Source organism: Dama dama, chromosome X (assembly GCF_033118175.1).
Source record: "Dama dama isolate Ldn47 chromosome X, ASM3311817v1, whole genome shotgun sequence".
NCBI classification, from domain to species: Eukaryota; Metazoa; Chordata; class Mammalia; order Artiodactyla; family Cervidae; genus Dama; species Dama dama.
The window spans coordinates 62,278,664-62,350,336 of NC_083714.1; the positions used below are offsets into that span (position 1 = coordinate 62,278,664).

At 41.9% G+C, this 71,673-nt stretch overlaps 2 protein-coding genes and 1 pseudogene across 4 annotated transcripts; 1 reads left to right on the forward strand and 2 right to left on the reverse strand.

Annotated features, from left to right (window-relative positions):
* Positions 1 to 2,145: 2,145 nt before the first annotated feature.
* LOC133052693 (endogenous retrovirus group PABLB member 1 Env polyprotein-like) lies at positions 2,146 to 9,983 on the reverse strand (annotated as a pseudogene).
* An 8,362-nt stretch (positions 9,984 to 18,345) lies between these two features.
* Positions 18,346 to 47,546, reverse strand: SRPX2 (sushi repeat containing protein X-linked 2). Of its 3 annotated transcripts, XM_061137814.1 has the most exons (11): positions 47,179 to 47,544; positions 45,238 to 45,320; positions 40,390 to 40,470; positions 29,437 to 29,628; positions 26,798 to 26,974; positions 26,400 to 26,526; positions 26,145 to 26,266; positions 24,626 to 24,805; positions 24,163 to 24,296; positions 20,164 to 20,285; positions 18,346 to 18,861 (listed from the first exon to the last, which is right to left on the reverse strand). In XM_061137814.1, exons 2-11 carry the CDS (start codon positions 45,317 to 45,319, stop codon positions 18,681 to 18,683), a joined length of 1,398 nt encoding a protein of 465 aa, XP_060993797.1. In that variant the 5' UTR covers position 45,320; positions 47,179 to 47,544; the 3' UTR covers positions 18,346 to 18,680. The 3 variants fall into 3 exon arrangements, with proteins under 3 accessions (XP_060993797.1, XP_060993798.1, XP_060993799.1); XM_061137815.1 differs by lacking the exon at positions 29,437 to 29,628; XM_061137816.1 differs by lacking the exon at positions 20,164 to 20,285 and having other exon boundaries at positions 18,669 to 18,861; positions 47,179 to 47,546.
* A 6,916-nt stretch (positions 47,547 to 54,462) lies between these two features.
* Positions 54,463 to 59,153, forward strand: TSPAN6 (tetraspanin 6). Its single transcript, XM_061136423.1, has 8 exons — positions 54,463 to 54,664; positions 55,550 to 55,738; positions 55,945 to 56,019; positions 56,533 to 56,631; positions 56,940 to 57,074; positions 57,345 to 57,428; positions 58,157 to 58,262; positions 58,927 to 59,153. The coding sequence occupies exons 1-7, from the start codon at positions 54,578 to 54,580 to the stop codon at positions 58,223 to 58,225; spliced, it is 738 nt and encodes a 245-aa protein (XP_060992406.1). The 5' UTR covers positions 54,463 to 54,577; the 3' UTR covers positions 58,226 to 58,262; positions 58,927 to 59,153.
* The last annotated feature ends 12,520 nt before the right edge of the window (positions 59,154 to 71,673 follow it).

Below are 71,673 nucleotides of genomic sequence, written 5' to 3' on the forward strand. Positions count from 1 at the left end.
TCCATACAAATTGTGAAATTATTTGTTCTAGTTCTGTGAAAAATACCGTTGGTAGCTTGATAGGGATTGCATTGAATCTATAGATTGCTTTGGGTAGTATAGTCATTTTGACAATATTGATTCTTCCAATCCATGAACACGGTATATTTCTCCATCTGTTTGTGTCCTCTTTGATTACTTTCATCACTGTTTTATAGTTTGCTATGTGTAGGTCTTTTGTTTCTTTAGGTAAATATACTCCTAAGTATTTTATTCTTCTTGTTGCAATGGTGAATGGTATTGTTTCCTTAATTTCTCTTTCCGTTTTCTCATTGGTAGTGTATAGAAATGCAAAGGATTTCTGTGTGTTAATTTTATATCCTGCAACTTTACTATATTCATTGATTAGCTCCAGTCATTTTCTCATAGAGTCTTTAGGGTTGTCTATGTTGAGGATCATGTCATCTGCAAACAGCGAGAGTTTCACTTCTTCTTTTCCTATCTGGACTCCTTTTACTTCTTTTTCTGCTCTGATTGCTGTGGCCAACACTTCCAACACTATGTTGAATAGTAGTGGTGAGAGTGGGCACCCTTGTCTTGATCCTGATTTTAGGGGAAATGCTTTCAATTTTTCACCATTGAGGGTAATGCTTGCTGTAGGTTTGTCATATATAGCTTTTATTATGCTGAGGTATGTTCCTTCTATTCCTGCTTTCTGGAGAGTTTTAATCATAAATGGATGTTGAATTTTGTCAAAGGCTTTCTCTGCATCTATTGAGATAATCATATGGTTTTTATCTTTCAATTTGTTAATGTGGTGTATTACATTGATTGATTTGTGGATATTAAAGAATCCTTGCATTCCTGGGATAAAGCCCACTTGGTCATGATGTATGATCTTTTTAATAGGTTGTTGGATTCTGTTTGCTAGAATTTTGTTAAGGATTTTTGCGTCTATGTTCATCAGTGATATTGGCCTGTAGTTTTCTTTTTTTTTTTGTGGCATCTTTGTCTGGTTTTGGAATTAGGGTGATGGTGGCCTCATAGAATGAGTTTGGAAGTTTACAGTCTTCTGCAATTTTCTGGAAGAGTTTGAGTAAGATAGGTATTAGCTCTTCTCTAAATTTTTGGTAGAATTCAGCTGTGAAGCCATCTGGTCCTGGGCTTTTGTTTGTGGAAGATTTCTGATTACAGTTTCAATTTCCAAAACACGATTGCAAAACACTCTCTGACATAAATCACAGCAGGATCCTCTATGACCCACCTCCCAGAATATTGGAAATAAAAACAAAAATAAACAAATGGGACCTAATGAAACTTAAAAGCTTTTGCACAACAAAGGAAACCATAAGCAAGGTGAAAAGACAGCCCTCAGATTGGGAGAAAATAATAGCAAACCAAGCAACAGACAAAGGATTAATCTCAAAAATACACAAGCAACTCCTGCAGCTTAATTCCCGAAAAATAAATGACCCAATCAAACAATGGGCCAAAGAACTAAACAGACATTTCTCCAAAGAAGACATACAGATGGCTAACAAACACATGAAAAGATGCTCAACATCACTCATTATCAGAGAAATGCAAATCAAAAACACAATGAGGTACTATTACACACCAGTCAGGATGGCTGCTATCCAAAAGTCTACAAGCAATAAATGTTGGAGAGGGTGTGGAGAAAAGGGAACCCTCTTACACTGTTGGTGGGAATGCAAACTAGTACAGCCACTATGGAGAACAGTGTGGAGATTTCTTAAAAAACTGGAAATAGAACTGCCATATGACCCAGCAATACCACTTCTGGGCATACACACTGAGGAAACCAGATCTCAATGAGACAGGTGCACCCCAATGTTCATTGCAGCACTGTTTATAATAGCCAGGACATTGAAGCAACCTAGATGCCCATCAGCAGATGAATGGATAAGGAAGCTGTGGTACATATACACCATGGAATATTACTCAGCCATTAAAAAGAATTCCTTTGAATCAGTTCTAATGAGATGGATGAAACTGGAGCCCATTATACAGAGTGAAGTAAGCCAGAAAGATAAAGACCAATACAGTATACTAACGCATATATATGGAATTTAGAAAGATGGTAACAATAACCCTATATGCAAAACAGAAAAAGAGACACAGAAGTACAGAACAGACTTTTGGACTCTGTGGGAGAAGGCGAGGGTAGGATGTTTTGAGAGAACAGCATCGAAACATGTATATTATCTATGGTGAAATAGGTCACCAGCCCAGGTTGAATGCATGAGACAAGTCCTCGGTGCTGGTGCACTGGGAAGACCCAGAGGGATGGGGTGGGGATGGAAGTGGGAGAAGTATCGGGATGGGGAATACATGTAAATCTATGGCTGATTCATGTCAATGTATGGCAAAAACCACTACAATATTGTAAAGTAATTAGCCTCCAACTAATAAAAATAAATGGAAAAAAATAAAAAATTAAATGCCATCAAAAAAAAATCTAAGAATAAAGTTAACCAAGAGGTAAAAACTCTAAAACATTAATAAAATAAATGGATGCAGATTCAAAGAAATCAAAAGGTATCCCATGCTCTTAGTTTGAAAGTCTTAATATTGCTAACATAGCCATACTACCCAAAGCAATCATCAAACTTAATGTAATCCATATCAAAAAACATTTTACATCTTCACAGAACTAGAACAAATAATTCAAATATTTATATGAAACCACAAAAGGCCCAGAATTTCCATAGCAGTCCTGAGGAAAAGAACAAAGCTGGAGGCATAACTCTCCCAGACTTCAGCCAATACTACGAAACTACAGTCATCAAAGCAGAATGGTACTGGCATAAAAGAGACATGTATATATATCAATGAACAGAATAGAGAGAGCAGAGATAGGTCCTCCCACCTATGGTCAATTCATCTTCAACAAAGGAGGCAATAATATACAATGGAAAAAAAAATAGTCTCTCCAACAAGTGGTGTTGGGAAAACTGGATGGCTACGTGTAAATCAAAGAAATTAGAACATTATTTCACACCATATACAAAAATAAACTCAAAATGATTTAAAGATACAAATATAAACATGACACTATAAACTCTTAGAATTCTGAGAACTTAAGCAAAACACTCTCTGACAAAAAATCATAGCAATATCTACTTAGATCAGTCTCCCAAGGCAAAACAATTTAAAACAAAGATAAACAAATGGAACCAAACCAAACTTCAAAGCTTTTGAACAGCAAAGGAAGCCAACAACAAAAGGAAATGACAGCTTATGGAATGGGAGAAAAATATTTGAGATGTTGTGACAGTCAAGGAGTTAATATCCAAAATATACATCTTCCCAGGTGGAAGTAGTGGTAAAGAACTTGCCTGCCAATGCAGGTAGACATAAGAGACACGGGTTCCATCCCTGCATTGAGAAGATCCCCTAGAGAAGGAAATGGCAACCCACTCCAGTATTCTTGCCTGGAGAATCCCATGGACAGAGGAGCCTGGCGGGCTATGGTCCAAAGGTTTGCCAAGAATAAGACACGAATGAAATGACTAAACACACACACAGCACACATAACAAAAGATAAAAAGCACAATGAAAAGAGGGGGAAAATCTAAATATTTTTCAAAAGACATACAAATGGACAAGATGCACAGGAAAAGATGCTCAACATCACTAAATATTCTGGAAATGCAAATCAAAAGCACAATGAGGTTATGCTTCACATGAGTTGAATGGCTATCATCAAAAAGTCTAAAAATAATAAATTCTGGAGAGGGTGTGGAGAAAAGGGACCTGATACATTGTGGGTTGTAATGTAAACTGGTGCAGCCTCTATAAAGAATGGCATGGAAGTTTCTGAAAAAAGTACAAATAGAGCTACCATATGATCCAGAAATCCCACTTCTGGATGTATAACCAAAAAAAAAAAAAAAAAAAAAAAAAACAAGAAAAGTGTAATTCAAAGATACATGCACCCAGATGTTCATAACATCTCCATTTACAATAACTAAGACATGCAAACAACACAAGTGTCCATCAACAGATGACTGGCTTAAGATTTGATATAATACAAACATACACACACAGAGGACAATTAGTCATAAAAGAATAAAATATTACAATTTGCAGCAGCATAGATGGACCTAGAGAATATTATAATTAGTCAAGCAAATCAGAAAGAGAAAGTAAATATTATACAATATCACTTACATGTTGAATCTTAAAAATAATACAAATGAATCTATATTCAAAATAGAAACAAACTCATAGAGAAACCAAAGGGGATAGGGAGCAGAGAGGGGTAAAATATTAATAGGAATATGGGATTAACAGATACAAACTACTATACCCAAAAAGAAAAAGCAATAAGGAGCTTTGTTAAAGTACAGAAAATTATATTCAATAATTTTTAAAAAGTATGGATAATAATATGAAATATATATATACATATATATATACATATATCCAAATTGTTTTACTGTACACCTGAAACAAACAAAATATTGTACATTAGCTGTATTTCAATTTTAAAAATTCACACACAAAATTCTCTTCCTTAATGTTTGTAAGTGCCTTGAATAGAAATTAGGACTGAATGAGATAAAATGTAAAGCAGGTTTTATATAGTATTTGTGAACATGTTAATACCCTGCAATTCAGGTTCTCTTTCCAAACAGCAACAGCTTGTGCAGCTTCCTGGGTTCAGTTCAGCACCTCAGGAATCAGCTAATCATTGTGGCCCCCACACCCATTCCTCCTGACCCATGATGTAGGATTTCATCCCCATTATCATCTTCACATCCAACAGTGAGAGCATGACACTACCTAGATCCAACATCAGGTGAGTTTTCCACTATCAGTCTTTAAGCCCTGGAAATCTACCATCTAAAATGGAGCTGCTGCTTTGTCTGTACAGAGGGCAAAGGGTAGACATCTGACCCTGGAAATTTTACATTCTCTGTCAGTCTGAGTTTGACCATCTGTAAAACGGGACTATGGACACGTACTTCTAGACTTGTAAGAAGAAAAGGAGAAAACCTCAAAGAATGGCTGTCATGCAAGAGGACTTTTAGATGTATTACTCCTGGGCCAACTTGCGTCTTGTGCATGAGTGTGTGCTAAGTCACTTTAGGCACGTCTGACTCTGTGTGACCCTATGGACTGCAGCCCACCAGGTTCCTCTGTCCATGGGATTCTCCAGGCAATAATACTAGGGTGGGTTCCCATTTCCTTCTCCATGGGATCTTCCTGACACAGGGATCAAACTCAAGTTTGTTACATCTACCTGCATTGAGAGGTGGGGTTTTACCATTAGTGCCACCTGGGGACCTTGTCTCCTATGCCCTATTAAATAGAAGATTTGAAAAAGTATCTGGAAATGTAGAATCAGGAAATAAACTTTGGTTCCATCTCATCACTTCCTACTTCCTCATGCTTTCTGGTCTCCTTTTTTAAATTCTAGTTTGGCCAGAAGTAACTTCTTATTGAACTCCCAAAAGGAAGATTAGTAAGTCACTTCTTATTGAAGAAGGAGAATTAGTACAGGAAGGATAGTACAAGAAGGATAGTACAGGAGAGCAGAGAATAGGCACGGGTCAGCTAAACAGAAGTCATCAAACAAATGTCTAATTTCAGAGTCATCAACTGACCACTTTTGGGCTGAGTCCCTAACCTGTGTAGGCCTCAGTTCTAACACAGTACACTCACTATAGAAACAGATTATAGGTAGAACCTTTTCAGTCAGAAGACTAGGATTTGATGCTGGGACCATTATGTGCTATTTGATTTACCTTGATAAATTAGTAGTTTATCTAATATGTGTGCTTGGTATCTTTTATCACTGTTGTGGGTTGGGTTTTTTTTAATCAGTTTTATGAGTATTACTATTTTTCTTACTACCCAGCCAAAATGTGAATGTTAGGAGTGGTGATTAGCATGAAGTTAAGGGATGAACGCAACTGAAGGTGGAGAATATAAGCAGTGAAGACAGAGAGTGGAGGTGAAGGAAGCAGACAAGCATTGGACTCTCCCTGGGTGTGCCCATCCTCTCATGACTCAGGGAAGATTCTTACCCAACAGCATTCCTGGTTCTTAGCTGCAGGCAGTGGTAACCTGGGGGCTGCCAGGGAGGTGCCTAGCTGAAGCACTGTGCCCTGATCAGCTCCCTCTCCACTGAAGGCCATCAGACCTGTCTTTCCTTTGCCATCTCCCTGCTTTTTGCTTCTGGGTATCTGAAAATGTCCCCCTGTGGAACCTTCCAGACTTGACCCTTGAAAGGCTTCCACATACAAATGATACTCTTTTCCCCAGTCTTCAAAAGCTATCCTGCACACTAGGGAAGGGGGACTCTGAGGTAAAGAAGGAAATGTCTACCTCTCAGAGGTATGTCATCTCAACATTTTTACCTGGCATGCTGTACTTTTATAAGTAATGACCTTATATATTTTCTATACACAGCCCAATGATGCACACACACACACACACACACACACACACACACACACACACACAGAGATAGGGCATGGAATATGCTGGCAATTCATTTTGATTCTAATTCATCTCCACATGAAATTGAACACAGTGAATGATTTTCCTAGATAATGAATGCATGTGCACATGTATCTGCACTATTATACTCATCAATAGGGGCTTTTGAGGGAGTACTCCTTGAGCCTGTTATATCACAGAAGAGCAAAGTGACCATTTCTCCAGCCCATTGTCTAAAATGGAGGATGCTCCATTGTCTTCCAGAGAGGGCAAGGGATGTAACCTCACTCCAGGTTCCCACTTATCTGGATAGGTGACAGAAGCTATAAGAGTAGGAGCTCTGTCATCTGTGAAATGGGACTCATCTCTAACACAGAGCTGTCCTGAGGGGTGAATAAGAAAACCTGGGGCTGTGGCAGGCATTGTGTAAAGTCATTTCTGCTGGTTCTCCAGAAGAGAAGGTAGATGTCATTAGAAAGAAAGCAAATGTCTTTCTTATATGGCTTGAGTTCAAACTTCTAAAGAGAGAAGGATCTCTAGGCTCTTGGGAGACTCAAAAACTCCTAAGAGGAGCCCAACATCATGCCTCTGAGCAGACCCTAACCCAGTTCCCATCCTGGCAATACAGGCTTGTCTTTGACTCACCTGGTGAGCTCAGTGAGAGATGGCACCAGGGTAGCAAGCTGTGGTATTGCTTAATTGCTGCTGCGAACTGCTCCCTATGTTAGTGCATTGATAGGACAATTCTAGACCTGTCTTCCATTCAGCACTGCATGGGTCCTCAGATCATGTAAAATCCAGATATGTCACACCAGAATTTCTAATATCTGCTGTCTCTATGTGAGACAAAAAATTAAAAAGTACTACCATTTTATTGAAATACAATGGTTCATTCTTTCATTCACTAATAACTCAATATATATTGGGCTCACAATTTACACTATTCCATCTGAGATGTCTCTTAGCTCTGCAGTAGAAATAAGAGGTTGAGAAGGAAAATGAGTGTATGGGAAGATTTAAAGGTGAAAAATGAAATGGGATGGCCCCTTCACATTAACTTTTAATCTTGCTCAAGTTTACAGGCATTGAAGATTAAGTAATCACTCCTTGGACCTCTCTTTCCCATTCAGCCACAAGCCTTTCTTTCTCTTCATATTGAAAGGTTGCTGCTGCAAACCGTGTATTATGCCAGGATTCATGACCCCCAGAGAAGAGGATTTTGATCCAGCGTCAGAGACGAGACTTGACTACTTAGAGCTTTTTGTGTAGCAAAGTTTTATTAAAGTTTAACAGAGATAGGGAAAGCTTCTGACATAGACATCAGAAGGGGACAGAAAGAGTGCCCCCTTGCTTGTTTTTAGCAAGGCATTTTATGTCTGTTAGCAAGCTGCTAATCAGATGAGAGACACCTCAAGGCTGAGGGAGTTTCACCAGACCTCTCTCCCACAATATGTATTTTTGAGATTGGATGGCATGAAGTGTGTCATCCTCTGGCCATAAAACAATTGACATGAATACTGGTTTGTTGAGCCATTGTCAGCCCAAGGTTTGGGAAAAGAAAAAAAAAAGTTAGTCTTAGGTAGAACTAGTTTTGGCAACAGAAAAGGGGAAAAAAACGTCTGCCACTTGTAGTTTATTTCCTCCTGCCACTTGGGGACCTCTGGCCTTCCTACTTGTTACCCTCTCATCCCCCCCCTTTTCTTTTAGGGGAATTATGTTGTCTAGGGAAAAGGGGTGGCATTCTCATTCCATAGCTGCTTCTGAGCTGACAAGGGGTGTCTTCCCTAAATTGGTGAGGTGACATATTCTCCTAACCCTCATATTGAGGGTCTCTGACCCAGAGGCCCCAAGTAGTAGTTGGAGGAAGCTATGGCACTCGTAGGAGCTTGGACAACCACTTGTAACTTAAAAGCCTTCATGTAGCTAGAAACAAATCCAGCTACACAGTTACAAGTGCAAGGGGCAAACAGCAAAAATAGAACAATCAGAATTATTACAATTAAGATAGTTTTCCACCATGGGGAACTAATTAACGCCTCCCAAACTGAAGCGACTGAGACTTTAGGAGTATCCATAGCCTGAATCACTGTGTTCATGTGTTTAGTAAAGTGAGTAGCATTAGTGTTCATATCTGGTATGTATGTACAACACTGGGTATGAATAATGGCACAAGTTCCTCCTTGTGTGGCTGTTAGACTATCTAAGGCCAATCTGTTTTGTGAAACCACCTTTCTAATTTGTATTTGTTCAGCATTGAGGGCTGAAATAGCTTTTTGAGAATCTTGTAAGGCTTGTTGAGTAAAATTAGTCAGAGTATCAACTCATAGGATAACGTCTGAGGTTCCCAGAGAGGGAATGAATATTGCAGCCAAATAATCATGCCAGTGAAATACAGCCCTTGTCCAACAGTTCTAGGGTGTGGCAAATTAGCAGGCTTCTCTGGAAGCTCTGAAAATATGAAGCCATGAGTAAAAGCTAGACTTAGGGTGCATCTCCCTATTCAGCCAGGGGGAAGCCACACCCATAGATAAGAACCACATATCCAGTAGGTCCAGTTTGGAGCAAGCCAGCATGACTGAGGGATCCAGTCCCAGTCAATGCCTGGCCAGGCAAAAGGAGGACCTGTACTGGGATTATAAAACATAGACATGATTACATTGCATATTTCTTGAGGCAAAAACCCCAATTGTTTCCAGTCATTATAATTAACTTGTTGGCTAACTTCTGGGGTGGCTCTATTTCTTCCCAGCATATGGGGGCACTAGACATTAGGTGTCGCTTTTCAGGAGTTATCCATATGACCTCACCCCATATTTGATAAAGTCAGGTTAAAAACCACCAGACCTAGACCCATTTGTCTTCTTATGTGCAGCAAAAGAGTCATTAAACCAAGACAAAGTATAATCAAAGTTAAAAGTCACATTATGTCTGTAGTTAAGGTACAAAGTGTTGCAACAGTCCATCTTAGTATTGTTAGACGTCATCAGATTAAGAAGAGGTATCACATATGATTGCTATTGACAAAGGTAATTGCAGACTTGGAGAAAGTTCTTTCCCTGAAGTGGAGATGTCCACCACAGGAAGGCTTCCACTGATGAGGAAGGGAGTGCTCCACAGACCCAGCAATTAGGCCAACTGTGGAATGCAGCATAGGAATGAGCCCGGGACAGGAAGGCATTGACTTGAGAATCAAACGGCAGACTCAGGATTTTTGGAGTCAGCAAAAGCAGGCCCACATAGATTATCAGGCCCACCTGAAAAGTATAGAGAATAAAGACATAAAAATGACAGTGCTTAGTCTGAGGGATCAGGGTGCCACTTTTTTTTTTTAGGGTGCCACTTTTTAACTTGAGTGTGGTGCACCCACGAATCAATTCCTGACACCATGACAGTTGTGGGAGAAGAAAGAATAACCTGGTAAGGGCCTTCCCAGAGGGGCTCAAGAGATTGCCCCCCCAGATCCCAATGTCTTTATCAGGACCTCGGTTCCTGCTCAAACAGTGACTTGTTTGACTCAGAGGCTGGGTCAGGAGTCACTTCCCAGAGTTCCCATAATGTCTTTTGAAAAGCTGAAATATGAGTTATAAAACAATGACTGATATTTAATAAGCCAACTATCTGTCATCCAATATTAACTTCGGAGTTTAAGATTCCACTCACATTATAAGAAGTCAGTACAGTAAGATTATGCCCACTAGTGAACTTAAGAGCGTCAGACACTAATAAAGCAATAGCAGAAATTACTCTTAGATTCTTTATTTAGATAAGCTGCAGGTTGTTGGTGAGGTTCTTGGGGTTGTGTCATAACTCCCAAGGCCATACCATTTCTTTCAGTGACAAAAAGGTTAAACTCTGATCCTGTGGGCAAACTCAAATGAAAACTTGCAGGAGAGCAGTTTGAAGAGCCTTAAAAGCCTTTTGAGTATCTGGAGACCAAACCAGTGTGTCAGTTTGGGCTTGTTGAGTTTCAGTTACAAGTTTATATAAAGGCCAGGCAAGTTGCCCATAACCTGGAATCCAAATGTGGCAGTAGCCTGTGACGTCCAAAAACCCTCTCAATTGTCTTAAAGTCATAGGTAGGGGATGATTTAGTATAGATTTAATTCTCTCAGGGCCTATGGCCCTCATCCCTTCCGATATGATTAGGCCCAGATATTTAACAGATTGTTGACAAAGCTGAGCCTTTTCCCTTGATGCCTTATAACCGCAGCCAGTCAAAAAGTTTAGGAAGTCTTCTGAGACTTGTGAGCAAGCTTCTTCTGTCTCACCACAGAGCAGATTATCATCTATATATTGCGATACCACTGCCTTGGGGCTATTAAAGTTTTGTATATCCTGTGACAAACTCTGTCCAAATAAGTGAGGGCTGTCATGAAACACCTGGTGCAAAACTATCCAGGTTAACTGAGAAGCTGGCTGGGTAGGGTCTTCAGAGGCAAATACAAATTGACTTTCCTCTGCCAATGGTATAGAATAGAAAGCATCTTTTAAATCAATTACTGAAAAATATTTGGCTCGTTCCGGAATTTTAGACAAAGTATAAGGATTAGGCACCATGGGGTGTAAAGGAACCACAGCCTCATTTATTATTTGTAAATCTTGAACTAGTCACCTGACCTGCCTCTTGAGAAACCTGTATGCAGGTCAGGAAGCAACAGTGAGAAATGGACATGGAACAACAGGCTGAATCCAAATAGAAAAAGGAGTACGTCAAGACTGTATATTGTCATCCTGCTTATTTAACTTATATTCAGAGTACATCATGAGAAACGCTGGACTGGAGGAAGCACAAGCTGGAATCAAGATTGCTGGGAGAAATATCAATAACCTCAGATATGCAGATGACACCACCTTTATGGCAGAAAGTGAAGAAGAACTAAAGAGCCTCTTGATGAAAGTGAAAGAGGAGAGTGAAAAAGTTGGCTTAAAGCTCAACATTAAAAAAAGTCTCCCATCACTGCATGGCAAATAGATGAGGGAACAGTGGCTGACTTTATTTTTTGGGCTCCAAAATCACTGAAGATGGTGACTGCAGCCATAAAATTAAGACATGCTTACTCCTTGGAAGGAAAGTTATGACCAACCTAGACAGCATATTAAAAAGGAGAGACATTACTTTGCAAACAAAGGTTCATCTAGTCAAGGCTATGGTTTTTCCAGTAGTCATGTATGGATGTGAGAGTTGGACTATAAAGAAAGCTGAGTGCCAAAGAATTGATGGTTTTGAACTGTGGTGTTGGAGAAGACTCTTGAGAGTCCCTTGGACTGCAAGGATATCCAACCAGTCCATCCTAAAGGAGATCAGTCCTGGATGTTCATTGGAAGGACTGATGTTGAAGCTGAAACTCCAGTACATTGGCCACCTGATGCAAAGAACTGACTCATCTGAAAAGACCCTGATGCTGGGAAAGATTGAGGGCAGGGGGAGTAGGGGATGACAGAGGATGAGATGGTTGGGTGGCATCACCAAGTCAATGGACGGGGGTTTGGGTAGACTCTGGCAATTGGTGATGGACAGGGAGGCCTGGCGTGCTGCAGCTCATGTGGTTGCAAAGAGTCAGACACGACTGAGCGACTGAACTGAACTGAACTGAACTAGTTTCCATTTATTATTTGACTTTTTCACACCCAAAACAGTGTTGTGTGGACTGGTATATGGAGTTAATAGCCCCTGGTCTTTTCAATTTTCAGTGATAGGTTTTAGCCCTTTCTTACCCTTGGGTTTTAGAGCATACTGCTTTTGATGTGGAAATATGTGTGGGTCTTTAAGCTTGATAACGACAGGAACAGCATTTTGTGATCGACCCACAGTTTTTCCATCAGCCCACATTCTAGGATTTACATTTTGTTCAATTAATGGGAGAGAAAGAGAGGGCTCCATATTCATGAAAACAGAGGCATGGACCTTGCTCAGTATATCCCTCCCCAAAAAGTGGTGAGGGAGACTCTGACATGATCAGAAACTTTTCTGAAAAACAGCACAGAGCTCCACTTGCAACTTAGAGGACAACTGAAATAATAACGTTTGGCTCATCCAGACAGTTCCGTTACAGTACTGGATTAGGGAGAAAGTGGGCCAGGGGCTTCAGTAAGCACACAGTAAGTTGCTGCATTGTGAAAAAGGAAATCAACTGATTGCCCCCCCCCCCCCCGCCAACACACACACACAGAGTTATTAATACCCGGGGATCCTCAGGTGTAATTAGGACAGGAGCTTGTGTGGGGGCCCCCAGGTAGCTTCAGTCCTGATTATCCTGAGAGTCCGACCTCTGGGGCCTATACCTCTGGGGGCAGTCTCTCCTCCAGCGTGGTATTTGCAGGCTGGACATGGATCCAGGGGCAGCTTAGAAGCCTGAGGGCAATCCCACTTGAGGTGCCCCTCCTTTCCACAGTAATAGCAAATCCATGCCTTCCCACCTGGGTCTCTCTGGGCACTTTTCTCAGGCTGTCTCAGAATGGTTCTGATCACCATTATTAGGGCTTCAGCCTGTTCCTTGGTCTTTTATGCCTTTCCTTCTTCTCCTCATATTTCCTGCCATAAGAAACTATGAACCAGTTGCAACAGATTATCTAAAGGCTGATTTGGTCCACATGCCTGTTTTAGTAGCTTACAGCAGATATCTGGAGCCGACTGAGTGAAAAATCTATCCTTTAAGGTCACTCTTCCCTCTTCACTTTCAGGATTAGTCTTGGTGAATATGTGAAGGGCTTCTTGCAGTCTATCTAGGAATTTACCAGGTGCTTCCTTCTCTTCCTGTTCTATGTTTGCCAGTTTGGCATAGTTTAAAGTCTTAGCACATGCTCGCCTGTGTCCTTCAAGAATACATCTGACAAAATGACCCTGATTCCATCTTACTTTAGCCATGTTATAGTCCCAGTCTGGTTCTATAGTTGGAATCACCTGATTCCCAGTAGGGAGGATGACTCTCTTGTCCTCCCTCTTTCCTGCTGATTCATTACCAAACCATTCATCTCTGTAGGCAATATCTTTCTTCAAAGCTTGAGTTTTTGAGTCAGAAGTTAGTGTTTGCCCCAGGATATACATCACATCCTTCCAAGTAAGATTATAAAGCTGAGTAATACCCTTAAAGGCTCTAATATATATTTTCTGGGTCCTCCAAATAGTTTCCCAGATCTTCCTTGATTCTTTGTATTTCTTGATAAGAAAAGGGGTTATTAACTCTGATGGATTAGTTATTTTTCCTGGTGGGTGCTTCATGGAGAGGCAATGGCTTGTATGGCTGTTCCTCAGCCTCTCAGGTTGCCCTTTGCATGCATATGATCCCAGGGATAGATTGGAGAAAACTGTTTTCCTTATCTCTTTGTCTCCTATCCTCCCTCTCATAGGAGGACAGGAGGGAGCTGAAGTTTTCACACCCAAATCTTTACCCTTAGGACATAAGTCTGTCATGTCTCACAGAGATAAAAAAGGCAACACATATGCTACTTCTAACCATTTCCCTTGTTTTCTACAGAACCAGTCTAATTGTAAGACAGTAGTATAATTAAGAGACCCTCCAACCAGCCATTGTTTGCCATCCTCCAATGGATACCATGGCCATGCAGTATCACATAGGAAGATCAGGTGTGTTTTCTTTAAGCTGTGGGGACTGAATCTATCCCAGTTTTTCAGGATACAGTTCAAAGGAGTGAGGCTGGAATTTTAGCTCTCATCTGTAAGAGAAAAAAGCAACGACCAGTGCTTTTTTTCTAGCAGAGGTGTCCTTCCCTGCTCTAGATGGGGGTGGAGACAGGTCTTCCACTTAGGCATCCTTTCCTGGCTGGAGTTAACTTGTTTCTTGGTGTCCCAAGATGTCCCTTCCAAGTGTCACCACACCAGTATATGTGATAGCAAAAGAGGTGGTGAAAGGCTGGCCAGTGAGGAAAACTTAATTTTTGTCCTCAAGCTATCAGGTTCAATCCTTCCAAAGCCACTGGAGAGCCTCCTCTGGTCTGCTAAGAGCTAGCATTACCAAAGGAAGAAGCCCATTGCACTTCCAATCTGACCAGATCCTAGGATTCCCAATCTGTGTCCTCAAAAACCTCATGGTCACCAGCAGTACTCCTATCCACAGAGATCAGAGGCACAGCTATGATAAAGACTCACTTTCAGCTTGCCTTGCCCCGAGGCAGGCAGCCAGGAGAGCAACTGTTTGCCTGAGAGACATTCTTTGAGCTAGTGCTCCACCTAGCTACTGAACATGCTCTTGTTTCTAGTGTCTGATAAAACAACCAACAGCATGGATCACAAGTCCCTTGAAAGTTTGTGATCCGACAGGGTTTGGTTAGTAGTTCTAATTCCTCAGGCAGTTACAAAATGGTCAAAGAGACTAGGAAAAGTTGACTGAGAAAGGAATGTTCAGTCCATATGCTTCACCCATTTCTGGCTGTTCCCTTTGCATGGACATTGAGTGCCTCTTGGCATTGGCAGGTCGGTATAAACCCCCAACAAGGCTCCCATTTTGGGGGCTGCCTTCAGTCATTATGAGGCACCACGAAACTGTAGAGCAGGTATCATTACTGGCTTGAAGCAGGGCGTGTCTCTTTCATGCTGCCTTCACACACACAGGCACACTGCAGAGTTAGTAAAGTACAGCAGAAAACTTGCTTACCAGGAGAGCAAAGAACTAGAGCTCCAAGCATCCTTACCTTGTCTTGAAGATCCCAGATGAGCTCCCAAGATGAAAGGCTGCTGCTGCAAGCTGTGCTATGCTGGGATTCATGACCTCCAGAGGAGAGGATTTCGATCCAGGATCAGAGACAAGGCTTAACTGCTTGGAGCTTTTTGTGTAGTAAAGTTTTTTTCTGAGCTTTGTGATCTTTGGCAAGATGTCTGACCCCTTTGTGCTTCAACATCTGAGCTGTGTGATCTTAGGCAGGTTGCCTAACTTCTCTGAGCTTCCATATCTGAGAAGTATGATCTTATGCAAGTTACCTGGCCTCTCTGTGCTTCCACTTACAAACTGTGTGATCTTAGAAAAGATGCCTGGCCTCTCTGTGCTTCCATATCTGAGCTTTGTGATCTTAGGCAAGTTGCCAAACTTCTCTGTGCTTCCATTTATGAGTTGTGTGATCTTAGCTAAGTTGTGTAACCTCTCTGTTCTTCTACTTCTGAGCTGTGTGATCTTAAGCAAGTTGCCTAACTTCTCTCTGCTTCAATATCTGAGCTTTGTGATCTAAGGCAAATATCCATCATCTCTGTGCCTCCAGTTTTGAGTTGTGTGATCTTAGCCAAATTGCCTGACCTCTCTGTGCTTCCACATTTGAGCTGTACAATCTTAGGCAACTTGCCTAACATCTCTATGCTTCCACTTTTGAACTTAGTGATCTGAGACATGTTGCCAAACCTCCCTGTGCTTCCACATCTGAGCTGTGTGATCTTAGGCAAGTTTCGCAACCTCTCTGTGCTTCCATATCTGAACTGTGTGTCTTAAGCTAGTTTTATTTCAGGCAAGTTGCCTGATCTTTGTGCTTTCAATTCTGAGCTTTGTGATCTTATGCAAGATGCCTTTCCTCTCTGTAATTCCACATCTCAGCTGTGTGATCTTAGGCAAGTTACCTAACATCTCTGAGCTTCCATACCTGACATGTGTGATCTTAGGCAAGGTGCCTAACCTCTCTAATCTTACACTTATACTTCTGAGCTGTGTGGTCTTATGCAAGTTGCCTGAATGTGCTGTGCTTCCACTTGAGCTATGTGAACTTGGGCAAGTTGCCTAAACTCCCTGTGATTCCACTTAAGCTGTGTGACATTAGGCAAGTTGCATGATCTCTCCGTGCTTCCACTTTTGAGATTTGTGACCTTAGGCAAGTTGCCTGACATATCTGTCTTCCACTTGAGCTGTGTGTTCTCAGGCAGGTTGACTACATTCTCTCTCTGCCTCCATATCTGAGCTGTACGATATTAGGCAAGGTGCCTAACCATTCTGTGCTTTCACTTCTGAGCTGTGTTGTCTTAGATAAGTTGCCTAACTTATCTGTTATTCCATTTCTGAGCTGTGTCAACTTAGGCAAGGTGTCTGTCCTCTCTGTGCTTCCATTTCTGAGCTGTGTGATCTTAGACAAGATGCCTGACCACTGTCTTCTTCCACATTTGTGCTGCTTCATCTTAGTCAAGTTGCCAAACCTCTGTGTTCATCCATATGTGAGTTGTGTGATCTTAGGCAAGTTATCTGATCTCTCTGTGCTTGCACTTAAAAGCTGTGTGATCTTAGGCAAGTTGCATAACCTCTCTGTACCTTCACATCTGAGCTGTGTGATCTTAGAAATGTTGCCTAGCCTCTCTGAGCTTTCATATATGAGATGTGCAATCTTAGACAAGTTGCCTCTCTTCTATAGGCTTCCACTTATCAGCTATGTGACCTTAGGCAAGTTGCCTGACCTCTCTGTTCTCCACTTTGAGCTCGGTGATCTTAGGCAAGTTGCCTGACCTCTCTGTGATTCCTCTTGAACTCTGTGAACTTAGGCAAGTTGCCTAACTGCTCTGTTTTTCATATCTTAGCTGTATGATCTTAGGCAAGTTGCCTGCTCTCTCAGTGCTTCCACTTCAGAACTTGTGATCTGAGGCAAGTTGTGTGACCTCTCAGGGCTTCCACTTCTGAACTGTGTGATCATGACAAGTTGCATGACCTCTCCTCTGTGCTTCCACTTCTGAGCTGTGTGACCTTAGTCAAGTTGCTTAACCTCTCTGAGCTCCCATATCTTAGATGTGCGATCTTAAGAAGTTTCCTAACTTCTCTAGGCTTCCACTTCTGTGCTGTGTAATCTTTGGCAAGTTGACTGACCTCTCTGTGCTTTCAGTTCTGTGCTGTGTGATCTTAGGCAAGTGGCCTGACCTCTCTGTCCTTCCACTTCTCTACTTCTGAGTTGTGTGATTTTAGGCAAGTTGTGAAACTCTCTGTACTTCCATTTCTGACCTGTGTGATCTTAGGCAAGTTGCCTGACCTCTCTGTGCTTCCATCCCTGCATGTGTAAATGGGCTTACAACAGGACCTAGCTTAGAGTGTTCTTATGAGGATTTCAGTCAATTTTGAGTGTTCAGGACAGCACCTGGCTTGAGCACATAGTCAGTGCTCAAGTCTTTTAGTCCTGTTTCTCAATCTTGCCTGCTTCCTTTTCCCCTCTAATTTCCTAGTAATTACCCCCTGGGTAAGGTGGAAGGTGAATGGCTGCTGAGTCTTAACTTGACACTGTTTCCACGTGTGTAGAAAAGAAGGTTCCCAGCAGCCTAGGGAAGACTGCCTTTCTTCAAACACTATGCATGCTTGAGTGTGGCTAAAACCAGAGCAGGGTTAGTGTGCATGAGTGTTGCTCTGCTTCACAAGATCCCAGATAACTCACATTTCCTAATGGAAATGTACTCACGGCCCTTAGTGCTTGTGTTTGTGCTGTTGTAACTCTTGCCTGCTCTGTACTCATCTCTTCAAAGTGTTAATAAGTTATACATGTGGCTGATGCTGTCTTTTTTCCTTCTCCATGATGTAGTTTCCACTTGGTTGTTCTGAGGTTTCCTGGATCACGAGCTGGGGATTTGTTTGAGGAAGGGGCAGCACTGGAGGCTCAGTAAGGAGAGACTGTGCTCTATGAGCTAGTTGGAGGGGCAGAAAGAAAGCATTCTGCTCTAGTCTGACTTTTCTCCCCAAGCTCCCTCCCAACTGCAGCGGTCTGCTAACTCTTAGGTGAGATAACGGTTAAGAGATGGTTAACATTTGTAGCCCAACATCCTACAAGGGAGAAGGACAAACAAGAGGGTTTTGGAGCTCTGCCTCACTTCCAACCCCACAGTTAACCATAAGGAAGATCAAGCCGCACCTGATGGTGTCCTGGTTGTCTGTTGTGATGGTGCTGCCCTCTGCTGTCACTTCAGGGTAGAGGAACCATTTAAAACACAGCCGGTTAGTGAGTGAATTTAGAATTTACTTCTCTGAAAGATTTTGGAGAGCTGGGCAGAAGCAAGACTTTCTATCCACAAGCTGCTGCCCAGGGCTTGTCCTTAGTCCCTCCCTAGCTTCTTATGCTCTTCCAGTGCTACCTAAAGCAGAGACTTGCTTGAGGAAACTATTACACAGTCCTAGAAAGGTGTCTGGAAATGTCCCAGGATCAGGGAACCTCACCCACCTGAGAGTCCTTTCCTCAGAGCTGTGGGAAAGCATTTTCTCCTTTGATTAGGCCCCAGTTTTGGCTGACCAGGGAACCTTTTCCCTTGACCTCAACCATGCTCCAACTCAAGTTCAGTCGCATATGTCTCTTTGTTCCCGGCGCTGGATCAGCTCCTCATTGCTCAGCAGATAGTCATCAATGAACGTGAAGATTTCCTCGGGGGTGACAGGTTCCATGTAGCGTTCCCGGTCAATTCCCTGCTTGTCAATCAACACCATGTTGAAGTAGGAGCGCGTGAGGTGCTGAAATTGCCTAGAGAGATGAGCCCAGGGATGTGTGAGACCTTGTCTGGACATCATCCCGCCAGATTCTAGTCCTCTCTGATCTTTCACAGCTCCACTGATGGACTAATTCTTTCCCCACCGAATCACTTGGCCCCACCCCCTCCAGTACCTATTTCAAGCCCCTTTATTTTTCTCTGCTTACACCTTAGTCTTGCTGCCCCAACATCTCTAGCTCTGTTAAGCTGTCCCTTCCTCACCCAAGATGGAACAGCTTTCTTACTACCAAGCTGTGCTTGCCTCACAGGCCCCCTTATGCAGGGCTATCACATATAGCAATGCAGGCTGCACGTAATAATTCCAGGGAGCACCAGTCACGGGCACTATGCCGTGACCAGTGCTTCCCAGAGCTGGACAAGCATAGCCTGCACAACCAAACATGGCAGCCCTGAGGTTGATCAATATCACCAAGTCTGCAGTCTCCTTCCTCTGCATGTTTTCCAGTCTTTCCTCTTGTTGCTGTTGTTTAGTCACTAAGTTGTGTCTGACTCTTCTGTAACCCCATGAACTGTTGCCCACCAGGCTCTCCAGGCAAGAATACTGGAGTGGGTAGCCATTCCCTTCTCCAGGGGATCTTCCCAACCCAGGGATTGAATCCACAGTCTCTTGCATCTCCTGCATAGGCAGTTGGATTCTTTACCACTGACTTTGCTACTGAACCACCAGGGAAGCCCCAGTCTTTACTTGGGACTGAATCTTTCTGTCCCTGAGATTAAGCCCTAGGGGGAAAGTGTTGTTTATGCAACAGAGAGGAGTGATGGCTTTATTGGTTCTGAGTATATGTGGAGGGATTGGCAGGGTGATAACAGATAGATAATGAGAAATGTCAACTTCTACCACCTGTTCCCTATGGTCTTCTCCTCCCCAAGGGTCAGATGGGTATGATTCAGATTTCAGTGCCTAAAGATCCTTTTTGCTCATTTGCAGACTGAAGGCAAAAGGATACAACCACCAGGCGACAGGATCAAAGGCTTATCTAAGTCATGTTTGAGTCTGTGTCTCAGCCCTGGCTGTGCTTCAGGGTCACCTGAGGTGCCTCATAAAAGCACAGTCCTGAGGTGGTTTGAGGTGGTCATCTGTATTTTCAACAACACCCTGCCATTTCATTCTGATGCCCTGCCACACTCTGATCTTACCTAATGCATCCAAAGAGTTCAAACACAAGCAATTCCCCGAGAGAATAGTGTTTGCTGATTTTCCCACAATTCTCTTGTGGCCAATGTCCTGCCTAAGGTTTCTACCCACTCCTTTCCTGTTGCCCTCCAGTCTGGACCTGAGTTCCTCAATGATACTGGCTGACAGCTGTTGCTCCCGGATGCGCCCCACTTCCTGAGGTGGCTGCCCCACCAGCTCGATGATGGTCACGTGCCTCAGGTCCAGTCCACAAGTGGATTGCTGGGAGGGGAGAGAAGAAGGTTTTCCTGAATAGGCTGTCAAACCCAAACCTAAGGCTACTTAACTGATTCCTCCTGGGATCATGTCGAGGCAGTGTGGGAAAGAAGGGGCTTCTTCACAAACCATCACATGAGTGGGTCTACCCCCTCTTTCCTCTGTCATTCCTGAAGCACTTGCCCCAACATGCGTGTGCACATGCTAAGTCGATTCAGACTTGTCCGATTCTTTGTCACCCTATGGACCATAACCTGCCAGGCTCCTCTGTCCATTGGATTCTCCAGGCAAGAATACTGGAGTTGGTTGCCACGCCCTTCTCCAGGGGATCTTCCTGACCCAGGGATCAAACCCGTATCTCTTATGTCTCCTGCATTGGCAAGTGGGTTCTTAACCACTAGTGCCTCCTGGGAAGCCTACTTACCCTAACAGTGTTTCCTCTATTCTAATGAAGTGTGGAGATTGGTTATATCATGTGGGATAGAAAAGAGACATGTAATTGACAAATTGCAGTAACATCATCCCTCCTTGCTTAGTTTTGAATAGATTTTTAAATACATAAGTTATTTTGGGGGGGGGTTACCAATTGTTCATTTACTGATATGTTTTAAATCCTTATCTTGCTTTTGCTCTAGTGCTGCCTCTTCCTTCAGCCTACACCCCCTGTTCATTTTTTAAATTTAATTTATTTATTTTAATTGGAGGCTAATTACAATAATGTGGGGGTTTTTGCCATACATTGACATGGATTAGCCACAGGTACACTTATGTCCCCATATCCTGAACCCTCCTCCCACCGCCCTCCCCACCCCATCCCTCTGGGTTGTCCCAGAGCACTGGCTTTGAGTGCCCTGCTTCATGCATCAAACTTGCACTGGTCATCTGTTTTACATATGGTAATACACATGTTTCAATGCTATTCTCTCATATTGTCCCACCCTCAGTTTCTCCCATATCATCTAAAAGTCTCTTCTTTGCATCTGTCTCTTTTGCTGTCTTGCATATAGGGTCATCATTACTGTCTTTCTAAATTCCATATTATATACATTAATATACCATATTGGTGTTTATCTTTCTGACTTACTTCACTCTGTATAATAAGCTCCAGTTTCATCTACCTCATTAGAACTGATTCAAATGCATTCTTTTTATAGCTGAGTAATATTCCATTGTGTATATGTACTAAAGCTTCCTTATCCATTCATCTGCTGATGGTCATCTAGGTTGCTTCCATGCCCTAGCCATTGTAAACAGTGTTGCAATGAACATTGGAGTACATGTGTCTCTTTCAATTCTGGTTTCCTCAGTGTATATGCCCAGCAGTGGGATTGCTGGGTTATATGGCAGTTCTATTTCCAGCTTTTTTTAAGGAATATCCACATTGTTCTCCACAGTGGCTGTACTAGTTTACACTCCCTCCAACAATGTAAGAGGGTTCTCTTTACTCCACACCCTCTCCAGCATTTATTGTTAGTAGACTTTTTGATGACAGCCATTCTGACCAGCATGAGATGGTACCTCATTGTGGTTTTGATTTGCATTTCTCTGATAATGAGTGATGTTGAGCATCTTTACATGTTCTTTTTAAAATTGAGATACTAGTTGACATATTAGTTTCAGGTGTACAATATAATGGTTTGATATTCGTCTAAATGATCATTGCAATAAGTCTAGTTAACATTCATCACCACACAGTCACAACGTTTTTCTTACAATGAGAACTTTTAAGATCTATTTTCTTAGCAATTTTCAAATATATTATATAGCTATAGTCACCATGCTGTACATCACAGCCCCAGGACTTACTTATTTTATAACTGGAAGCTACATAAGTTCTTTGTGTGTTAATCGCTCAGTCATGTCCGACTCTTTGTGACCCCATGGACTGTAGCCCACCGGGCTCCTCTGTCCATGGGATTTCCCAGGAAAGAATACTGGATTGGCTTGCCATTTCCTTCTCCAGGGGATCTTCTAGATCCAGAGATCAAACTCGTGTTTCTTGCATCTCTTGCATTGGCGGGCAGATTCTTTACCATTGTGCCACCTGGGAAGCCTGTGTGCTCCTTACCATTAGGCTACATGGTCACAGCCTTTTCTTGGTCTCCAGAATTTCCCCAAAATAGTGTCAGTGCTCTTTCTGTGACCCTTTCTTGCCTTCCTCACACTAGGCAGTGCAGCCTGTAACCGTACCATGGTTTTTTGTTCTGCTTTGCCCAGCAGGGGTGCCTCTTAGCCAGTTACCTGGGGCAAGGTTGAAAGGAGCAGTGAGCACTGCTTGGTGCTCTACCCCTTGTTGAATCTTTGGGCTACTCCACTAGACCTGGCTTCAAAGTCACAATCCTCCCTGGCTGGTTCCTCTTCTTGTTCCTGCTTTCTTTTAAAGCTGAGGTGTTGCTTTCGTCTGCCTTTTTTTGGATCCCTGGAGGAACGGGGTTCTTTTTGGTTTAGACCCAGGGTCATTCTTTTGATATGGCTGCTTTCATCATGGCCTTCTGAATATTGACTTGGCAACTCGTAAGAACTCAACCTTTAGAAACCCCCTAAATAGCTTCTTCTTTTACCTGGGTATCCAGACCCTTTCAGCTTCTCAGAGTCTTGTCAGAGTACTTTGAATTCTCTTCAAGAACCTAGTCTATTCTTTATTTTTATTATTATATTATTTTTCTCCATTTCAAATGAGGAGAAGGAGGTGACAGAGAATGATGGTTGGATGGCATCACTGACTCAATGGACATGAGTTTGAGAAAACTCAGGGAGATAGTGAAGGACAGGTATGCCTGGTGTGCTGCAGTCCATGGGGTTACAAAGAGTTGGGCTCAACTTAGTCAATGAAAACAAAAACAGTTGATTTACAATATTATATAAGTTTCAGGTGTACAACATAGTGATAGAACCTAGCCTATTCTTTTTGAAAGTCCCAATAGTCAGAACTACTCTGCCCTTTCTGCTTCTCCTTCCCCAACAGTGGCTTTAACTAGATATCTGGTAGAATGTTAAAAATCCTTATGCAAGTCCCTCATTTTACTTTGCAATATCATGACACTTTTCCTTCTTGTCTGTTATTAGTAGTGGTTAAGAGCACAGATCCTTGAGTCAGATTGCCTGGGTTTAATCGTGGCTCAGCCATTTATTAGCTAGTGACTTTGGGCAAATCATTAACCTCTTTATGCCTCAGATTCTTTACCTGCAAAATGGGGATAGTAAGGGTACCTATTTTATAAGCGTTGTTGGGAGAATTAAATGAGTATGTATAAAGCACATACTTGTATACCTAGTCCTTATACAGCCCTCACTGTCTAAATGTTTGTTAGTGTTATTATTCCTTGAAAACTTAAACATAACTAAATCCCCACAGTTACATTTGATCACAGGTCTTACAAGTTTTTCAGGAGTGCTTTGCCACACTGTCTTCTCATCCTTCATCAAGCCTCCTGCAACCCACCATGCCAATGACTTCACTGCCTTTTCAGTAAAAACACAGTTGTTTTAAGACTGTGCTAAATTTGTCTACAGTAAAACTAATCAAATGTTGTCTACAATCTAAGGAAGTAGCATCTGTGCTGTAGAAAGAGCAAGTCTTTGAGTGAGACATAGTAAGAGAGTAACAGAGTGGGGTTGTTGTTGTTGTTTGACTGCTAAGTTGTGTCTGACTCTTTGTGAACCCATGAACTGTAGCCCACCAGGCTCTTCTGCCCATGGGATTCTCCAGACAGGAATACTGAACTGGGTTCCTCCTCCAGGGGATCTTCCCAACCCAGGGATTGAACCCACAGTTCCTGCATTGGCAGCTGGATTCTTTACCACTGTGCCACCAGGGAAACCCAGCAGAGTGGGATAGGGGAATGCAAAGGAGCTAAGCCCTGATTAGGGGAGTGGCTCTTACCTGTAGCATAGAGATTTGCATTTTATAATATCGGTTGGAGGGATCAGGGGCTGAGATGATGAGAAGTCGCCGTTTCTCATAGAACTGATCAAGAAGGCCAGCAGCTGAGTTGACATTGACATTAATCTTCATAGCTAGGGCAGAAGCACATGACCCGTCAGAGTATGGCCTGTCCCTTCATCCCAGAATGGATAACAACATCCTGAGGCTTTCAGGTTAAACTTTTTTGGTTGTTTCTCCCTTTCCTTGGGGGGAAATCCTAAAAGAACACTTGGAGATTTTAAATCCTTTTTCTTGGAGGTGGAGTATGCTAGAGGGGAACATTGGCTCTTGAAATATCACAGAATCCCCCATTCCCACATCAGACACATTGCTTTTGGTCCCTGAGCCATAGACATTGGGAGATCCCTCAGAGAAGCCCTGATCATTATGTCCACTCTCCCCATTCCCTAGTTTCACTCACGAGCACAGATGGGTGGTGATCCTGACCACTGGCGGCTGGACTGGCAGACCCGTGAGGGGGTCCCTTGGCGCTCATACCCTCCATCACAGTGGTACTCACAGGTGGCACCATAGTTGTCCCCCACTGAGGTACAGGTGAGGTAGCCATGCTGTGGTGGTTTCAGAGTTGGGCAGCGTCTCACTGTCAGGGAGAAGTTCAAGTTAGGGACTATGGTAACTTTTGTAGAAAACAATAGGCTAAGAGGGTGCCCATGCTGGGTTTTCTAGATCAGCAGACCCAGGATAATCAGAATGAATGACTTCTCTGTGTTGCCAATGGCCAGGGCTAGAGGCAAAATTTTTGCTTTCTTATGGAGTTAAATCTGAAATGTAGACAAAAGTGTTCATAAAATGTGGAAGAATGGATAAGTATATATATATATGTGTGTGTGTGTATATATATATATATATATATATATATATATATATATATGGTCATCAAAAGACTAGCAATCTGCAAAAAAAAATTGCCATTTTTTTTCAGACTTTGGGGACACTCTGCATACAGATGACCACCTTATAAATTACTTTTAATATGAAATATCATTGGGCTCCCCTGGTGGCTCAGAAGATAAATAATCCACCTGCAATGCAGGAGACACAGGTTCAATCCTTGGGTCAGAAAGTTTCTCTGCAGAAGGAAATTACAATCTACTCCATTTTTCTTGCCTGGAGAAGTCCATGCAGAGGAGCTTGGTGGGCTACAGTCCATGGGGTAGCAAACAGTTGGACATGACTGAGGAACTAACAGTTTAAAATATCCATCAGTGGGAGGAGAAGTGTTGAGCAAAGTATGATAGTATGATATATTCTTAGAAGCAGATTATTATACTGTGATTAAAAGACTTCTGAAAAAACTTTAAAGAACATGAGAAATTTACCTGTGTTATAATGAAAAGTGAAAAGGGGTTACCTAAGATTGGATATGCAGTGTGATCTCAATTACGTATTTTTAAAGTATGTGTGAATAAAAGACTGGAAGAAAAATACCAAAAGATTAACAACAATTGCCTCTGGGTGACAGAGTAATAGTATTTTTCCCCCTTTGTGTATTACTTTATTTCCCATACGTTCAACAATGAGCATGAATTAATTTTATGATGAAAACCAAACAAAAAGCAAGAATCAGCAGCCAGCACCACCAATTTCAGCAGAGGAGAAAAACTGAGAATGAAGGCTGATTGACTTTAATCATTAATTTGAAGGCTAAGAAAAGAAATGGATACAGAGTACCTTGGTGGGTTTCATGTAGATTTGGGAGAATGAGAAAGTCTTGTTGGGGAGCAGAGTTTCTGAAATGTGTATACATGTGTATACAAGCTTCCTGAATGACCTATTTCATGAATTTGAGTTTCCCCTCTCCCAATCTGCATGAGGTGTCTGTTTCAGGCATAGGGAGGAGAGGGTTGTGATGGGCATCTAGAGGGTAAGGGAAGAGCAGAAATAATAAGCAATGCAGAAATGGAAAACTTCTTTCTGACCTTGTACTTTTACAATGAACTTGCAGCTGGCCCGGTTGTAGGCTCGGTCATAAGCAGTGTAACGAATCACGTGTTCTCCCTCTGGAAAGTGAGAGCCAGGTTCAGGGCCTCGAAGTATCAACCTACATGGGACAGGGTGAAAGAGTCACTGAGGAAAGTGACTCTTAGAACTGGGGTTTGGGGCACATCATCACTGTACCATCAGTCTGTGTGGTTCAGTGTGGGCTACCTGAGTGCCTGGCATCTGTGACTCACCTGGTGATGGTACCATCAGCAGAATCTTTCACCAGGGGTGGGTCCCAGTATACTCGAGCAGTCAGTTTCTCCGGCTCTGCCATCTTCTCACGGGAGTGGGGACAACGGATCTTGGGGGGATCTATGTCTGCCAAGGTCAGAAATCAAGTGCTGACTCATGGGTCCCCTGCCGTCCCTGGAGGGAACCCATGAAACAATACCACACCACTGGGTAGGTAAAAGATGCAGTTCAAGATGCTCAATGAAACTTGTGAGGCCTGACTCCAAGGGAAGCGATTGCTTTGTTAAGCCTGTGCCCAGGGTGCCACCTTTTGCAGCTAGTGGGAATGCCTTCTGCAGTGGACATAATGCCAGGCTGGCCCTTTGCAACAGGACAACTGGGAGCAACCAGCATTTACCTACACATACAGGCTCTCCTCCGCTCCATCGCCCATCTTCCATGCAGATTCGGCTGCGGTCACCTTCCAAGTGGTAGCCACTGGAACAGCTGTAGTCACAGCGAGAGTCAAGAAGCACCCCATTTGTGCACGTGTAGGTGCCACTCGTGATGAATGGCAATGCATGGCATCTCATCTCTAAGAGAGAATCAGGAGGCAAGTTCAGTGGCCTGTGGGGCTATGTGGAAGTAATGCCTAGGCATCTAGCCTAGGGAAGACCATGTCAGAGACAGCAGAAAATACAGGGAAACATATGTCCAACTGCTCTGACATTTTTGCGCCTGATTGCCTCTTTTTCCTAATTTCTTTCTTATTTTGATATTATGAAGTACAATAGCACTCTTGGGGGGCGGAGGTGGGAAGATGGTCTCAAAGAAGTTACTCATCCAAGTTCATGGATTTGAGAAATGCACCTCAGTTTGGATCCCATCTCCACCACTTAACTAGCTCTGTGACTTGAGCAAGTTACATCATCTCTCCAAGCCTCAGTGTCTCCATCACTAAAACATGTATACCATGAAGTAGGATTGTTGTGCCAAATATAGAGACAATGCATATAAATCTCTTGGCTTATTTAGGGCCTCATCAGCTCATAGTTTTCCTCTCTTGTTCCACAAATGCTAGATGCCCTTGAACAAATTCAAGGCTCCTTTTTAAATATAATGTTGGTGCTGCCACAAGCACTCCTCAGCTGAGGCTCACTTACATGCCCACTGGTCCTCTGTGCTGTGTGAGAGTACAAGTCAGGCCAATCCCAGTAGGGGAGGGGTGGACAGCTTTGGAGGCATTTGCTTAAAGGCGAGTCCATGTGCTTTAGACATTACATGTGCCAGAAGTGGCGACAGCTCCCATGAATTGATTGTAAATTTGTGTTTGCCAAAGTCCAGTATGAAATACCCAACACCTGAAGGAAGTAGGCCAGTCATATGTTCCTTTAGGTTGTCTAAGTTCTAACCCTCCTTAACTTCAATTATTGGAGCTTTGAATAAAGATTCTATAAACTATGTTTGTTTTTGCTTCCTGGTCAAACCAGACTTGAAGGAGATTGCCTTTTATGTTTTCCAGCCTCCTTTATATAAAGACCTAAGCAAAAATGACCTTCTTGAAATCAGGGCCAAGTAAAAAGGTCTGTCTTTCTGTTGATTTTATTTTCTTAGTATTATATGACAGTGAAAATGATAGATCCAAAGTGTTTGCCCTGTGTCTTTTATGAGGAAGTACAAAGTGAGATTCAGTGTTTAAACAGGCACTGTGGTAAAAAATCTGCCTGGCAATGCAAGAGACTCAAGAGGCATAGTTTTGATCCCTGGGTTGGAAAGATCCCCTGGAGAAGGAAATGGAATCCCACTCCAGTATTCTTGCCTGGGAAATTGCATGGACAGAGGAGCCTGGTAGATTATAGCTCATGGGGTCGCAGAGTCAGACACAACTGAGCAACTGAGCACACATATAACACAAACTTTTAACTGGTTTCATGTTAATTTGTCAACGTATTTTAATTTTGTAAGGTCAATTCAAATTCATTTTGGAAATGATGGGGTCTAGTCCTATAACAAATGGCTTATAGTCACCTAGAGGGGTATAGTGGCTTCATTTTTTCTGGCTACCAAACTTCTCCTCTATTCCACAGCATCTTCTCCAAACAACCCCAATTCTCTCTGAATGCTCAGCATTCTACATCCCCTGACACTCCATTCACACACACACATTGGTTAGTCCAGAATCAGTCTGGTAATTAAGGAATTGGCTCTTGAAGTGGCCCTGCACACATGGGGGTTCTACAAATGGCATTCATCAATGGATATAGGGACAGGCAAAGCTTAGCTGCCAAAATAGGGTAGGCTGTAGGGTTTCAATAAGAGGTAGGGATTTGGGAACTGAGGTGAACATGATGTGAAATGTATGTATTAGCACCCCTGCATTCCAGCCTTAGAGGTTTTTCTTGACTTTCAGAAGAAAATGAAGACTAGCAGATGTCTTTTAGCTTCACCGCCAAGGCCTAAGACCTTAGGCCAAGAAGTACAGTAGTTTAACACAAGTGGGAAAGAGTCTGAGACTGCACATGCTTGAGAGTTCCAGAGGAAGGCATAAGTCCACATCAGGCCCCAGGTGTAAGCTTTCCACGCACTCCTGGGCCCTTTGAGACTGAGGGCTGGTTGCTACTTACATTCGTGTGTGCTCAATCGCTAAGTCATGCCAGATTCTTTGCAACCCCATGGCCTGTAGCCCGCCAGGCTCCTCTGTCCATGGGATTCTCCAGGCAAGAGTACTGCAGTGGGTTGCCATTCCTTCTCCAGGGGTTCTTCCAAACTGAGGGATTGAACCCATGTATCTGGCATTGGCAGGCAGATTCTTTATTACTGAGCCACTGGGGAAGCCTGGTTGCAACTTAAAATGCCCCTATTGTTTGATCCATAGTCACAGGGAGAGAACATGAGCTAGAATGTTAGGATGGGGAAAGGTCCCGTTGGGATCCTGTGGAAATTTTCAATTTGTACTTGACAGAGGGCATAGTAATACCTCCAGGCATATACCCTGGGTGGCTGGCTGGCTGGCCTCTCTCACATGCAGATGTCAGCCTATACATGCACACCACTTACGCCTGCAGTAGGCAGTTCCAGACCAACGGCGGCTTGGCAGGCATTGCACTGATCTCCGTCCAATCAGTCGAAAGCCCCGGTCACAGGAAAGCTCACAACGAGTGCCCAGGCTGCTGTGATAATTTCCTCCTCTTGGTGAGTAGCATGTGGCTTCACCATCCTGGATATTTAATGTATAACACCATCGGGGGACTATAGCAATAGAAGAAAAGTAAGCTATAAGTACAGTAAGCTAGAAGTACAGTAATCAAGAGAGTGTTGTATTGGTGAAAGGATAGACACATATATTGATGGAACAGAACAGAGAGCCCAGAAACACATTCACACAAATATGGCAAAATTATTTTTGACAAAGGTACAAAAACAATTTAATGGAGGAAAAATAGTCTTTTGAACAAATGATGCTGGAGCAACTGAACTTCTATAGGCAAAAAAAAAAAAAAAGAGAGAGAGAGAGAAAGAGAGGAAAAGGAAAGCAAAGAACCTCGATTTAAATGTCTGATGTGTGTGTATGGATGCTCAGTCTCTAAGTCGTGTCCTACTCTGTGTGACCCCATGGACTGTAGCCCACCAGGCTCCTCTGTCCATGGGATTTTCCAGGCAAGAATACTGGAGTGGGTTGCCATTTCCTCCTGCAGGGGAATCTTCCCAACCCAGGGATTGAACCTGCATCTCCTGTGTCTCCTGCATTGGCAGGTGGATTCTTTACCACTGAGCCACCTGGGAAGCCTGTATCTCATACCTTAAACAAAAGTTAACTCAAAATGGATCATGAACTTTAATGAAAAAAGTAAAATTATAGAACTTCTAGGAAAAAAGTAGAAAAGTCTTTAGGATTTAGTACTAGGCACTACCAGTAAAGAACCCACTTGCCAATTGAGAGGGTAACAGGCAGGAAGGCCAGGGGTCTCCAAACAGAGGAAATAGGCTGCAAGTTTAAAATGAGGTTTCTCTTAAAAGTCTGTATTGCCATGATGACACCTGGTTCCACCTGAACTTAACTTTTCTCAAACCTTGAGCTAACCAATGCATTTTTCTTATGGAGATGTTTTTCTTAAGCTATGTTAACAAAACTATGTATTTGCATTGGAATTTGCCTTTCTTCAAAATGGTTCCACTGAAGACTTTTTTCTTTTCTCAAACCTTGGGCTGATAATAGCTCAACAAACCAGTGTTCATATCAATTGTTTTATGGCTGGGGGATGATACACCTTGTGCCATCCTATCTGAAAAATGCATATTGTGGGAGAGGGGCCTGGTGAAACTCCCTCAGCCTTGAGGTGTCTCTCTTATCTGATTAATAGCTTTCTAACAGATATAAAACATCCAGCTAAAGACTAGCAAGGGGGCACTCTTTCTGCCCCCTTCTGATGTCTATGTCAGAAGCTTTGTCTATCTCTTTTATACTTTAATAAAACTTTGTCACACAAAAGCTCTGAGTAATCAAGCTTCATCACTGGCCCCAGATTGAATTCCTCTTCTCCAGAGGCCAAGAATCCTGGCATCTTTCACAGCTCAGCAACAACCTTTCACAATGCAGGAGACATAAGAGACACAGGTTTGATCACTGGGTCAGGAAGATCCCCTGGAGAAGGGCATAGCAACCCATTGCAATATTCTTGCCTGGAGAATCCCACAGAGGAGCCTGGCGGGCTACAATCCATAGGGCCACAAAGAGTCAGACATGATTGAAGTGACTTAGCATGTACACACAAAGGGGTCTTAGACATGATATCAAAAGCACGGTTCATAAAATAAAAAAAAATCAAGAAATTGAACCTTGTCAAAATTAAACCTTTTGTTCTGTGGGCAGCACTGGTGATAAACGAAAGACAAACCACAAACTGGGGCTAAAATTTTGCAAACCATATATCAGACAAAGGACTAGTATCTAGAATATTTAAAGAACTTGGAAAACTCAACAATAAAAATAAACAATCCAGTCAGAGCATGAGCAAAAGATATGAAAGGACATGTCACTGAAGAGGATATAGTGATGGCAAATAAGTTTAGCATCACTAGTCATTGAAAGTGAAAGTGAAGTCACTCAGTCGTGTCCAACTCTTTGCGACCCCATGGACTGTAGCCTACCAGGCTCCTCCATCCATGGGATTCTCCAGGCAAGAATACTGGAGTGGGTTGCCATTAGAGAAATGCAAATTAAGACTACAAAAAGATATCATTATATACCCATTAGGATGACTAAACCTAAAAAAACTCTGGTAATACTAAGTGTTGATGAAGATGGGGGAAAACTAGAACTTTCATACACTGCTGAGATGAAGCAACTTCAGGAGATTATTTGGTAGTTTCTTAAAAGATTAAATATACAGTTGCCATGTGACTCCACAACCACACTTTTGCATATACCCAAGTGAAAAAGCAAGAGAGTTCCAGAAAAACATTGATTTCTGCTTTATTGACCATGCCTTTGACTGTGTGGATCACAATAAACTGCGAAAAATTCTTCAAGAGATGGGAATACCAGACCACCTGACCTGCCTCTTGAGAAATCTGTACGCAGGTCAGGAAGCAACATAGAACTGGACATGGAACAACAGACTGGTTCCAAATAAGGAAAGGATTACATCAAGGCTGTATATTGTCACCCTGCTTATTTAAGTTACATGCAGAGTACATCATGAGAAACGCTGGGCTGGAGGAAGCACAAGCTGGAATCAAGATTGTGGGGAGAAATATCAATAACCTCAGACATGCAGATGACACCACCCTTATGGCAGAAAGTGAAGAAGAACTAAAGGGCCTCTTGATGAAACTGAAAGAGGAGAGTGAAAACATTGGCTTAAAACTCAACATTCAGGAAACTAAGAACATGGCATCTGGTCCCATTACCTCAGGGCAAATAGATGGGGAAACAGTGGAAACAGTGACAGACTTTATTTTGGGGGGCTCCAAAACCACTGCAGATGGTGACTGCAGCCATGAAATTAAAAGATGCTTACTCCTTGGAAGGAAAGTTATGACCAACCTAGATAGCATATTAAAAAGCAGAGAACATTACTCTGCCAACAAAGGTCTGTCTAGTCAAAGCTATGGATTTTCCCAGTAGTCCTGTATGGATGTGAGTGTTGGACTATAAAGAAAGTTTCGTGCCGAAGAATTGATGCTTTTGAACTGTGGTGTTGAAGACTCTTGAGAGTCCCTTGGACTGCATGGAGAACGAACCAGTCCATCCTCAAGGAAATCAGTCCTGAATATTCATTGGAAGGACTGATGTTGAAGTTGAAACTCCAATACTTTGGCCACCTGATGTGAGGAACTGACTCATCTGAAAAGACCCTGATGCTGGGAAAGATTGGAGGTTGGAGGAGAAGGGTACGACAGAGGATGAGATGGTTGGATGGCATCACCGACTCTATGGACATGGGTTTGGGTGGACTCTGGGAGTTGGTGATGGACAGGGAGGCCTGGCATGCTGTGGTTCATGGGGTCACAAAGAGTCGAACACAACTGAGTGACTGAACTGAACTGATGCTGGGAAAGATTGAAGGTGGGAAGAGAAGGGGATGACAGAGGATGAAATGGTTGGATGGCATCACCGACTCAATGGACATGAGTTTGGGTAAACTTCAGGAGTTGGTGATGGACAGGGAGGCCTGGCATGCTGCCCTCCATGGGGTCGCAAAGAGTCAGACACAACTGAGTGACTGAACTGACTGAACGGAAGTGAAATAAAAATCCATGTTCATACAGAATCCTGTACACAAATGTTTAAAATATCTTATTCATAATTGTCAAATCTTGGAAACAGCTCAAATATCCTTCCAAAGGTGAATGTTTAAACTAGGTGTGGTTTATCCATACATAAGAAGGCAATGCTGATACATCCAACAAGTTGGACAAATCTCCAGTGCAGTTTGTGAAATGAAAGAAGTCAGAATCAAAAGACTGCAGACTATGATTCCATGCATGTGACATTCTGGATAAGGCAGAAATATTGGGAAAGATCAGAGGTTGCCAGAGATCAGGGATAGAGGTGGGGATACCCTCAAGGGGCAGCCCTTGGCAAATTTTTAGTACTGTGGCATTGGTGATCTGACTCTATACATTTGTCAAAATTCATAGAACTGTACACCAAAAAGTGAATTTTATAGGATGTACACTTATAATAATTGTTTAAAAATAACACAAAGATGTAAGCTAGAGAGAGGGAGGGACTGCATATCAAAGTAGGCTGTTTAGGAAGAAAAGTCTAATCCCAGTGCAATACTGAGCACAAAAGGTAATAAGGGTCATTAGATCATAAAAGCATCATAAAACGCCTCATTGGCTACATAAATAATGACTCTTCAATGGGTTCAGATTTGAAAGGGGAACATATAAATAAGCAGAGGGCCACCTGCCCAAGGATGGGTACATGGGATGACAGAGCTTTCTTAGCCTGGGGTTGGGAAAGCTAAAGCCCCATATGAGCTCATTTGGCCCAAAATCCTAAGAGACAAAAAAAGGGGGCTTTGAAAAAAGGTCACGAGGAGCCAAAGGAACAAAGAAAGTTAGAGCCTCTGTTTGAGGGCAGCTGGAGAATGAAAACAGATGACAGTGAGAAAACTAGCCTTTAAGCCTCAACAGGCTTGTAGCTTCTACTGGTATTTTTGAGCCTGTGACTGTGACACATAGCTGCCATCTGGAGAAACCATCTCCAAATGATAGAAAGTCTCTTAAGCACTACAGTTGCAGGGCTGTTGATCATATGGTCACAACACATATGATTAAGACTTTACATTCGAGGCTGGGACCTCAACAATCACTCCTGTTCTATTTTTCACCCATATTCAGTCAAGAAAAGTACACATAAAATTGGAATGGGTAGGATAAGCAAGCATAGTAAAAGGAAATATAAACCTCAGGGTAAATGCTGAGACAGTAATAGAGGGTCTAGCTTTTATAAATAAGCTGATTTGCTGGCCTGAAGGAATACTGGCATAAAGAGAACATGTTAGATTTATGGTTTACCAGAGGCAGGGGAAGGGGGAAAGAGGGTTGTATGAAGGTGGTCAAAAGTACAAACTCTTAGTTATAAGATAAATAAGTGCTAGGGATGTAATGTAGAACATGATGAATATAATCAACACTGCTGTGTGTCATATATGAAAGTTGTTGAGAGTAAATCCTAAGACTTTTCATTACAAGGAAAACATTTTTTCCTATTTCTTTAATGATATATTTATATGAGATGATGGATGCTCACTAAACTTGTGCTGTATGCCTTAAACTTATACATGTTGTATGTCAATTATATTTTAATAAGACTGGAAGACAAAAATAAAAAAAAAACCATAAAGCATGACAGTTTACCAAAAGGAAAAAATGAACATGTTGGAAGGCTGGAAAGAGCAAACTCGCTATCCTAATTTTCATTTTTCCCCAGAGTTATTGAGGTATAATTGACACATAAATTGTAAATAGTTAAGGTGAACAATGGGCTTCTCAGGTGGCTCAGTGGTAAAGAATCTGCCTGCAAATACAGGAGACTCAAGTTTGATTCCTGGGTCAGGAAGATCCCCTGGAGTAGGAAATGGCAACCCACTCCAGTATTCTTGCCTGCAGAAACCCATGAACAGAGGGGCCTGGCGGGTTGCAGTCCATGGGGTTGCAGAGAGTTGGACACAACTGAGCATGTATGCACCAAGGTGAAGAATGTGATGCTTTAATATATGTATACATTGTTAAATGATTACTTCAATCAAGTTCATAAACACATCCATCACCTCACATAGTTACCTTTTTTTTTTTTTTGGTAGTGACAACACTTAAGATGTACTCTGTTAGTAAGCTTCAAGTATGCTGCTTGGTGAGACTGATAGCACTGATAGCAAAATGTTTTCGAATTAAACACAGGCTTATGAGCAGTTAGGAAGACAAATGTGATCTCCAAGTGACCTCGAGAACAAGTAATTCAAGGCTAACCTAATTTCCTTTTTGGGTGTGGTCGCCAGACTAGTAGAACAGGGGAAATGGTGGGTGGGTACATTATGTGGAAGTAAGTGAGGCATGTGACAATGCCCTTCATGCCATTAATGTGGATGAGATGAACACAGGAGAGGTGACAATACAGTCATGGAGATTCAAATTGACTGAACAAATGTACCCAAAGAATGCTGATGGGTAACTGAAACTAAGAATGTGGTAGGAAAAGTGTTAGTCATTATGGAGTAGCTACAGTATGCTAGGCACCATGGTTTATATTTTCATTTTCCAATCCATCATCTCACATAGTTCTCCCAACAGCCCTGAAAAGGTGCATGGGTGTTTATCATTATTTTACAGATGAGGAAGTAACTTGCCCAAAACCTGAAGCAAATAAGGGGCAGAGCTGGGATATGAACCCAGGATTTGTCTGACTCGAAAACCCATTTTTTTCTAACCACAGTATCTGTCATTGCAGCATGTGAAGTTCTGCTCTTTTGAAGTATACACTTAGATTTTTGAATAGGTAATATAACCACATGGTTCAAAATCCCCAAAGTATAAAAAGTTATACAGTTAACTTCTCCCTTCCACCCCTGCTCCCCCACCTATCCCTACTTAGTCCCCCCATCAGGAACTACTGTTAATAGTTTCTTTACACATATAAAGTGAGTCTTATTTTCTCTTCCTCTTTATCACATAGAGTACGTCCACTGTTCCCACCAGCGCTTTTTAAAATAAACTTAATAATGTGTTTCAGAGGTCTTGTCAACAACTGGAGAGCAAGCATGAAAAGTATTTAAATTAAATAATATTTATAAAATACATAGCACAGTGACTGGCACATAATATGTGTCTGTCCAGGGTCAAAGTTGCTGGAAGGTAGAGGAGCTGGGATCTGAATTCAGGCCTGTGGCCTCTGCAATTCACTTATCTCTTTCTAGAGATTATAAGGAAAACAGTGTGTTGACAACACGATTGAAAGCACCTTCTTTGTGATTATCATCAGATAACACAGGCAGTTACCAGCTTGCCCAGTGATGTAGCAATCTGGGAGCAAGTGGTAGCCCAGAGGATTGGAGGATTGGGACATACCTCAGAGAAGTGTTTCTGACTTCAAGCTAGGAGTCAGTTTAAGAGAATTTTCAAGTTCAAGATTAGTGAAAATGGTACCAAAGTTTGTGGGCAGTTTGCTCTAAAATAATGATGTGCTTTTTATTGGTTAACTTTTTTTTTTAAACATCCTTTTAAAAACAAAACAAAAAACCCACAATGGGCCACATTTCCAATGAAAGAGAGAGAATGAGCATGGCTTTGAGGTCAGACATTCCTGCACTTGAATTCCTGCCCTGCCACTCCTGAGCTCTGTGAATGCTCTAAATTGAACTTCCCTGAGCTGTTTCCTGATCTGTAAAGTGGGACTAATAAACTAGTTTCATAGGACTGTTTTGAGAATCAAATGAAGATGCATGTGTAAAACATATCTAGCCCTTGGAATGAGAATGATATTCCCTGTGTCGGTGTCTGGGTTTGAACCACTGGTTCATCTCATTTCAAGGAACAACACAGGGCTGCCATGTGGAGGTGCCTGCCACAAGTTACAGAAAGTCTTTTAAGCACCACAGTGGCAGAGCTGTTGATTATGAGATCACAAGACCTTACAAGGAATGCTGGGACTTCAAGTTGTACCTTCCTGGCAGCCCCTCCCCCCTCAACATAGATAACCTTACCAAATTAGTTTTATGTCCTGAGACTAAGTCCTAAAGATAGTCATGAGACACTTGACCCCCAAGACCAAAGGCCACCATGTGGCTTATATTTTTCTAAATGGCTTTATACACATTTAAAAATAACCAATGAAGCAGATTAATATTAATCACAAGGCTGTTGGACCCCTTGAAAGTACCTTCTGCATCTGTTGCTTTTTTCCTATCTATGTCTCCCATTTATGGTCTACTACAATCTGGCTTTTGCTCCCAGAATTCCAACCAGCCAGTACACATTTCTTGAGCATCTACTTTTGTTATAGCTCTATGGGAGTGTCATACGTGGCACCTTCTGTTAAATAGAGAATTATTTGGTTGAGGGTAATAAAAAGTAAATCAAAGAGGCAGTATATAATGAATGCCAAATGAGTGATCCAGATAATAAAAATTTATATCAGAAGATGTATATGGTAGGTACTCAATAAATAGTCGCTGAATTAATGAATTGAATGAATAAATGAGGGAAAGCTCAGTGTGGACCAAAACTGTCAGGAAACAGAGGAGAGCTCTATTAATCTGGCTACTTATAGATTTCATGTGTGGAGAAGGGACAATGTGTTGTCAGACTATCTAGACTGAGACCAAATTCTATTAGAAATGATCACAGTGGGTCAGTAGGTTTGGGGAAGGGAGAAACATGAGTCAGAGAATCCAATTAGGAGGCAGTTGTCATTATCCATGTGTAAAGTAATAAAAGTTTTAATCACTTGGATTAATAAAGAAATGACAATTCTTGGTGAATGATTGATGAGAGGTGATGGAAAAAGGGGAGCTATTAAAGGTGATGGGGGCTGTTAAAGGTCACATTAAGGTATTTTGAACACAATGATGGTGCCATTATCAAAAGTGTGAAGGCCAGATGTCCCTTTTTCAGGGAAGATGAAAGAATTTAGTTTTAGAGATCTCCAAATGGAAGTGTCTAGCATCAATTAGAGGTGTAGTCTGGGAGCTCAGGAGACAGATCATGATCACTTGAAATTCAGATCAATGCCTCACTCTCCCTCCTGTCACCACTTAGAGAGCCCATCTCCTTTCTTGGCCTCATCCATGTTCATAATAGTGAAATGTAATGGAGTCCAAGGATGGAGGTGGGGTGAGAAGAGACAGATGTGTTCACTGTTGCTGAGAGATGGGGAGGCTGAGCTCAAGAAGAGGCCATATGATTTGGGCTTTGGGAGAGGATTGTGATTGACCTTTAAGGGCTGTTGTCTCAGCATGGAGATCTGTGAGTGAGAAGGCAAGAGACTGTAGGGAGTTTGGGGGTTGGCAGGTGCTGAGACAGAGAGGCAGTGGGTCTAGACCATTTGGCAAAGTGAGAAGGTAGGTAGAAAGAAGGTAGCTAGAAATGGGCAGAGAGGAACTCCAACCTCTCATCATTTCTCTACTGAAATTGTTTTCTCAAACGTTACCATTTACCTTCTTCTTGCCAAATACATTGTTTGTAATACCCTCAATTTGTTTCTTTCCAATATTTGACACAGATCTCTTATTCCTTCCCCTCCCTTAAAATTCTCTTCTCCTGTGGCTTTTGTAATATATTAGATGCTACCCCAATCTCCTCCTACATGGATGACCACTAATGATCTCTTTTTCCCTTGTTGGTTCCTCTTCTCCTGCTCGCATCTGCAGATGACCTCTAAGGCTCTGACGTTGGCCCCCTGCTCCCTCAGATACCTCATCCATCTAAGTTAATGACTCTGACCCACGAATCTCCGTCTTTCTTCTCCCCACTGCCTAGAGGGTACAAACCTCTTTTCTTTTCTAACCTTGTCTCTCTGAGAGGGGTCTTACAGTTCTCCCAGGTGCCAGACTGGATGCTTTCAGAGAGTCCTTTGTTTCTTAACCTCTTGGTACATCAAATCTGTACTAGGTCTTGTCATCTCTTTCTTTAAAACATCTCTGGGGTTCATCCCTGCTCACTGGATGCTTTCAGAGAGTCCTTTGTTTCTTAACCTCTTGGTACATCAAATCTGTACTAGGTCTTGTCATCTCTTTCTTTAAAACATCTCTGGGGTTCATCCCTGCTCTTCATTTCTTTTCCACTAGCATCAATCATCTCCAACCAACATCACTGCTACTGATTCCTGGAGAATCTCCCTGACCCAGGCTCTACCCCTCCTGGACTCCTATTTTTCACCCACAATAATGAGGTTGATATTCTGAAATTACTATTTACCGTGCCACTCTCCTATGCAAAAACATATGATGATTCTCTATAACTCCTACCACAACAGCCAAACTCTTCAACATGGCTTGCAAAGCACAGAAACTAAGAATCTTAGAAATGGAAAGGATAGTAGAAATCATGTGGTCTAACTTTCCTTCTAAAGCAGGAATTGCTATTCAGCCTCTCTTTAGAAGGGTCCCTAGATCATGGCGGGTTTCCCAGGTGGCTCAGTGGTAAAGAAAATCTGCCTGCCGATGCAGGAGACATGGGTTCAATCCCTGGGTCAGGAAGATCCCCTGGAGAAGGAAATGGCAACACAATTCAGTATTCTTGCCTGAAGAATTATGTGGAAAGAGGAACCTGGAGGGCTACAGTCCATGGGGGTCACAAAAGAGTCTGACATGACTTAGTGACTAAACTACCACCAACTAGATCATGGAGCCTTTCCTAATTTGGTCTCACTGTTCATATTCAACTTTACTTCCTACAACTCCCTCCATATCCCATCTCCTCCAGTCAGGCTGGATTCTTCCCAGTGCCTTCCTCCTACACGTTTGTTCTTCTCTCTCTACCTGTGGCCATTTGCTTTGCTGAATGCCCTCCTGTCCCTGTTCTGCTTCTTGAAATCTACCCATCATTCAAGGCCTAGTCTAAACATCATCTTTCATGACCCCTCCCCTGACATTTTTGTCTTAACTCCTATTGTGTTTACTGATAGCACAGAGTTTCATGCTTCCTTGCCCTACACCTGATAATTTTATTGCCCCCTCACTCATATCCCCTAGAAGAATGTAAGCTTCTTGAGGGGGACAAAACTTTACCTTTGTAGCACCCAAGGTTTTCCTTACACAGATTTAGGCATACAGTAGGTACTCAGTCCATACTTAGTGATAGATGGGCAAATGTAATGCTAGAGAGGTTGGATCACACAGCAAGTCAGTAACAAGATTCATGGCTGCAAACCACAGCCCTTGATTCCCTGAACTGCAGCTTTGATACAAATGGGCCAAGCTGGGTGAGGATGCATCAGACAGGGCCTAGGCATTAGGACAGAAAAGGCCTTTCCTAAGCCTGAGAAGCAGTGAGGATTACCTTGGTAGTCTAGGATGGGAGTCTGTGGGACCTCTTCAGCATAGACTTCATTGTAGCTTTCATCTGGGTAGTAGCCTGAGCCTAGAATGAAGAAAATATCAAGATGACATATTGGTCTCTGATGCAAGTCCTTTCCAACCTTTTCCCCTTTCCAGCTTGGTCCCTTTCTGAGGACATGGCACTCCATGGATGGAGAATGAGGTGGCCATTTAGTGGGAAAAATCCTATGCTGTGAAGCAGCACAACTACTGTGGGCAAACTCCACACCTCAGGTACACAGAGGGTGAGCTCATGATGGGGGAGGGGTGGGCAGTTTACTGGGCTTCCCTGGCGGCTCAAGTGGTAAAGAATCTGCTTGCAGTGAGTGCAGAACATCCAGGTTTGATCCCTGAATTGGGAAGATCCACTGGAGAAGGGAATGACAACCCACTCCAGTATTCTTGTCTGGAGAACCCCATTTATGTAGGAGCCTGGTGGGCTATAGTCCAGGGGGTCAGGTGGCTCTGGTAGCACTAGAAGACTCCATTAAAAAAAAATCAAACTTCTTGACCATCCACCCACCCTGCCCATTTGGACTAGAAATGACCCATTTCCCTGATGCAACACAGGAGTCTTGGTGAGACACTGATGACTGAGTTCTGAGGATGGACTGTTGTCCCAGATAGGAGGAAAAAAAATAGAACCTGAGCAAGGGTCTTTCCACTTATGATGGGCCTTCTTACAGTCATCAGAGGGAAACAATTCTTCAAGCTCCAACCAGCCCACAGGGCACCAGCCTTTTGCTATACAGTCCATGGGGTTGCAAAGAGTTGGACACGACTGAGCGACTTTCACTTCTTCTTTTTTTGTTTGTTTTTTAATCAACTGTGTATTAAGGATAATTCTACGCAGGAAGCTTTTTTAAAAAAAACACATAGAGCCTTATGGTGATAGGAAATCTTACAATTTCAGTTTAAATTGGTTGCCACGGCTAGGGGTGGCATGCCAGGGCAAAGAGGGAGGGCTCAAGAGGCAAGGGGGTAGGAGTTTCACTGCCTGAGCAGTTTGCCCTGGTTTGCAGAAATATTCAGTCACTCTAATCAGCAGGAACCTTAGTAGGGAGGTGCTAAACTAGAGAACATTCTGAGTCCACCCCCGTCCTGTTAAGTGGTCCAGTCCCTGTGGAGGCCAGTCTGCGGCTGTCTGGGAGACTAAACAGTGTGTTCCACCAGACGGCAGGAAATGGGTCATACATATGAACTAATTGGAATACAACTTGGTCCTTTCTGGAGGGAAGTTTCCGGAAGCTCTCTTTCCAGCCTCACTGTGTGCCTAAAGCACACACATTAATAGAGCAGCCAGCCGTGCTGGAGTCAGAGACAATTCTTCATTTCCAGGAGAGGGTGAGCTTCTGGGACAAGGCTGGGTTTTAGCGTCAGAGCCCTTTGGCCTGTGTAAACACTCTGACCACAAGCTCACCCTGTCTCCTCTCTGGGCAGAGACACAGGGCCCCCTGCACTAATGGGTGGAGCAGAGGGTAGATGATGAGGCTCCTCCATTCCCCACGGGCCCAGACTGGGGGTAAGGGGTGGGTGTTGGGAAACCAGTCCAACTTGATGAACAAGGGAATGAATCAAATTGAAAGTTTGTCTTATGAAATCATGTCCTTATTGGTTTGCCCTCATTCCAGAGGAAAGAGTTCATATTTTCTCCTTCCCTTTATTTTTTTCTGGTTTCCCTTTTCAGTCTCTCCTGGCTTTCCTTTATTTCCCCTTAGGCCTCCTCTCCCTTGCTCCCTCTTTTCCCACCTTGGTGGGTGGTTTCTTTGTGGTGGAGGGAGGTGGGGGGGGGCGTTGGACAGAATTCTTGTCAGCTGTTTCAGTTTAGCATCAAAGCCTTACAATGCCTATAAACAGGAGGCCAGATGTGTGTGATTTTCTAAAGGATTTGGTCCCCATACTGTTGTTCCAGAGCTTGCTTGTGAACAAATTCCCAGCATGGGAGCAAGCCTCTGTTTACCAAAAGAGCAGACAGGAGTGTCCAAGGCCTATGGCTGGATAACGACCACCACAATAACAACAATGATTCTTAACATCACTCAGCACCTACTCTGGGTTTAGCCCATTACATGTGTCATCTCATTAGATCACCCTGACATCTCAGTGAGGTAGACACCCTTATTGCTTTCAAATACGGATGAGGTAACAGGCTCAGAGGAGTTCAGGAACTGGCTCGAGGTTTCCCAGCTAGTAAGGAGCAGAGTGGGCATTCCAGCCCAGGGTGGTTTGATCCCCTTGATGCCAAACTCAGACACTCCACTAAAGATGGTTGTAGGGGAAAGCTTTGGACAACATCCAACAGAAATAAAAATCCCAAATCTTTATTGCAATTCAGCTTTTTTAACTCTGTGTGTGTGGGATCAAAGGCCACCAAACATTTCCTATCATTCCAGACTTACAAGGGATATGGAAAAGCTGAGGTGAAGACTCAGTCAGATAATTACAGTCTTCACCAGGGTACAAAGCTGGCTGGCCCAGTGCCAAGTCTGCTTTGTGACAGGAATAAGTTAGGGCCACCTTAACACTTTAAGCCTTTCCATTTCTCATCTTTGCCTGTCTTTGGATAATTTTTGGAAAATATTAAGATACTGAGATGTGATATATGAAACTAGAGGGCCCCTCTCCCCACCTTGTTCTGTCTGTCCCTCTTCAGCCCTGATGGGGAGAAGCTTTGGCAGCATTCCTTGGTCCCTTTAGGCTGATTGGTGGTTACCATGTGGTCTGTTACTGGGTTCCTCCAATATCCACAGAACAGACCCTCTAAAGCACTACACTTTACAAAGGTGTGGTTGGAAATGTAACTGATAGTTGATGACTATTTTAAGATCCACACTAATGCTTGGATTATGAAAGAAATGTTGTCTGACTTCCTGAACTGTACAGATATGCCAATACACACTTTTAACCCACTGCTGGCTTGATTTTTATTTTTAACCCTCCCATACCCTGCTGATTGTTCCTGGATCCTATTTCTGATTAGCCCAGAATCCATACATGGCTGCTTTCCTTGTACTACTCCCACTGGAGGACAAAGCTATAGCCATGAACAAAACAGTCCTGAGTGCATAGAGTGGTCACTAAATATCTACTGAGTGAAGAAATGAACACATAAACAGAGCAAACTCAGACAGTTGAGCTAGTGATGTAGGGAAAGATTATTGGGAAATCCCCAAGTATCTCTCATCACATAGCATTCTAAGAAAAAAACAGGACAGAATGAACAGGTTGGCAGGACTGTCAGAGACTTCACTAGCCGGGGCTCCCGAGAAGGAGTAATGAGCATGGTGACTCTTGTAGGAAGTGGGGAATGGCCACCTTTGCAAATGGCCTTTTGAGACTTTCAAATGAATCCAAGCCTTAAAAAATTGCATTGTCCTCAAGACTTCAAAAGCTCAGGCTTCCACCCTGGGGAAGCCTCTGTGTGCTCTTGGGTGTGCTCTGGGGTGTGCTCTGGGATTTCTTATAGTGATTCAGAATCAGGCTTCACTCATCTAACCTACACTCATGGTCTTTGGCTGGATTTTGGTCTCATGTACTTGAACTGAAGCTAGGGAGAGTTTGGGGAGGATAGCTACACATATTATATTTTGGAAACTTAGGCTCTTTTCATCCCAAACAGTGTGTGCTCTGCCAAGGGCTTTATTTGAACATCTTGGTCTCAGTGTCAGCCCTTATGCTTCACCCCCTACAAAGCCAAGTTGAGCCAAACAGGGGAAGAAGTTTGCATATTTGTTTGAAAGCTTGATGCAGCTGTTCCAAACAGAGCTTCTGCCAGAGGCCTCCACCAGGAGCTAAGGGCATGTGGAAAATTTTAGCTACAATGACTGCAGCTGTGATGGAAGCAGTTTGTTATTTACTCATCTCTGGATGTTTTTCTAACTCCATTAGTTGGGCCTGTCTCCTTCCCCTGCTCCCCCCAGCCCCCATGAAGGCAGACAGTGCTGACCACAGAATATTATTAGCACTTGGAATGCCAGTTGGGCCCCATCAAAAACTCCTGTCTGGCACCTCATTATCCTTCCTTCATTCCTCCCCTTCCTTTCCCTCCTAGCTGAGTGAGTTCTCTTGAGCTCCCTATGTCTCCCCAGAGGCAAAGGATGAAACATTCGGGGATCTAGAAATCCCCATCCTTTCCAAAGTAAGAAACAAGCCAGGAGAAACTGAGGGATTCCTGTTCAAGAGAATGTGGTCTGAATTGTCATTAGCAATCTTTATTAGAAAGGAGCTATAAAAATCTCATCCTATAAATAATGTCTGGGAGGGGAGAGAGAAAGAGAGAGAAAATGGAGAAGCAGGTAAGATAACGGCCTCAAAAGCCATGTTAACAAGCCACATTTTTAATATTTATTTATATTTATGAAATATAGTTCAAGTATGTGGCTGTTGTTCACTCAGTCATGTCCAACTCTTTGCGGCCCCATGTACAGCATGTATAGTATAGTTCATGTATGTAGTATTACATAAATTATTAGTGCACAATATAGTGGTTCACAATTTTTAAAGATTATACTCCATTTTTAGTGATTATAAAATATTTGATATATTCCCTGTGTTGTGCAAATAAGCTACAAAGATATATTGACCAAACTCATTTTTATGCTGGTGCAGCCTGTTTTCAAAAATCTCTTATTAGTTTGTCTCAAAAGCCTCCCTCCATAGCCTGCCTCAATGTTTAACCATCTTTTTTATTGAGGATAGTTCTTCTCTGTATCTAAGTGCCTCCTATTTCAGTCTAACTCTTCCCTTCTCTAAGACTTGGTCTAAGCCCTGCCATTCCTGGAAATAATGGGCTACAGTTCCTATGACATACCTGCATACCATGTTGGCATCACTGTTGGAGTGAGGAAGAGAAGCAGAGAGAGAGCTCCTCTTCGAGTTAGTTGAATGGCCATCCTTGAAAAGAGGGTGGGGAGGGATGGGAAGGGGGGGTTAGGGAGATAAGAATAGAGGTATGTGGCCAGAAGCACCAAGGCAAAGGAGGATGACTTTCAGAAATCAGACATCAATGAACTTCCAAAAGTGAGAGGAAGCAGAAATGCAGGATCTACGAGGAAGAAGAGAGATTTTTAAATTAACAAATGCCTGTTATATTGTCCCCTTTGTAAGGATCTCCCACTTTTAGGATAATAAGCCTCCATTTGTGAGTTCTGGTCTTTTCCTCTTAGGAGGAAGAGGACAGAAAACAACCAATTCTCAGTTGATCCTGGTGATATCTGATGCCAGTGTTCCATGGCCTAAGTTACAGAGAGGGACATTGAGATATCAAGACCAAGAAAGGGCCAACATTAAGTCATATAGAACCAAGAGAGAAACCTGCAATCTGAAGGTCCCAGGTGATGGTTTCATCCACTGAACTAGTGCTTCCTAACCACGAATCTGAGAAAGTGTTAGCATATACAGACTAAGAACTTGAACTCTGGAGTTACATAGACCTGGATATGTATCCAATTCTGTCCCTATTAGTTGTGGGGCTTTGGACAAATTCCTCACCTTCTCTTAGCCTCAGTTTCCTTATCTATAAAATGGGCATAATAATAGAATCTACATTATAGAATGGATTATTGCCTGACACATAGGGAAGCAATCCATATATATTAGATACTATTATTACCAACTCCATCTTGAACAGGACTGGATGTCTCCTTTCTCCAGTCTCTCAGGCAGTGACTATACCCTGGCTCAGTTCTTAGCTTTGGATTTCGAGGCTTAGTGGTTTGGTAGTGGCTTATGGCTTTCAAGTCCAGCCTAACCTTCTAGTTTTATCCTGCTGAGCCAGCAGGAAGTCAGTGAGGTTGGAAAGAACATACTGAGGTACGTGAGGAGAGGGTAAGCAAGCTCCCACTGCCCTCTCACTTCCCATCCTGTCCTCACTCTAATGAGTGAGGGACTCTCTAATGGGACTCTAATGGGATGAGAGTTTTGTGGTTCCCAGTAGGCAAATACTTCATAAATGACAGTATTAATACTTGCTGCCCATTGCTGTAAACTGGCCGCTGGACTTCTCAGCAAGTACCCATTCACCCACAGGCTTTCAATGAAACGCCATGCTCAGGGGAGGGGTCAGTCCCAGAAATGGAGGAACAAAAAGATGGCAGATTCTGACCAGCATCCTCAAGGGATATGAGAAGTCCAAGAATGGCAGAAATTAATTTTCCAGTTCATTGCTACCTAGCCTCAGATTCTGTCTAGAGAGTGGCAAGGAAGCAGAATACAGAACAAGTGAGAGCAAGCAGGGGAGGCAAGGAAAGTGGAAAGATGTGGGAAGGAATTTCAGCAAGAAAAGATGATCTGCCAGAGCTGAAGACAAGAGATGAAAGCAGAAAGAGGGAATGAAAGGACGAGAGAGAGGAGATTAAAGAGAGATGCACTAATCATCAACCCCCTCTCCCACATGCAGCCTCCATCCAGTTCCTTGGTTTGGGAGCAGGGACTTTCCTTTGCAGACCCAGTGCTCTGAGTCTGTGAACCCTTCCCTACCCACCTTTCTCGCCAATCTCAAACCGAAAACTTGACTCAATTACTGGGGTCGGCCATCCCTCTGCTATGGGCAGGGAAAGCAGTGGGAATCTGTGTCTGCAGCCAGGTCACAGCTCAAATGGAAAGCAGCATACGGTCCAATTTCATAAAAGAACTTCTTCCCCCCCACTCCATCCCCGAGCCATGTTGCCTAAGTCCTGGGTCTCGTTACTTCCTCAGGTTGAGAGATGGGGTAGTGTGGTATGGAGTGGAGGGGTGAAGCAGCAGATCTTACCTGATGTACGGGTTTTTTGTACTCTCTCTTCTTCTCTTTCTCCTTCTTCTCTGCTCCTCTCATCAGTCGGAAAAACTACTTTTTAACATTCCTAGAATGAGTGGCTCCTGGTCTGTCCGGGCCTCCAGGATTCTGTTAACACTGCCCAGATGTTAGGACATTGGCATCTGCCAAAAGTTTCCTTAAAGCTATATTATCCCCAAAGCTATAGCTGTTCCTCCCTCAGAAAAAGATTTGAGAGAAATGGAGGAGAAGGAATGCAAGGATAAGAGGAGCTCAGCCCGTCTGCTGCTGAGCAGAGGAGAGTGTGAGTGGCGCTGGCCTCAAGCCCATGAGTATAGTAATGACTAACAGGCTGGCTAAAGGGCCTCCAGAGATGTGGCGCAGTGAAGAACACTTTTTTTTTTTTTTTTAATGACATCAGGATTGAATGAAAAGGAATTCCACAAACTCTTAGGAGAGGGGAGGAGTGGAGCCGATTTTGAAATTCCCTGGAGATTTCCCCTGTAATTCCTTAGTACTCACCATCCCCGAGTTGCCCTGCCATCCATATGCACAGGGTCAGACCCACTTTGAAATTCTCTCTGATGACCTAATTCCAATGGACTTCAGTTTCTGATAAGATTATGTTGTTGACAAAATATACCATGTGCTTCCAGCCTTCAGGATCAAACCGATTTCCTGTAATAAGAGCAGAGAGAAAGCATACTTACAAATGCTTTAGTGGGAGGTTGTTTAAGCGAACTGAAATGATCTCTCTGTGCATTGCTAAGCTGTTTCTCACAGATCTCTGATGGAGGGCTGTGTTTCTCCTCACCAAGTAAGCTTTCTTCATTTTAGTGTCTGATAATGAGACTGTTCTACCATGGGACATATCTGCTCCTGACACTTTCCCTCTCCTTAGAGTTGCATTTCCAACTTCAAAAATGCAGTGGTCCTGGAAGAAATTGTTTTAGATGCTGTAGAAATAATTTATTCCTTGTGTATATAAGCAAGTTGGTAACTCCTTCTCAGTTATGAAGGGAAGAATTGTACTTACAATAATACAAAGTTCAGCAGCAAGCCTGTTTCATTTTTCATCCACTGATCATGACTACGTACTGAGTGTTTACAGTGTGATCATTGTATAAAGTAGCTAAAGACATGGTCTTGGCCTCATTCATGCAATACATTTATCAAGCATTTACTGTGTTAAGGATGGAGGACAAAATCCCTGACATCCTAATCCATAATTAATTCAACAAATACTTGTTGAGCCTCTATTATGTACCACACACTGTTCAAAGTGCTCGAGAGACACCCTTGCCCTTATGGATTGGAGGAAACAGACATTTAACAAAAATGTTAATTACAATTTTGTGTATTGAGCTGACCAATCTTCATTGGACTTCCACTGTAAGCTAAGAACCAAAGGACAGTGATGAGTAAAAATTGTGTGATTCTTGATCTTATGAAGCTTACTCTGCAGCTCCCACAGGGTTTGGGTTTATTAGAGGAGAGAAGGGAGACACAATTAGAAAATTGTACAAGATCCTATACATTTCCAAAAGCTATGGAATACACTGTGAGGACTCTGTGGGAGGACATGGGCCGTGGTCTGCTCTCAGGCAAGGGAAATGACATAAACAAGAGCTCATTGTTAGCTCAGAGCGGGGGATGGGCTAACTGGTATGAAGGTTCAGAGGAGTGGTAGGAATTAAAGTTGAATAAATACTGTAGGGCCCTTGAAATCACATATAGGCATTTATATTAAACTTATGTGTTAGAAAATATTGAATCTATGTGTGTGTGTGACAGACAGTGTGAGAGAAGGAGCAAGAGAGTGATTGAGAGAGAGGAGAGAGGCGAGTGATTGAGCAGAGGAATAAATTCTACCAGGGTTGTTTTCTTTCTAAAAATCCCTTCACTGACTCCCTTCTGGCAAAGAATATAGTCCCAGCTCTTAGCAGGACACACTGTACCCCACTCAAGCAAATCTCCTTATGTCCTCAGCCTGGTTTAAGCATTCACTCCATGACTCCTCATTCTGGACACACTAAACTTGCTCTTCCTTTCACACTGTGGTGGCTTGGGACAGATAGGTTTACTCCACTCTGTAACCCTTTCCCTTCTTTCCTGGCCTGTTGAGACTGTATCCATCTTTACTGTTGAGAAGCTTCCCTCAGCCCTTCCCAGCCAGAGCTGGTTAACTTCACCTTCCTTTTCTATCATATCACTTTGTACACGTCTCATGTCTCAATTATAGGATTTATCACACTTACTGCCACTATTGATCTATGATAATCTCTGTTCCCTACTCTAACTAGTCTGTTCAACTCAGACGCATCTCTGTCCCCTACTAGACTGTGAGTGGGACCATGGCTTAGTCTTCTTCATTCCCCCAGCACCAAACACAGGGCCCAGAACATGCTAAGATGAAGATGCTGCATAGGCCTTGTGTCCCACTCAGGGCTGGAAGGAGCAGGGCAGAGGGGTGGCAGTGAGAGATTAAAGAAGAAAATGAAGAAGAAGATTATGGAAATCTTCATTTATAGGGAGATCAAAGTAAGGGGATAAGTGAGACAAGAGGGGCAGCATTCCTATGAAGCACTGGGATGGATAATATGAAGACCTTACAACAAACAGGTGGGGTTAACTTAAAAAACCAACATTTCTTCAGCACTACTATGTGTGGGTAACACTATATTAGACACTGTGGGGATATAAAGTTAAATAAAACACTTTTTCCTATGATTTAGTTGGGAAGACAAGACAAAGACAGACAGACTGGCAACATTCATACATACAAATGTAATTTTTTTAAAGTTCTTAAAGTTCAGTATCAAAACTTTTAATAAGAAGCACCTCAGAGTCAAAAAGATATTGGTTTAAGAAATATTAGATATGGAAACTAACTAGTTGAAATCTCAGTAAAGCTCAACAAGCCTACATTTGAAATCATTCTCGCAGAAAGTGGACTAAGACAAATCGACATGTAAATGTAAATTTTAATACCATTTAGGAGTATTTCTCATTTCCATGTGTCCCAAATTGTATATTATGAGTCTTTTTGAAAAAGGCAAGATAAGTGCTGGAAAAGGAAGAAAGGATTCATAGAGAATTTGAAAGGAGTAGATGGGAAAAGGGTGAATGAAAAAGACAATTTCAGAGAAGGAATAATGAGAATACACAAAAGACAAGAAGAATAAAAAAGATATTCCTATTTAGGAAGCTAGTTTTTAAAACTATACCTATGAATTACCTGTTGAAATGATGATGTTTAAATTATCTGTTTAAATAATGTTTATCTGATGACTATAATGTAAAATATGAGACTTTAGTAAGTAGAAGGTGCTTTTAAATTTTACAATAGGTGCTTAGCCAAAGGTAATTGGAGGGATCTAGAAAAGGTATTAGAAAATGAAAATAAGATAATTATGTGAATAAGAGTAAGATGTATTCTGTGTGAAATATTGGGTGTCTTTTTATTGGTTCCTAAGACAAGCAGCAGGCTTCCCTTGTGGCTTAGCTGGTAAAGAATCCACCCACAATGCAGGAGACCTGGGTTTGATCCCGGGTTGGGAAGATCCCCTGGCAAAGGGAAAAGCTAACCACTCCAGTATTCTGGCCTAGAGAATTCCACGGACTGTATAGTCCATGGAGTCACAAAAAGTCAGACACGACTGAGTGAAGTAATGTCCCAAGACGTTATCTAACAGCTCAACTTAATTTTTCCATTTTATGTCAGTGTGATACTGGGATGACTTAGACATTTAGTTTTTAATTTCATTTAATTAATCAAACCTTGAGTGACTACTAAGTGGTTAGCCTCAGAGGCCAGCTATGACCAATGGGCTGAACAGGGATTGGCCGAGCACCAAATAACCTCATCAATTGAGCATTGTGTCCTAGGGTCCTGGAGAGTATAAAAGTGGGTGCAGGAGCCCAGCCAAACTGGCTCTTCAAGTAGTTTCTGAACATGTAGACAACCAGACATAAGACAAGTAAGTAGAGAAGAAGCAGATACTGAAAGCAGGTACTGTTGTAATTGACTAAGGGTATGAGTTAATGTGAATGATCAGAGTATAAGGACTGATGTTAAAGAAAGAGGTATGTATGTTGGCTGGGCTGGAGAGTTGGGGGAGGTTGTTCTCATTGGGTTGGGTTTGAGCTGAACCTTAAATTGTGGGGCAGGAATTTTGAGTTTAGAGATTGGGAAGTAGGGAACAGATCTTATTTATTGGAGAGATAATCTTATTGGCTTATTATGGAACAGAAAATTCAATTTGGAAAAGCTATAGGAAATAAGCTGATGTGCTGGAGGAGGCATCATTTAAATGTCAAAGAAAAATACTTTAATCTTAAAGGTTACAGGAAGTTAATAGAGAAGGGACCAAATCTATACTAAATGTTGAATGTAAAACAAGCAGTAACAATATTTAAGGAAAGTATCTTCCTTTTCCCCCCTACAGTTCAACATCAAATGTGTTTTTGTGATCAGAAAAGAGGGAGAAAATCAGAGGTTGAACCAAAAAAGCTATTGAACTCCCTTTACCACTCTGGGATGGGCAAGGTTACCTCTTAGGTGGTTGGGCTAATTGAGTGAAGGCAAAAGTAAAATTCAACAAAACCCGCAAGTACAAGGCAGAATTGGGGAAACCATTGAGGTTCTTGTGCTTCAGGGGCTCCAAAGAGCCCTTGTTTGTGGTTAAATGTACAATAGCAGCCATATCTCATCACAGAGTGGGCTCTGTTTCTGATGAGAGAAATGGAAGTTGCCAGGGTTCAGTCCTAGGCAAGTTACTTAGCCTCTTTGAACCTGTCTCCTCATCTGTAAAACATGAGCAATGGTAGTCGCGACCTCACAATAAGGACTTTTGTGATGTAAGGATGAGGTAACACTTGTTGGTTGCTTAGCAACCAGGGTTGGTACATAGTCAATGCTCAGTACAGCATTTATTATTAATACTTTAAGGAAAAAATTTATCTTATAACCTAGAGACTTACTTCTTACATTGTCTAGATGGGATTAGATGCCTCTTTGTCTGGGTTTCGACCCAGACCCAGGCCTAAATTTGAACTAAACTGAACTTCTGGACTTGGTGGCATAGCAATGGTGGGAGTGGGATTAGCAGGGTGGGAGGCACGGTTCAAGGTGTTGTGGCCATAGGAATATTAAATTCCATGTCAGGTTTTGGTTTAATTTGGCATTGACTGTTATTCAAACAAAGCAGTGTTGTGAGTAGCAGAGGAAGGGAAGGCAGGAAAATCAACACATTCTTGGAAATAAGATGCGGCTTTTGCTTTGCTATTTTGTTTTTTCTTCGGCCACAGAAATATTTATTTGCTCTTAGGCTCACTGTGAAAATCCCTTTCAGGACTTGGTACAAACCTAAGCTTCAGAGGAAACTTCATTTAAGATGACAAGAATTTAGCAAGACTTCTCTTGATACTTTTTTGTTTTAATATGAGAACCCCTCAGATGTGTGCTGTTTAGTTTAGGGAGACCGCTTTGCATACACTGAGAGCCCCCTCCACCTCATTTCCTGTGGCTGTGGCATATGTGGTGTTTTAAAAGTTGATGTCTGCCTTATTTCCTGATGACCTTAGTGTTTACAAAGTGTATTGATGTATCATTTACCCATTCTCTCCATGTATTTATGTGTTAGGCTTTTCATGCTTTAGTATAAAGCATGGCAGTGAAATAATTATCCAACAGTTGCTCTCTTGGACCTCAGACATCTGGCATGATGCTATAGGAGCTGGTCCTAGGTCAATATTTGAAGCACAAGGAAGCTCTGTGTGATCAAGTTAATGGAACTTTCCTGTTTTCTGGTTCTGTGGTATGTGTTTAAAGCAAGATTTAGAGCAAAAAAGTTTAGGCAGTCACCTTCACCTCTTCTTCACCAATGCAGGGCTTATTGCCACGTCAATACAACCAACACACACACACTTGACAGTCTCTTCCCTCAAAGAGCTTATACTTTTGTTAAGAAACCAGACCTTAATAGATGAAAAAAAAAATCCCTACCTATCCTGAGGTCTCTAGTATTTAGGAGATTGTGAAGAGGGCTATTGTGCATGTGCGTGTGCGTGCATGCGTGTGTGTTTTAAAATTCCACTTTACCCTAGAGTTTGACTCAGGTCTGCCTGTGGACATAAGGGACAGGAAACTTTCTGGTGATTCATTCCCATCCTGGAAGCAGTTTAAGTCCTTAGGAACACATGGTCTCAAGTTCTAGGAAGATCTAAGCAACTGGTAGAAATTCTTTGGGATGAGTAGGCACCAAATACCATATACAGCTTATATAATAGAGGAGAGGATTGAAAAGTACAGTTATCTCTAGTTTTGCCTTTGTTATTAGTTGTGTGACCCATGATTTCAGCCTCTTTATGATCAGCTGTTCTTGATCTGAAAATCCAGAGGGCTGGAATATACAGTGCCTTTCAGTTTTAACATTTAAAAGAGAGTCACATTTACCGGGTATTCTCTGTAGCGCCTTCCCTTTTGACAGTTTGTAGCTAATACATGAACTCACATTTCAGGATTAATTACTTTAAAGTTCTTTTCCTCAATCTCCAGTAATTTAGATGATAAGGAGGGAGAGGGATAAAGGCAAGAATTTTTGGCAAATTCTTGTAGAGAAATTCTAAAATTCATTACCTTTCCTATCTACCTTTGGAATTCTTACAATAAGTGGTTATTTATTATTCTTGTGCCCCTTCCCCACCTCCTAAAACAGTGTTCAAAAATAGAGAAACACAAAACAAGGGACCAAAAAAAAAAAAAAAAAAAAAATCAGCGTAATTCCACCACTCAGGTAAATTGCACTTTTCCTTTCGGTTTTTGTCTAAAAACATATGACTGAATGGATCGCTCTGCGAACTGCTTTTGTTTCTCTTTGGAAATATATGTCCGTGTCTTGAGAGTATTTTGCTACGTAATAAGCATAATAAGATACTCTTAGGTTACTTTTAACCTCTTTCCATCCTTCTCTTTTTTTTTTCCTTTTAGGGCATTAGGGGCCGGCGAGGCCGTATCTCAGAGCGCTGCCGGCGAAGCTGGTTTTAGAAACAATATGATGCAGTTATAAGGGCAAGGAGATGGGTGGGGGGCGGGAAAGATTCCATAAGCGAAAAAATGAAGCAACCTCCACTCTGGAGATCTAAGAAATTTCCGACACTGGAACATTTTGTGTAGCGTTTTCGGCAACCTTCGGCAGAGGGCGCTAGGAAATTGTCGTCACTTTCCGGACAGCCTCCCAGACTTTACCCTCTAGAAAACTGTACAGTGTTTCCGGCTCTTCTCAGTTGCGGGCGCTCGTAACTTTTCGGCAGTTTCCGGGAAGACTCGGGGGCTCCGCGCCTCGCTCCTGTGTTCCGATCGCCTGGCGCAGCGGGGCTGGGTGTCGGGCTAGTCATGGCGTCCCCTTCTCGGAGGCTGCAGACCAAACCGGTCATCACTTGTTTCAAGAGTGTCCTGTTGATCTACACATTCATCTTCTGGGTGAGAGACGGAGACTCCGGGGACGGGAGGGGATCCCGGGCTGGAGTCGGGGAGGGGGTGTGTGACCCTGAGCTGAGGGAGCTCGGATCCGAGGTGGGGAGGGAGGCGCGAGTGGGGCTGGGGCGGCGGTCGCTGCTGGGACCTCGGTGCTGGGATTCCACCTCGGGTTCGGGCATCTTGCCCGCTCGGGTCGGGGTCTCGGGCGACGGCAGCCGAGAGGCTGAACCAGGACCAGACGTGCCTAGCGTTCGAATTCGATGCGGGGCGCCTGGAATGGAGTGACCCCCGCCCCCCAAAGCAAGCAGAGAGTGTTCCCTGAGAAGCAAGGCTTGCTCGGGCCCGGTGAGGGCTCGCTTGCATAATAGTCTCTTTCTTTTCACTGCTTCATAAGAGGGGAGTATTTCGCAGGTAAGTATGATAATGGCTCCACTCCCGCCAGTCTATCCTTAGGCTTGCTTTGTGTACCATTCCTTTGTACGCTCTGCACATCTGTTTCTGGAACGCTTAGAAACACTCCCTCTCCCCCCACCTGTAGGAAGGTTTTCTTCCTAAGGCGGGAGTAAATGAGTTAATGAAATTTTGAACCCTAGGGCAAAAAAACCAGATCAAGTTTAAGAATTTTGTCAAGATGCCTAGCTGCCCCCTGGTTTTGTCCTGGCTACAGTGATCCAGCGTGTGGGTTTATCAAGACCTGTTGTGTGCAACTCCCCTTCCTAACCCCCTGTACAGTACCCCCTTGTCTGCCATATCCCAGCCACAGATCTGTGGCCACAGAGTGCTACGTCAATTCTCACACCTCTTGTTTCTTAAACATCTAGTGGTTTGTGGTTTGAAGATGCTACTGTATACAATGTGTAACTCTCTATTCTCTGATTTCCCACGTAGATCACTGGTGTTATCCTTCTTGCCGTTGGCATTTGGGGCAAGGTGAGCCTAGAGAATTATTTTTCTCTTTTAAATGAGAAGGCCACCAATGTCCCCTTTGTGCTCATTGGCACTGGCACTGTCATTATTCTTTTGGGCACCTTTGGCTGTTTTGCTACCTGCCGAGCTTCTGCATGGATGCTGAAACTGGTGAGTGAGTCCTTGTTTTCTTAAAATTGGTTGTTGGTTTTTGAAAAGGCTTATATGTTGTAGGCTTTATTTCTTGGAACTAGGCATGGCCCCTTTCTGATTTTTCCTCTTCCTTATGAAAACTTAGTAACAGTATAGCAGCGACTCCCTTTGCAGTTGTGATGTATCTTATTTATGCTGACTTGGACTTTCTTTTTATCCCACAGTACGCAATGTTTCTGACTCTCATTTTTTTGGTTGAACTGGTCGCTGCTATCGTAGGATTTGTTTTCAGACATGAGGTAAGCCTGCCTTTGGGAACCTGAATATGTGAAAATTTATGCTCTAAGAGATAAAACTGGATAAATTTAAGTAATAGAGTTAAAAGACAGCTTTCACTAGTTCAAAAGCACAAAACTGGTAACACAAAATTGATACCTTCTCCACTCATCAAAACCTTAAATTAGAAATTGGAATTCCACTCTGTTAAATCTGGGGTTAGGAAATCATTCAGTGAGTACTGAGGCCTCATCAAGGAGAGTGTTTAACAAAGTGATAGTGAGGGTGGGAGATACAGCAGTACAAAGTTGCCACTTGAATAAATATAGGTTCCCATTGTACTTTGAACTTCTCATAGTTATCATCTTTTACTGGAATGTTTTGCTTAGGAGTCCCATTAGCAAAACCATATTGCTTAGAAGATAGAATTGGACCATAGATGTTAATTATATGTTGCTGCAATTTCTAACTTGACCTGGAGATCAAAAGAACAGTCTAGAATCTTTGTTTACCAGCCTTGTGTTTCTTTGCTGTAGATTAAGAACAGCTTTAAGAATAATTATGAAAAAGCTTTAAAGCAATATAACACTACCGGAGATTATAGAAGTGATGCAGTAGACAAGATCCAAAGCATGGTAAGTGGTCATAGCTGGTGGTTTCTCAAGAGGGAAACACATTCCCTATTCCCTCAGAGAAGATGATAGGGCCCTGCCTATCAGATGTTGTCCACTTGCCCTATAGCAGTGAAAGTCAGACCAGTTCCAAAATGTTTATCTCCTGCATTTTAATGCCAGTGTCATAGGATAGAGATCACTGAGTATAATCTTAGATGCTGGTGTAATTGTTTTTATGCTGGTATAGTTGTAATGCTGGTGTAGTTGTAATTACAACTACATAGTTGTAATATGAACTCTAAATGCTTTTGTTGGTTTTTTTTTTTCAGTTGCATTGTTGTGGTGTCACCAACTATAGAGATTGGAAGGATACTAATTATTACTCAGAAAAAGGATTTCCCAAAAGCTGCTGTAAACTTGAAGATTGTTCTCCTCAGAGAGATGCAGATAAAGTAAACAATGAAGTAAGGAGTAAAAAAATAATTTTCATTCACAATACACATAATCTGCAATAGCGCAGAAAACTGAAGCTCAGAAAATTTGTGACTTGTGATTACGTGACACTTAAACGCATAACCCAAAAAGTGAATCTCATGTCCCTCAAAGGAGATGTGATTTGTTATGAGGGAATAAATTTTAACAAAAGAACAAAGATCATCTTTTGCAGAGATGTGTGATCAAAGTATTATTGCTTGGGCTGTACTGACTTTTTTTTTAAATTTCTCTTCCATTAGGGTTGTTTTATAATGGTGATGACCATTATAGAGTCAGAAATGGGAGTTGTTGCCGGAATTTCTTTTGGAGTCGCTTGCTTCCAGGTAAGTCCTTGTAGTTAGGAAATGTTTCATCACTCTTGTAGGTGTAGGCTACAAGATTTCCACTTTGAAGTCTTTGAGTTTTGCCTCTGGGCCCTGTATAGCAAGGACAGTTTTAGAGAAGTCACGTTTTCACAAAACTCATTCGATCATCACAGTAGAAACATAGTAGTTTTGCCCTTTCCATTCCAGTTTTCAGTTGTCTTGGATCTTGTTTTCCCATGCCATTTTCCACAACTCCAGAGTTCTGTGAGACCTGCCCTCTTAGGTCTCTCTGAATCTGCACCCTCTAATAAAATAGCCACCTTTCAAAAGTTATAACTGTGAAATTAAAATTTTAGTTCCTCAGGCTTCCATTTGAAGTACTTGAAAACCACATGTGGCTAGTGGCCACCATGCTGGACAGCATTTTCATTATCACAGTACTGCTTCATAGATGGAGATTTTACTTGATGGGATGCTTATTCTAAACCATATCCTTTTTGCTCTGATAACTAAGAATAAGAAAAGTTTTCCCAGACTTCAAGATTTTCCGGAGTGATTTATGTCAGGAATGGTTGTGAAATTCCAGATCGCAGTTGTAGTTAAGACATCATGTATAAGCTTATTATAGAAAAAACTTAAGGAAATAAGTAGCAAATTGGAAGTGAAAGGAGCATATACCTGTATCTTGAGGTCTTTAAGCTTTGTGTGTATGTGTATGTTTAGTTTTGCTTATATTTTATTTCCAGCTGATTGGAATCTTTCTAGCCTACTGCCTCTCTCGTGCCATTACAAATAACCAGTATGAGATAGTGTAACCAACATAACATGGGTCTATTACTCTCCAGCTTTAAGGTATGCTCATTTTGATCCTCAGCACTGTCAGTGTTTACTCCAGCCTATACATACGATGGATGGGACTGAGTTTGCAAAGAAGGTCATGTCCAGCAGTGCAAATATTATCAGTATTGTGTTAGCAGCAGGACACAGCACAGCCATGCATAAGCATTAGTCTCGCAAAAAATATCATGGCCATAAAAGGACAGATGGGCCTCTCTGGGTTTACCTACATGTCAGCCTAAAGATCCTCATTGGTCCCCTTTCTAACAGATTTGGACCTAATGAAGAGAAATGAAGAATCCTAGTAGTGACCTTACTTGTAAGGGTCCCTGGCAAGTACACTCTGGCTCTTGATCAATACTGGCATTTTCCCCTGGTCTTTTACCCAATTCTCATTTACTGCAGTCTTCTGGTGGACTATTACTAGAGCCATGAACTCATCTAGCTTAACTAGGTTTTGGAGAAACATGTGTTTCAATAACTTCAGAATTTGAATGATAAAACGTGAGAACTATAGCTGGCTGAAGTAATCCCTAGGGTTCCCTTCATATTTGATTTGAGCCACTCACTGGGAACACATGGAGATCTTCATTAGCAGACTAGATTAAAATGTGTGCAAATGAATACAGGTATTGCAGTTTGGGTTACAAGGAAATTAACTATTTTTCCTTTAATTTAGGATATTAACATCCCTATCCCCAACCTTGTGAATTATAAGATCATCTGGATGGAAGACCTACATTTATTACAGATAGATTGAAAAACTACATCAATAGTCTGATTTGATCAAGACAGTTGTTTGATACATTCGAAGTCCACCTTTTGTCCCATTCATGTTACATCATTGAAATCCCCATATCACTCTGAAACACTGGAAGCGCTTAATAAATTGGAAATGAAGCAAAACTGTTCCTCTTGACTTTTTTGTCTTGGTATGGGGCTTTTGAAAGACAATAAGTTTACTGTTCATGTAGTAAGATCGAAAACTGACCCTTCCAAACTTGCCCTTTTCCCAGCCAGGGTTATCTGCTGTGATTGTATACTTTGCTTCAAGAAATTAAAATGTTTTCATTAGTCACACTGTGTAATGTCATTCCAGCCAGTAGCTGGATAACACCCATCATCAGAGTTGCCAATTGGTGGTAATGGCCTCTGACTTCTAAGGCACTCAAGACTATAAAAGGCACTACACATGCTCTGTGATACCCCAGGTTGTAACACCTTAACACTTTACATTTCTCTGCCTCTGAATTAAGGTATTTACATTAATATGTTTCCCTTATTTTTCGAAAGGTTCTAACTGTTACTTACTGGTGCCTGAGTTATTGTATTCTCTTTGGGAATTTAAAGCAACAGATCTTCATTAGCTTTAGCTGGTATTTCCTTGTCAGGTTGATATGACTTAATTGTCAATATTAACTTTTAATAGTTTTGTGCCTTTGATTAATAAATATAAATCTTTTACACAATAAATAGTGTTTTCCTCTAAAATCATTGTGTTTAACTTTTGGAAAATCTGGGATGGTGGTTTTCCACTGAGAAAGCTAAGCCCCACATTTCTACTTGGTGAATATAGTTCTGGATATGAAATGTAAACCTGAGATCTTGACACATTTTTTAAAAGTCCCTGATTACAAAAACTATTCCCTGTGAAAGAAACACATTCCTTGCTATGAAAAAGCATAATGCTTATCATTCTCCTAGAGATTAGACAGTTTTATTGTATAGTTTAAGAAGTTGGATAGGGAGAGAGAGAACCTGTATCTTCAGGGTAATAAGGAAATTAATCATTAAAGTTGGAGTTGGAATGGGAGAATTCTTTCTTTGGTTTTGAGTTTCTTTATCCACTGTGTGTGTTAGTTGCTCAGTCGTGTCCGACTCTGATTCTCCTGACTGTAGCCCTCGAGGCTCCTCTGTCCGTGGAATTCCCCAGGCAAGAATACTGGAATGGGTTGCCATTGCTTTCTCCAGTGGATCATCCTGACCCAGGAATTGAACTCAGGTCTCTTGCGTTGCAAGCAGATTCTTTACCATCTGAACCACCAGGAAAACCCTCTTTATCCATTAGAAGAACCAAGCTCATCTCTGACTGCCACACATTCACAGTTCTTGAATTTAATGGTAAGTAAGTAAGTGTTAGTCGCTCAGTCATGCCCAACTCTTTGCAACCCTGTGGACTGCAGCCCACCAGGCTCCTCTGTCCATGAGATTTTCCAGGCAAGGATACTGGAGTGGGTTGTCATTTCCTTCTCCAGGGGATCTTCCCAACCCAGGGATCAAACCCGGGTCTCCTGCACTGCAGGCAGATCTTTACCAAATGAGCTAGAAGGGAAGCCCAAATTTAATGATAAGGGGGAGTCAATCACAGTACAAGGAAAGTGGATAAAAACTACTGAAGTTAATAATGAATTTGGAGGCACCTATTTGAAAGTACTTGGAGTTACTGCAGAGAAAGGGTATTCTCCATTAAAACATGCGATGGGTGACTTGACAGAAGGTATAGGGATAAAACAATTGAAAAAAAAAAAAAACAGTGGCTTTCCAAATGCAGTGAATCAGTTACTGAAATTAGTGGTGCTAAAGAAGGATTTAAAGGATAATCAAACTTCTTTAAAGGATAATCAGAGCAATTTTCAAATAGCTATTTTTCACTAGGGTGGCCTAGGAGAAACTTTTGAGGTTTTCTTTAGTATTTTATAGACATTTTCCCTCATTATTAAAAAAGCCAGCACATGTGGAAAGTAGAAAAAACACCCTGCCTTGCCCTTAAGGTGGGTTGGTGTGTTTGTTTTTAGGATGGGTTTATTTTGGATGGCCAGTTAACAAAAGTCCCTTCTAGCTGAGGTGTGCATGTGTACATGGACTATAAAGTCCACCTCCACCTTTGCAGTGTGCCAAATGTATCCTGTGGGTTGTCTCACTTCCAGACACCAGGTTGCCCACTGCAAGGCAGCTCTGAACTCTAGTTTGAGAAGCACACTTTTCTCAAACTGTGGAAAGCTTGGCAGCTTTGGCCTATTCCTGTGAGGGGTTGGGCTTATGTTGTAGGCATCAAACTTTTATAGAAAATAAGTCCCTAATACAAGGTATAAATGACATTTCTGTTTCTCCTCAGCTCACACAGGATTCTTTGAGACTATGCTTTTAACCTCCTGTCAGAATCCAAGTTGGTACTTTAACAGTGATGCTGGCCAGCCAAACTGATTAAATTATTAGAAGCTAAGCATTGTACATTGTACACAGTTTTGCGTGTGTGAAGTTGAGAAAACTTTGATTTCTTTGGACTGTTCTGTATGGGCTTTTGTTTATATTTGTAGGAAAAAGTCTAACACAAGCTGTAACTACTATTCCTCACAGCATACCTAAGATTTGAGATTTGTTATTTTTAAAATTTGCTGCCCTTGAAGGTTGACACCTTTGCCTGTGATGTGGGCAACCAAACTGTTTTAATTCAAAAAGGAAAACAAAAGTCTAATATATCAGAAAGAATACATAAACTGAAACAGTTTTGGGGAAATGAGACTTTTTAAGTCATGGGTCTAAAACTTCAGATTTCTTGTGAAAGAAAAACTATTACGGTTTAATTATGATTTTTCTATTAGGTATCCTTATCCTGTGGAGCTTAGTAGACTTGGGCACTTATAAGAGCACTGCAAATGCTAATGAAATGAATGAGGGAGCCAAACTAATTATAATGGTTTCTTAATGTTCTGTTAAATAAGTTGTTGATCTAAATATCTCATTCCACTCTTTATCTAATAGAAACCCCCTGCCCAGTCAGAAACCACTTAACCTCGGAAACCTCTCTGCTAACTTCCTCCCTGTCAAATCATTTTTTGAGGCTTCTCTTTTGAAGTCCTTGCTACATGTGATGCCACTGAAGATTCTTGGTTTTTGTTTTGACCTTGTAATATCCTGCTTTTCTTCCCTTTTACTGCTCTCTCTAGTTTACTTTACTATTTTAATTTCCTCCTACTTTTCAAGTGTGGCTGCCCCCCTGAGGCTTGCATTTGGCTTTCTGCTCTTAGGTTATGCTAACCTTGGAGGAACTGAATGTAGATGACAGACACTTCAGTTGTGTGTTGGTAATTGTGACTTGCTTGTATCCCTCTCTGTCCCCAGCACCCCAAACTGTAGCACTCTGAACACTTAAAAATTCAAAAACCCCCCCTATAACATGTAGTCCATGGGTAGTAGGCACATTTGATGTTGACTGAACTGGTTCCTTCACCAGGAATAACAGTTTATGGGAAGCGGGGAAGACGGTCCAATTGCTATGAGAGTGTATCATCGCCTCTGCTACATGAATTCATCAGATGAACATGAGTTCTTTGGGTAAGACTGTCATACTTGATCTGGTGGTGCTTTCATTACCATGACCTCAAAGTTTTTATTAAAAAATTAAAGTAGTGACTTGTAAAGATTTCTCTCTTCCAATGAGTTTTTCACCACCATTGCTGGGGAAAGACAATCCCAATAGCAATATCTTCAAAGCAAATCACACTGGCATGGTACTTCCCTCAATATAGACAATCCACGAAAAAGTGTAAACTGTCTAAGTAGGTAATACAACTACTCAGAATCATCACTGGAAAGGTTTGGACACAGGGTAACACACCTGGGGTACAGTAGATTTTGAGAGATGAGGGATGGCATCCATACATTTTCACTCCAAATGCATGTCGTGACCTTCCTTAGCAGGAAAATGACATCAAAGAGAAGGTGGTGTTGTTCAGTCCCTAACTGTTGTTCAGTTGGACTCTTTGCAACCCCATGAACTGCAGCACACCAGGCTCCTCTGTCCTCCACTATCTCTTGGAGTTTGCTCAAACTCATGTCCTTGGAGTCGGTGATGCTCTCTAACCATCTCATTCTCTGCCGCCGCCTTCTTTTGCCTTCAATCTTTCCCAGCATTAGGGCCTTGGTGGCTCAGTTGGTAAAGAATCCACCTGCCAATTCAGGAGACGTGGGTTCTATCACTGGGTTGGGAAGATTCCCCTGGAGAAGGAAATGGCAACACACTCCAGTATTCTTGCCTGGGAAATCCCATGGACAGAGGAGCCTGGGGGGCTACAATCCATGGGATCACAGAAGAGTCGGACACACTTTAGTTGGACTAAACAAAGGTTGGACCCTTTGCAAAGAATTTTTTTTTTTCTACTCAGTTTCTTCTTTCTCCCTTCCTGGCAAAGGTAAGAGAATTAATGTTTACTGAATACTTACTAACTGCCCAACATGTGTAAGGTACTTCAATCAACTACCCAGTGCAGGGAGTTAGAACTATCCCCATTTTTTCATAAAAGACACTCAAAAAAACTGAAAATTAGGTTAAATAACTTGTGCAAGGTCACACAGCTTGTGAGTGGCAGGTCTAAGATTTGAACTTAAATCTATCAGACCCTGAAGCCCATGTTTCTTTCAGTGATTTTTGCTGCATGGTAATAACAAAAAGGCTCTGGGGCTTATGTGGTGCCGGTCCATGGCCAAAGAGGAGTAAGAAAAACACAATTCTCCTCTAAATATCTTTTAATCTTAGTTTTTACTGAGTACATAATTGAGTATCCTATTTTCTCTATTTTCTCACAATATGCTCTTGTAGAGCATTAGCATACAATATGTACATATTAAAAACAAATACATCTATTGTTACTCCCTGCCTCCACGTTATTGAACCAAAGAAATGGCTATGAAGAGTTAATTACAGTCTAAACATTAACCCATCCCATTTTCTTTTAAGCCTCTCGTTACTCAGGCAAAGGCTTCCTAAAGTTCATAAGCTAATATTTCCTATGTTAGTAAAGATACTTCACAACATTCAGCTGCTTTCATAACATATTCTTTTTTTTATTATTATTATTATTATTATTTTTTTTGTCATACATTGACATGAATCAGCCATAGATTTACACGTATTCCCCATCCCGATCCCCCCTCCCACCTCCCTCTCCACCCGATTCCTCTGGGTCTTCCCAGTGCACCAGGCCCGAGCACTTGTCTCATGCATCCCACCTGGGCTGGTGATCTGTTTCACCATAGATAGTATACATGCTGTTCTTTTGAAATATCCCACCCTCACCTTCTCCCACAGAGTTCAAAAGTCTGGTCTGTATTTCTGTGCCTCTTTTTCTGTTTTGCATATAGGGTTATCGTTACCATCTTTCTAAATTCCATATATATGTGTTAGTATGCTGTAATGTTCTTTATCTTTCTGGCTTACTTCACTCCGTACAAGGGGCTCCAGTTTCATCCATCTCATTAGGACTGGTTCAAATGAATTCTTTTTAATGGCTGAGTAATATTCCATGGTGTATATGTACCACAGCTTCCTTATCCATTCATCTGCTGATGGGCATCTAGGTTGCTTCCATGTCCTGGCTATTATAAACAGTGCTGCGATGAACATTGGGGTGCACGTGTCTCTTTCAGATCTGGTTTCCTCAGTGTGTATGCCCAGAAGTGGGATTGCTGGGTCATATGGCAGTTCTATTTCCAGTTTTTTAAGAAATCTCCACACTGTTTTCCATAGTGGCTGTACTAGTCTGCATTCCCACCAACAGTGTAAGAGGGTTCCCTTTTCTCCACACCCTCTCCAGCATTTATTGCTTGTAGACTTTTGGATAGCAGCCATCCTGACTGGCGTGTAATGGTACCTCATTGTGGTTTTGATTTGCATTTCTCTAATAATGAGTGATGTTGAGCATCTTTTCATGTGTTTGTTAGCCATCTGTATGTCTTCTTTGGAGAAATGTCTGTTTAGTTCTTTGGCCCATTTTTTGATTGGGTCATTTATTTTTCTGGAATTGAGCTGCAGGAGTTGCTTGTATATTTTTGAGATTAATCCTTTGTCTGTTTCTTCATTTGCTATTATTTTCTCCCAATCTGAGGGCTGTCTTTTCACCTTACTTATAGTTTCCTTTGTAGTGCAAAAGCTTTTAAGTTTCATTAGGTCCCATTTGTTTAGTTTTGCTTTTATTTCCAATATTCTGGGAGGTGGGTCATAGAGGATCTTGCTGTGATTTATGTCGGAGAGTATAACATATTCTTTTTTGGCTATCTTTAAACATTAAATGGAACCCCCTGCAACCCCCAGCCCCCTCCAAAACCCAAACCTCTGATACACAGTCACACACACACATGCTGGAGCCAGAATCAGTCTCATTCTGCAGGCAGAAATCCAAACTGTGCTTTCTCTAAATGGACTGATGGGCTGGTTTGCACATACACGCAGATAATCTATCCCCCTGCTGGACTACAACAACTTCCAAGAGTCACAGCCCCCATGGTGTGCCTCAGGGCATCTAGGGAGTTCAGCGCTGCACACCACAGCTCTCTGCAGCCTTGAATCTAGCCCCAAGCAGGGAAGCAAGCAACACAGGCCCTTCACGGTCTTTCTCAGCCCCCACCCCGACCCTTCTTGGCCTTGACCCCATCTTGGCCTCTGATACTAGCAGAAGGAAACCTCTCAGAAAGCATGTCACGGTAATTATTCAAGAACTTGGCTTGGAGACGTACCCGGAAGAATTCAGAAAATATAAAAAAGTTTAGGGAAAAAGAAAAATGTAAAAATCTGACAAATCAAAGATAACCAGTGTTTTGATTTAAAAATAGATGTTTCTTATCCACAAACTAAATACTGTACATGAATTATAAAATGTATTAAAAAGTCAGAGTTTAAAGTGGTATAAAGTAATAAAATTGTCTCCCTTTTCTGCCCACCCTCATTTCTACTTCCCAGAGGGAATTGCTGATGAAAGTTCCTTCTGATTCCTTCCATATATTGCCTGCCGTGTACAAGCATATCTTACATTCTTTCATTTCTCTCCAACAAATGGAAGCCATGATTAAGACCACAGATTGTGGAGCCAGACTGATGGCTTGGATCCCCAACTATACTAATTACTGGCTGTGTGCTCTTCAGCAAGTCACTTTATCTCTTTGTGCCTCAGTTTGTAAAAAAAAAAGGATAAATAATATTACTTACTGCACAGGGCTGTTATGATACTTAAATGAATTGCTACATGCTAAGCACTAAACACTTCCCGGGTGGCGCAGTGGTAAAGAATCTGCCTGCCAATGCAGGAGACTCAAAAGACATGGGTTCGATCCCTGGTCGGGAAGATTCCCCTGGAGGAGGACATGACAGCCCGCTTCAGTATTCTTGCCTGGAGAATCCCATAGACTGAGGAGCCTGATGGGCTACAGTCCATAAGGTCGCAAATAACTGGACACGACTGAACCAACTGAGCAGGCACACACATTCCACTGTATGGATATACCATATTTGTCTATCCATTTGCCAGTTGCTGGACATTTAGATTGCTTCCACTTTTTGGCACTTATGAATAATGCTGCTGGGAACATTTCCATGGAAGTCTCTGTGTGGACATATGTTTCTATTTCTCTTGAATTCTACCTGGAAGTGGAATTGCTGGATTGTATGATTTTATGGCTAACATTATGATGAACTGCCAAACTGTTTCCAAAGTGGCTATTCCATTTTATACCCCCATCAGTATCCAGTGGCTGTTCTTGTTTCTCCATATTTTCACCAACATGTGGTATTGTCTGTCTTACACTCATTCTAGTGAGCACAAAATGGCACTTCACTGTGGTTTTAATTTGTATTTTCCTAATGACTGATGATATTAAATATCTTTTTGTGTGCTTATCAGCCATTTATAAATATTCCTTGGTGAAAAGTCTGCTCATTTCTTTTGTCCATTTAAAAAACTGGATTATTTGTCTTCTTATTAACTTGTAAGACTTCTTCGTGTATTCTGGATACAAGTCCTTTATCAGATATATATTTCATAAATATTTTCTCCCAGATTTGTTTACTTTTTCATTTTCTTAATGGTGCCTTTTGAAGTACAAAAAATTTGAATCGAGGAGTCCCAATTCATTATATTTTTTCTTTTATGGAACATAATTTTGGTGTCATGTCTAAGAAGTCTTGGCTTTAACTTAAGGTCCCATAGATCCTTTTATATTTTCTTCTAAAAGTGTCATATGTTTTTAGCACTTACATTTAAGTCTGATAAATTTAGAGCAAATTTTTGTGTATGGCCTGAAATAAGGGACTAAGATAGTCTTTTTACATGCACATGTCCAATCATCCCAGAACCAATTGTTGAACATTCTTTCCCTCAGTGAATTGCCTTGATACCTTTGTCAAAAATCAGTTTACTTTAAATATTAGGATTTGTTTCTGGACTGTTAATTCTATTTCATCATTGTGTCTATCCTTATGCCAGTTCCACACTAACTTTCTTGATAACTATAGCTTTATGGTAACTTTTGAAATTGGAAAGTGAGGGTTCTCCATCTTTTAAAAATTTTTTTCAAGATTGTTTTAGATATTCTAGATTCCTTACATTTCCATATGAACTTTGAGCTCTCGTCAATTTCTGCAAAACTGTGCTGTAATTTTGTCAGGGACTATATGAGTATAGAAATTTGGGGAGAATTACTGTCTTAACAATATTGAGTGTCCCAGTCCAAGAACATCAGATGCCTGTCCACTTATTTAAATCTTCTGTTCACTTCCCTCCATAATGTTTTGTAATTATTAGTATACAAGTCTTGTGCCTTGGTAAAGTTATTTCTAAGAATTTTATTATTTTGATGCTATTATAAATAAAATTACATTCTTAATTTGATTTTTGGATTGTTTGTGGCTTGTGCACAGAAATGCAGTTAATTTCCTGTATTGATGTTGTGGCCTTGCCTTTTGTTTTCTTTTGTGTATTCCTTAGGATATTCTTTTTTTTTTCATGTATTTTTATTAGTTGGAGGCTAATTATTTACAATATTGTAGTGGTTTTTGCCGTACATTGACATGAATCAGCCATGGATTTACATGTATTCCCCATCCCAATACCCCCTCCCACCTCCCTCTCCACCGGATTCCCTTGTGTCTTCCCAGTGCACCAGCCCCGAGCACTTTTCCCATGCATCCAACCTGGGCTGGTGATCTGTTTCACCCTTGATAATAAACATGTTTCTATGCTGTTCTCTCGAAACATCCCACCCTCACCTTCTCCCACAGAGTCCAAAAGTCTGTTCTGTACATATGTGTCTCTTTTTCTGTTTTGCATATAGGGTTATCATTACCATCTTTCTAAATTCCATATATATGCATTAGTATACTGTATTGGTCTTTATCTTTCTGGCTTACTTCACTCTATAATGGGCTCCAGTTTCATCCATCTCATTAGAACTGATTCAAATGAATTCTTTTTAATGGCTGAGTAATATTCCATGGTGTATATGTACCACAGCTTCCTTATCCATTTGTCTGCTGATGGACATCTAGGTTGCTTCCATGTCCTGGCTATTATAAACAGTGCTACAATGAACGTTGGGGTGCATGTGTCTCTTTCAGATCTGGTTTCCTCTGTGTGTATGCCCAGAAGTGGGGTTGCTGGGTCATATGGCAGTTCTATTTCCAGTTTTTTAAGAAATCTCCACACTGTTCTCCATAGTGGCTGTACTAGTTTGCATTCCCACCAACAGTGTAAGAGAGTTCCCTTTTCTCCATCACTCATTATCAGAGAAATGCAAATCAAATCCTTAGGATATTCTATACACAAGATTATGTTATATGCAAATATATACAGTTGTGCTTCTAATTTCCAGTCCGGATATCTTTTGTTTTTTCTTCTTGCCTGATTTTCTAGAATATCCTGTACAATGTTGAACAAAAGTGATGAGAACAAGTATTCTTGTTTCTTTCCTGATCTTAGGGGAAAGTGTTCAAGCTTTTACAATTAAGTATGATGTAGTATCCTTTACCAAGTTAAGAAAATCCTCTTCTGTTCCTAGCTTGTTGAATGTTTTCATCATGAAAGGGTGTTTTATTTTGTCAAATGCCTGTTCTGAATCTATTCAGATGATCATGTGATGTTTGCCTTTTTTTTTAAACTGAGATAATTCCTTAAATTTGCTAGGTAGCAAGTTAGCCATGAACAATGTGGGGTCAGTTTTCATTCCAGTCCCAAAGAAGGGCAATGCCAAAAGATTTTCAAACTACATTGTATAATTGTGTTCATTTAACATGCTAGCAAGGTAATGCTCAAAATCCTTCAAGCTAGGCTTGAGGACTGAACTGAGGACTTCCAGATGTACAAGATGGATTTAGAAAAACAGAGGAACCAGAGATCAAATTGCCAACATCTGTAGGATCATAGAAAAAGCAAGGGAATTAAAAAACATCTACTTCTACTTCATTGACTATGCTAAAGCCTTTGACTGTGTGGATTGCAACAAACTGTGGAAAATTCTTAAAGAGATCAGGTTACCAGACCACCTTATTTGCCTCCTGAAAAACCTATATGGAGGTCAAGAAGCAAAATTTAGAACTGGACATGGAACAACAGACTAGTTCCAAATTGGGAAAGAAGAATGCCAAGGCTATATATTGTCACCCTGTTTCTTTACTTCTATGCAGAGTACATCATGCAAAATGCTGGGCTGGATGAATCACAAGTTGGAATCAAGACTATCAGGAGAAGTATCAACAACCTCAGATATGCAGATGATACCACACCAAAGCAGAAAGCAAGGAGGAACTAAAGAGCCTCTTGATGAGGGTGAAAGAGGAGAGTGAAATGGCTGGTTTAAAGCCTGACATTGGAAAAACTAAGATCATGGCATCTGGTTGCATCACTTCATGGCAAATAGATGGAGAAAAAGTGGAAACAGTGACAGATTTTATTTTCATGGGCTCCAGAATCATCATTGCAGAAAGTGACTGTAGCCATGAAATTAAAAGACGGCTTGGAAGAAAACTATGGCAAACCTAGACAGCATACTGAAAAGCAGGGGTAACACTTTGCTGACAAAAGTCCGTATAGTCAAAGCTATGGTTTTTCCAGTAGTCAGGTATGGATGTGATAGCTGGACCATAAAGAAGGCTGAGTGCGAAGAACTGATGCTTTCAAATTGTGGTGCTGGAGAAGACTCTTGAGAGCCACTTGGACTGCAAGGAGGTCAAACCAGTCAATCCTAAAGGAAATCAACCCTGAATATTCATTGGAAGGACTGATGCTAAAGCTGAAGCTCCAGTACTTTGGCCACCTGATGTGAAGAGCTGACTTATTGGAAAAGACCATGATGCTGGGAAAGACTGAGGGCAGGAGAAGAAGAGGGTAACAAAGGCTGAGATGATTGGATGGCATGACTGACCCAATGGACATGAGTTTGAGCAAATTCTGGGAGATAGTGAAGGACAGGGAAGCCTGGTGTGCTGCCATCCCTGGAGTCTCAGGGAGTCTGGGCATGACTTGGTGACTGAACAGCAACAACAAGGAGGGTGTCCTAGTAGAAAAGGATGCAAGCTGATCTCAAAACTCCACCCCAGGCACACCCAGGAGAACTCACAGATTTCTACAAAAATAACTGCATAGACTTTTCCAACTCCTGCATATGCACCCTAGGCACACAGTGGATACAAACTCACTGCAGGGGCTTCTCCAGTTCCAGCACATGAGCTTTTGATGCATGGCTGTGTTGTCAAGTAATCTTAGGCAGCTCAGTTCAGTTCAGTCCAGTCGCTCAGTCGTGTCTGACTCTTTGAGACCCCATGGACTGCAGCACGCCAGGCCTCCCTGTCCATCACCAACTCCCGGAGTTTACACAAACTCAAGTCTATTGAGTCGGTGATGCCATCCAACCATCTCATCCTCTGTTCATCCCCTTCTCCTTCTGCCTTCAATCCTTCCCAGCATCAGGGTCTTTTCAAATGAGTCAGCTCTGGGCAAAGTAATGGAGTTTCAGCTTCAGCATCAGTCCTTCCAATGAACACCCAGGACTGATTTCCTTTAGGATGGACTGGTTGAATCTCCATGCAGTCCAAGGGACTCTCAAGAGTCTTCTCCAACACCAAAGTTCAAAAGCACTAATTCTTCGGCTTTAAGCTTTCTTTATAATCCAACTCTCACATCCATACATGACTACTGGAAAAACCATAGCCTTGACTAGATGGACCTTTGTTGGCAAAGTAATGTCTCTGCTTTTTAATATGCTGTCTAGGTTGGTCATAACTTTCCTTCCAAGGAGCAAGCATGTCTTAATTTCATGGCTGCAGTCACCATCTGCAGTGATTTTGGAGCCCAAGAAAATAAATTCTGTCACTGTTTCCAATTTTTCCCCATCTATTTGCCATGAAGCGATGGGACTGGATGCCATGATCTTAGTTTTTTTAATGTTGAGCTTTAAGCCAACTTCTTCACTCTCCTCTTTCACATTCGTCAAGAGGCTCTTTAGTTCTTCTTCACTTTCTGCCATAAGGGTGGTGTCATCTGCATATCTGAGGTTATTGATATTTCTCCCTGCAATCTTGATTCCAGCTTGTGCTTCATCCAGCCCAGCATTTCTCATGATGTGCTCTGCATAAAAGTTAAATAAGCAGGATGACAATATACAG

Excerpts from the sequence above, each read along its gene's own strand:
- SRPX2 (XM_061137814.1), bottom strand. The coding sequence starts at position 45,319 with ATGGCCATTCAACTAACTCGAAGAGGAGCTCTCTCTCTGCTTCTCTTC. Across the intron at positions 29,629-40,389 it reads TCCCATCCTAGACTACCAAG|TCCCCCGATGGTGTTATACA; the intron begins GTAATCCTCACT and ends CTATTGCTATAG. Across the intron at positions 24,297-24,625 it reads ATCACCACCCATCTGTGCTC|CTATGAAGATTAATGTCAAT; the intron begins GTGAGTGAAACT and ends CTTCTGCCCTAG.
- TSPAN6 (XM_061136423.1), top strand. The coding sequence starts at position 54,578 with ATGGCGTCCCCTTCTCGGAGGCTGCAGACCAAACCGGTCATCACTTGT. Across the intron at positions 54,665-55,549 it reads TCTACACATTCATCTTCTGG|ATCACTGGTGTTATCCTTCT; the intron begins GTGAGAGACGGA and ends TTTCCCACGTAG. Across the intron at positions 56,020-56,532 it reads GATTTGTTTTCAGACATGAG|ATTAAGAACAGCTTTAAGAA; the intron begins GTAAGCCTGCCT and ends TCTTTGCTGTAG.